Source organism: Castanea sativa, chromosome 1 (assembly GCF_040712315.1).
Source record: "Castanea sativa cultivar Marrone di Chiusa Pesio chromosome 1, ASM4071231v1".
Taxonomy (NCBI): Eukaryota; Viridiplantae; Streptophyta; class Magnoliopsida; order Fagales; family Fagaceae; genus Castanea; species Castanea sativa.
The window spans coordinates 18,334,421-18,395,368 of NC_134013.1; the positions used below are offsets into that span (position 1 = coordinate 18,334,421).

The following is a 60,948-nucleotide window of genomic DNA, read 5'->3' on the forward strand; positions in this document are numbered from 1 at the left end:
AAACATGAAAATATATGCTCACTAAGATATAAATAGCTTAATTAAATTTATGACTAATCAACAACAGCATGGTGTGGAAATTGTTTATTATAAAAAATAAAAAAAATAAAAAAAAAAGGAGTATCTAACGATCAAACATATATATCTAACAATTCTAACCATAAAGCAACTACAACATGAGAATTTGGTTCAAAGTTTTTTTTTTTTGCTACGGTTCAAAGTATTAAAACAATAATATAGAAAAAGTAAAATAACCACAATTTTCATCAATCAAATATTGTCAAAATAAAAAATGGATAACAAACCAAATCTAGGTCTACCACTTTACCAAATGGGAACTAATACACACCAATTTTTCCAACACTTATATATATATAACAATTAGAGTTAACTTGCACAATTGCTGTTTTTTATTTTTAGTTATTTTGTTTCAAGGAGAACAATTGTTGAAATTATGCTTCAGATATTACTCACACTTCATATATTAAGATTTGAGAGACTTCCGACAATACCCAAAATAATAATAATAATAATAATAATAATAATAATAATAATAATAATAATAATAATAATAATAGTTCTTCATATATTAACCCTTGCACTATCATAGCTCCTCATAATGATGAGCCCTAAAAAAAAATAAAGAGAAAAAGAAAGCTTACCTTGAAGAACACTACCAAAATCATTACATTGGAAAGCAAAGGTCAACAACAGTGGAAACTACGGCCAGTCAGGGTTTCTTGGTCGTTAAGATAGAGACTGGACCCTGGAGTAGAGAAAATCACGCATTGAAAACCAAAGATTTATACGTGTAGGTATTCAACGTTTTGAGTTTTTTTTTTTTTTTTTTTTTTTTTTTGAGAATCAAGACCATGATATTATTGAATCAAAACTTTGACACAGATTACAAAAAGAAATATGTCCTTAAGATTAATACCATTGCGTCTAACATTGGAAAAAGAGATAAAATTAATATCTTTAATTTACTTCTACTTGAGAGTCTTTAATCACACGAACACAACCCGCAAGGCAGCAACCTTCAGAGTTAAGGAAATTGATAACAATTACAGAATCTCCTTCAACTTTAGTCACATTGATGTCAATCTTCAGGGCAAAGAGAATGGCTCCCATCAAGGTTTTGAGTTTAGGGTTATAAACAAAATCGGGGGTTTCACCGTTTTAGTATGGATTATTTTTGTTATTTAAATAAAACTTTAAATAATGCTGGTGTGTAAAATTTGGATTATTTTTGTTATTTAAATAAAACATGTGTAAAATTGTGAAGCTTAGCAAAAAATCGGAGGTACATATCATATCTAATAGAGTTTTACTTAAACTAAACTATTGTAACACTTGATAAGATAATTACAATAAAAAGAATAAAAAAAAATAGTGGTGATGTGGAAAATTGTGGGAGCTCCAAAGGCTTCAGTGTTATATATATATAATCTGTTTGCTGTCAGTAGTATAGGTTCTAAGAAAAATAAAACGTTTTACTGAATGCATTGGGTTACTGAGTGAATGCTCGGATTTGTGTTAAAAACACGAGCTGTTCAGACCCCAAATTAAAAGATTACGGCTCGATTGATTTTACTCTAACTTAAACTAAGTGCAAAATAGAGTAAATGCGAGCGACCAAACAGTAAAACTACTCTAAGCCATATTCATCAAATCACAATAGTAAAATGAAAGCTAAAAAAGTAGGGAAGAGAAATGCAAACACAAGATAACACGCCTATATGTTATCGAAGAGGAAACTGAAAAACTCAGTAAAAAACCTTTCCGTCGCCCTCCAAGCGATAAATTGATCCACTAGACAATAAGTTGGGATATACGAATAACAAGAGACCCTCCAAACCTAATCTGCCCAGTGCACCTAAGCCCTTCAAGCTCCTACTCCAACAAGGCTTCTTGGAACCGTATCTTGTCTAGCTTTCCGGACCCCGCAAGGCGCCCAATTGCATCCGTCAAAGCTTGGTTTCCTCAAATGCTTCCTAGCAGCATCAAAACCTCATTTGACACTCAGAATGGATGTGATAAGTGTTTGGGATATCAACCTCTCAAGGATATAGATATGGAGAGGTAAAAGTATAAGGAAAACCACAAAAGATTGTGTAAATGATTGTGGGTATACAATCTCTAACTCTCAAGTGTGCTTGCTAGTGTTTTCTCTCTGAAAAATACTCCTTACAATATGTGGGTAATGTGAGTACATATAGCGTGAGTGAAGAGATGGTGGAGCAGATAAGCCAAAATAGCAAAACCGAATGTTTCGCAAGTATCTCGCAGAAAGGCTTTATCCGCGAGCTACTCGCGAAAACCAGTTGTTACCAAATTGTCACAATTCTTCACATTCCAGTCATGTACTTTTCATGTGGCTTACTTCACAGGAAGTTTACTCGTGAGATACCCGTGAAAACCACTTCTTCTTCGATGCAAGTTTAAGTCTTCACACTCCCTCTCACACACAACCCATACAAAGAAATCCCACATAAAATATAAGGTAAACATGATTGAATAGCATTACAATCAAATTTAGCACGAAATTAAAACCAACACAAAATAATTATAAATAACAACTTTACACTTAAAAATGACAGGATATGATAGTGAATCAACGAGGTGAAGCATTATACTGGTCACAGAACAGTTCCATGGGATATATAGTTTACAAAAGAATAGATGGACCCATGTCAGATCTTGATGTGATGGCAAATATTCTCTCGCCCAAACGAAGAGTCACAGGCCGTTTGAGTCCAAAAATCAACCTCTCCAAAGTTGAGAGTCAGTCCAGTTATCGATCACCTTTCTCAAAACCCCAAAATCAGGAACCTTGTACAAGATGGCCTATTAATTTCCAAAGGTTTGGAATAGCTATGCTTTCCAACACGTCATATATATTGTCTTTTTTATTTATTTATTTATTATTTATTTCTCACTATAAGTTTTCGCTCCATCGTAAAACTATCCTTTCTTAGTGGTGGATCAGGTCCCCCACAAAAGTCAAATAGTGATTGTTAAGTATGTTTTTGCTGCAATTTTTGTACATTCATTGTAATAAAAGCTTTTTAAAAGAATGATTTGGGTTTGTTTTTTGGTTTTTTTTTTTATATATAAGTTTTATTGATAAGTACAAATTTTTTCTGTTAATAAAATTTATAGATAGATTTAAGTTTGGAAATGATTATATATAAGATATTATTTCAAATTGATAATGCAGGTGTTTGTTGAGAATGTGCGTGTTTTTTTCTCTAAAATAAAGGGTAATTATCTCATATTATTTAAGAAAGTGTATTATGTATAGTATAACTTAGTATACGTTTCCTTAAAAATTACTATAACTTTTTAATAAAGTTTGTAATGTACCTTTGTTTTAAAAAATGTTTGTTAAGAAAAAAAAAATTCGAATTTCAATTATTTTATTATTAAAATTCATATAAAACAGTTTGTGCTAGTAATAACTAATAAGTCTTCTTCAAATTCCTTTATTACTATTTTGGCTCATCACTAAGTGAGATTTCTTTGTGACAAAATGGGCCGGTCCAAATTGCCAAGATTTTCTAGGCAATGACACTACTTTTTTTTTTTTTTTTTGATGGGAAATCTGCAATTTCATTTACTGAGAAAAAAAGTACAACAGGGAGCTAAAACAGGGGAAAGGAGACTTAAATACATTCCTGCCTGAGCAGATTTTGAATACATCGAGGATTCATCCCTTTCCAAATCAAAGATTCCCCACTAGCTCTAGCCAGCTGAGCAAGCTCATGAGCTGCCCTATTGGACTCCCTTTTCGAGTGCTAAATTTTCCAAGAGCGAAAGTCAGAAAGAGCAGAAAGAACTCCCTGAAGAATATGACCGATATTGCCGCAATGACACTACTTTGACATAAGTGCTTCCACAAAATGTATATATATTATGTCCCATCGTTTGAAGGAAGAAAAGAAAAGTAATCAATCAACAAGGAAAATTAGCCCTTGGTGCTACTTTTTTATTTTTTTCCCTGATTTTATTTTTTTAATTCTAGAGATTTTGATTAGAATAGGGAAAAAATATCTTTACAAGAAAGGAAAATTGCATGAGAAGATTGGACAATGATAGGCTATTACATAAAACATTACTAAGTCTAAGCCCATTCCACTCCAAACATTCAAAATTATTTGAAAATATAGGAGCCATGTGTCTCGACTAAGAAAAAACATTTTAATCAATTAAAAAAATTTTGCTTGCGTGATCTTTAGTCCTTGCTGCTACTTCTAGCATTTTATGTCACGACTTTATTTTCTTCCAAAAATTTCAATTAGAAGAAAAGAGAAAGCCTATGAGTCTGTCTGGATAGAACTTATTGCTGAAAACTGAAAACTGAAAACACTGTAGCAAAATAATTTTTAAATGGGTAAAAAATACTGTTCATGCCAAAGTTACTGTTCATTGGCCTAAAATCACTGTTCATGGATAATGAACAGTAACAAACACGCGTAAAAAAAAAAAAATTTGGACGTGGACGTGCATTTTGGCTATCCAAACGCCCTCTATATATTTTCTGTGAAAGGAGAAGTGGCATGAAAAAAAAGATAGGATAATGATATCAATATGACCACATCATTTTACTCACTCTTTACCACAAGTCTCTTTTGTGACTAATTATGAATAGTAGAGAAAAAAAAATTGATCTTTTTACCCTTAAAAAAATTTGTTATTATCCTAAATTTTTTAAGACCCAATATAATTATATTTTGGACAAAATTTGGTAACAAACTTGGTTGTAGTAGTCTAAGGTTACAACTCTACTTAATATTTTTTTTATTGGTTATGAATTTTAACAAATTCACCATTGAATTACATTTTCTTCTTATATCTTCTATGTCTGCAAACTTTCAATAGGATCAAAGATCAATAGTTATGTCATCAATCAAATGTTTAAATTTCAAATTGTTGTAGTCTAAAATTATACATAAAAAAATAAATTTATGAATCGAATAGTAAATAGCACTCAATTGGCATAAAATTTGACATGTTTTTAAAAACATTAAAAAAAAATGCAATTAACGGTTAGATTTTCAAAAATATAGTCATGTTAATTTGTTTAGTGAGAGTTGTAGTCTAAGACTACAACTAAGTTTATAGCCAAACTTTGTCCTTAAATTTTGGTCCTCTTAACAATATATTAGACCCTTACAAATAAAAAGGAAAAGTCCAAGAAAAAGTTTATCGAACTAAAATTTTGAAAGAAATGTAGACTATCGTACAATGATTTCAATATAGGAAAACTTATATAAGGAATTGTTACAATTTATGTGTTTGTGTGCCTTTTTTTGTTAATATATGAAAATTTCTTTTTTATTAAATTTTGTATCATTTAAGTTTTCATAATGACCACACTGAGTGAGCCCATATAAAAGTAATAGGTAAATAGTCACAATCTACTGCATATGATAGTTGTGGGAAAGAATATAATAAATGTTGTGGTCCTAGAAGGCTAGAATAGCTCAATATGATCTAAAGGTTGCAACATAAAACTCTCGTAAGTTCGCAGTCTACTATATAAGATAATTGTCAAAAAAAAGTGTGATAAAAGTTGCAGTCTTAGAATAATTTGATATGATATCTAAAAATTGCAACATAAAACTCTCATAAGTTCATCCTACTCAAAACATTCATAACAAAAATAATGTTTTCATTGTTGAAATATAGTTTACGTTCTAGTTTTTTCCTTAAAAATTAAAACATTCTATTTTCATTTTTAAAAATTAGATGTCCCTCATTTCATCCTTCCATTTGCTTTCGTTGAGTTTTTCTTTGTTGGCGTATCTAATTTTTTAGGGGTGAAAATAGAACCTAAACTATATTTCAGGGATAAAAAAATATATAGTTTAAGTTTTATTTTCGTCTCTAATTAATATATCATTTATCTTCTATTTTATCAATTCATCAACTACATCCAAAAGAAAAAAAATATATGATAGGAGTGGACAAAGGGGAAATTGTACAACACTTTAAATCTTCAGAAATATTTAAAAATTTAATTAATTTTAGGAACACAAATATATAGAACCTAAATTATATTTAATGGTAAAAAGAATATTTTAGCGAAACGTTCAATATGATTTGAAAGGAAAAGATTTAAAAAAGAAAAGGAATAAAAGGATGATGTTTGTGCTTGCATAACCATTTCTTTATTTAAATTAAACCATTTTTCAAGCTAGAATATAACACTGAAATTGTTGATCCCCCTCATTTTCACATTCAACTTTTACTTTCATGTAAAAATTTTGGTTTCATTATCAGATCAACCTAGTCCTTACAAAACAGGAAGAGACAAAGTGGAGGAATCTAGTATCTAAGAGATGTATTGCCTTCTCCTTCCTTAGAAATTTGGTTTATCACAATTAATCTTAAGTCCTTTACAAAGAAACGAAGAGTCGAGTTGTAGGACACTAGTTACTAAGAGCCGGATTCCTCTCTCTCTATCTATTCTCAACGATTGAACATAAAAATCTACCCCCAATGATAGCCTTGAGGCGCTATATATATATATATTCACATTGTCAATTCTGATGATGGATACTACTACCTTGTACCTGCTATCCTCTTGCATGCAATTTGTCCCACTCAAACAAATACATATGTTACCCACTTTTCCAGTTTTGATAGACTTTAACTGAAACTAAACATTCAAATTATATAATGTCCAAGTAATAGTGTAATACTAATCTTCCTTTCCTTTTTGGGTTTATTTTAGCAGTTTTTTTTCCCCCCGTCAAATAATGAAATAATCCCCAAGTCTCTCATAGTCCATTCTACAATATTTCAAATACCAACGGTGGTAAGCCTTCCAACAAAAGTGTTCGATTAGGGGCTTGAGTTCGAAAATCAGCCTCTCCCAAAAAAATTGGAGTTAAGGTTATTTAACATAACCTCTCTTAGACCTCGCTAAAGTGGGAGTTTTGTATAATGAATACGATCTTTTTTTTATTTTTTATGGGTAGTATTTAATTTTTTAAAACTAAAATTGCTGACTTCAAATTAAAAAGATTTTACACACAACTGTGTGTAATAGCGTGTGCATAAGGGTATTTATTCTTTTTTTTTTAATTAATATTTCAAACACCAAACCCAGAGGCAAAATAATAAGAAAATCTAAGAACCAAAGGACCAATATCTTGCACAACATTGAAGATATGAACACAACTAACATAAATATCCAAAAATAGATCAAATGAAAGGAAAGGCAGTCTAGCTATCTTGTCATGTAGTGGCTGTTGATACATTATATTTATACGGTCTCATACCCATGTGTTTTACGAAAATTTTGTGCTTATTCAGTCGGCCTAAACACAGAGTATCGCCGCTGAATTGTGAGCAGTAAGGGTCGTCTGGTTACAGCTAGCTCTCACAATGGATTGAATTAGTTTTAACTTTTGAGTTGAATTGAATGATGAAGTTGTTGTAGATTTCATTAACAATATCAACACTCGACTAATGGAATTTTTGAGACCAACTGCTGTTGGTTGATGAATCAATTCAGCCAATGTGAGTTTCACAGTTCTTATCAGGAAGCTAACTATTATGAATATGGGAATAGGTAATTACTCCTACTTTTTCTCTCTCACTTTTAGGTGAGCTCTTTCTCTCTCACTTTTAGGTGAGCTCTCTTTTCCACTGACTGAGGACAGTGGACCTGTAACAACCAAAGATGGATGCGGATTTCATTGAGAGACTTCAAAACATCAAACTCACTGAAGAAGAAGGAGAAGTAGTACAAGTGCGACTGTCCCATCGAGAGAAAATCATTGAAGAATGCTCTCTCACACTTCTGGGCAGGTTCCTTACAACTAAGCCATATAACTAGAGAGCAGCAAAGGCTCTACTACGTGCTGCATGGAAGTTGGGGAATGACTTGAAGATTGTTGACGTGGAAGAAGGGCTATTTCAGTTTCGATTTAAAATGGAGAGTCAGTTATTATGGGTACTGCATAATGGGCCTTGGAGCTTCGATAATAATCTGTTGGTCCTTCGCCGATGGGAGAGGGGTCTCACGGCCAACTCGGTTACCTTCACAACCCTTCCTATTTGGGTCCAAGTGTGGGGCTTACCGTTTGACTTGATCAATGAAGAGGCAGGGTGGGATATTGGCAGAGGATTAGGGAACATGGTGGAGGTGGATTAAAAAAAAAAATTTTGGATCAAGCCCGTTTCATCAAAATTCGAATTGAGATTCCTCTAGACAAACCAATTCGACGGGGTGGCTGGGTTGCAAATCCAGAGGGCGATCAAGTACGAATTGGATTCAGATATGAGAGGTTGGTTGGATTATGCTACCAATGTGGGAAGTTTGGCCATGAAGCTAAGGACTACCCAGACCAACGGAATGGACCAATGGCCGATAGGCCTTACGGAGAATGGTTGAAGGCGGGCTATCGTAGGAAGGACGTAGGGGCAGAACAGAGTGTTCACCGCCCACCAACGATGAAGACAACGCCGGAAACCACTCCTACAACCATAGCTCAGACTGGCGGTGATGCCATTAATTCCATTAATGGCATTAATATCTAGCCTAGCAACGATTCAAGGCCAATAGTTGTTACAGAGCAACAGGTAACAGATGAAGCATTAAATAATGAAGTCAATTGCATGCAATCAATGGGGGCTGACCATCCTCAAATGGAAAGTGCAATTGTTGAAATGGATTTTTCCGTTTCAAAAATAAGTGAGGAGATAACGGTGAAGGAAAACCTCATTATTGTGCCAGTCAATTATGAGGAATCTGTCCAGATACATTCCCCTGTTTCTTAACCATGGGAACAGAGGTGTGTGCCAAAAAAAAAATCCAAAGCCACGTAAGGATGATAAGGCAGCCACATGGAAAAAAATACCACGCAATGTGGTAACCCATAGATGTACAAACCCTAGAGACACAAATTTATGCGGATCAAAGAGAAACCAAACCGAGACAAACTTGTTTTCTGAAGAGGAGGCACGACAGAATGGAAAGAAAAGCAAAGGCATGGGAAACTACCAACAAATTCATAATTCTTCAACGGTGGAGGCTGCTGGACAACCCTGCTGGGAACAATGAAAATCCTAAGCTGGAACTGCCGGGGGCTTGGGAACCAACGAGCAGTGGATGTTCTCTCTCATCTTGTGAGGGAAAAAGCTCCCAATATTTTGTTTCTAATGGAAACAAAGCGGTCCATCGTAGAGATGAGGCAGATTCAGGCAGACCTCCCTTATCGATGTATGTTAGCAGTACCTAATATCCAACGTTGTGGTGGTTTGGCTCTATTGTGGATGGAGGAGATAGAGCTACATGTCCAAACTTTCACTCTTAATCACATTGATGCACTAATTATGAACGACACGGACAATCCTTGGAGACTAACAGGTTTTTATGGCTGGCCAGATGAGACGATGAAACATAACTCTTGGCACTTACTTAAGCACCTCCATACTAGACATTCTATCCCATGGCTCTGTTGCGACGACTTCAATGAGATTTTGAACTCAAATGAGAAACAGGGGCGTTTGCCAAAGCCTATGGCCCCTATGCAACAATTCCGCGCAACCCTTCTACAATGCGGATTAGTGGATCTAGGCTTCCAAGGTTATATGTATACGTGGAATAATGGACATGGTGGTGATGAATTTGTGTAGGAAAGGCTGGATAAGGCATGTGCCACCGTTGAATGGAGAGATATTTTTCCCCAAGCCCAAGTCAGACACTTACACGCTTCATACTCAAACCACAACCCGATCCTTATCATAACACAACCACACAGGCTTGTGAATGCAAAGAAGAAAATACCAAGAAGATTTGAGGAAAAATGGGCCACTCATCCGGATTGTGAAATGATCATCCAAACCAGTTGGGAAGCAGATGTGTTACCGGGAAGTCCAATGGCTAGACTGTTTGAAAAAAATTAAAAGGTGCAGATTTGCATTACTTGATAGGAGCCGAACTACCTTTGGGCACTCAAATGCACAGTTGAAAGAAAAAGAAAAAAGGCTTGAGGAACTATGTCAGTTAAATAATGCTGATCATGTCAATACCATCAAAGAACTTAAGAGTGAAATTAGCACCCTAATACACGAAGAGGAGCTAGCATGGCGACAACGATCCCGTTCAATATGGTTGCCAGCGGGGGACAAAAATACAAAGTATTTTCATCAATGGGCTAGCCAACGACGACGAAAAAATCATATATCAGGGGTGCTTGATAATGAAGGGAATTGGTGTACATCAGAGGATCGGATAGCTCAAGTTGTTGAATCTTCTTTTCAGAACCTATTCACCTCGGCACACACAAATAATAGGGACAGTGTCCTACGTACAGTTGAAAGGTGGATCACCCCACAAATGAATGACAACCTCACACAAAGGTACACCACGGAGGAGGTCAAGTCTGCCCTATTTCAAATGCACCCATCAAAATCACCGGGGCCGGATGGTATGTCTCCCTTCTTTTTCCAAAAATTTTGGCACATTATGGGCACTAATGTCACAGATGTTGTTTTATCAGTTTTACATTCCGGTCATATGTTGAGGAAAATGAACTACACACATATTGTTCTAATCCCTAAAAATAAAGACCCGAAATGCATGAGTGATTATAGACCCATAAGTTTGGGAAATGTTGTATCCCGGTTACTTTCTAAGGTTATTGCTAATCATTTAAAGCATGTATTGCCTGATATTATATCTGAATCCCAGAGGGCATTTGTTCCAAACCGGCTTATTACTGACAACACTACAGTAGCTTATGAGATCTTACAGAGAATGAAGATGAGAAGAAAAGGGAAGGTGGGGTAGATGGCAGTTAAATTGGACATTAGCAAGGCCTATGACCGAGTGGGTTGGAATTTTTTGAAGGGTATTATGCTGAAAATGGGCTTTGACCACAGATGGGTTCACTTGGCTATGGAGACAGTTACTACAGCCTCCTATTCGGTCTTAATTAATGGCTAATTAAAAGGATTCATCACTCAATCAAGGGGTATTAGGCAAGGAGACCCATTATCTCCTTACCTTTTCCTCCTATGTGCTGAAGGCCTCTCGGCGTTATTACAAAAGCAATGGAAGACCAATTGATCACAGGAATTCTATCAAGCCAACATGGGGTGTGTATATCCCATCTCTTATTTGCAGATGATAGCTTGCTTTTTTGCAAAGCCACAGTAGGGGAGTGCCAAAACTTGAAGCAGATCCTGAGTCAATATGAAGAAGCATCGAGTCAAGCAATTAACCACTAGAAAACAACTTTGTTTTTCAATAAAAACACAAAGCCACAAGTGAGGGAAATGATTCAACAAATGTTGGGTGCGAGAATAATGACACAAAGTGATAGGTATCTTGGCCTTCCAATGGCTATTGGAAACTCAAAGGTTAATACCTTCAAGGATCTCCAGGAGAAAATTACAAAGCGTGTGATGGGGTGGAAAGAGAGGTTTATCTCCAAGGCAGGCCGTGAGATCTTAATAAAAACAGTGGCACAAGTAATTCCCACATATTCCATGAGCCTTTTCAAATTACCAAGAACCCTATGCAACAACATTAACTCATTGGTGGCAAAATATTGGTGGGGACAACATCAAGATGAAAGGAAGATTCATTGGATTAATTGGAGAAGCTTTGCACTCAAAAAAAGAATGGGGGAATGGGATTCCGCGATCTTCACTCTTTCAACCTAGCAATGCTCTCTAAGCAAGCATGGAGGTTAATAGAGGATACACAATCACTGTTCTACAAGGTATACAAGGCTAGGTACTTCCCAAATGGTTCTTTCATTAAAGCAGAATTAGGGAGCAACCCATCCTTTGTGTGGAGAAGCCTACTGGCAACTAGAGATATTTTGGTGGCAGGGTCCTATTGGCAGGTTGGGGATGGTAGAACAATTGGGGATTTTTCTCACAAATGGCTGTCTCACACCCCAATACCCTTGGATGAAGTCTCCCATGAGTTGTGGGTATGTGATCTCATTGATGAAGACGCAAGACAATGGGATAGAGGGAAACTCTAGGCCATCTTCACAGATAGAACTCAGCAAGAGATCCTCAACATTCCACTCACCAATCTGCACTCAAAGGACACGCTGGTCTGGAAGGAAAACAGAAAACAGAAATTCTCAGTGAAGACAACATACAGAGTTGCACTGCGGTTGAGCAATCCGAACTAGGCAGAACACTCCATGGCCCGTGAACATTCTTTGGTGTGGAACAAGATCTGGTCCCTCAATGTTCCGCCAAAAGTTCGTACATTTCTATGGAGAGCATGCTCAAACTATCTACCAACTAAAGACAATCTACATCGACGTTGAGTTAGTGTGGAGCCACATTTCGAAATATGTCATCACAAGTCTGAAACAGCGAACCACATCTTGTGGGAATGCCCACTAGCACAAAATGTGTGGGCTATTTTTAAAGGAAGGGCTCAGAAGTGCAGCAACACAGCCACAGATTTTTTCACCCTTTTTCATCAGCTGCAACTGAAAATGGACCAGTACGAGTTGGAGAGGTGGGCAGTCACGACGTGGGCAATTTGGAATGCAAGGAATAGACTATACTTTGAGAAGATTCAGACTCATCCGAAGGTGATACTTGAACTTGCTAGCGGATTGACCACAGAATACCAACGCTTACAGCACACAAACTGAACTCACTTTGTAATTTAATCGGGTCTTGGCAGCTTATTTAGCTGGCTTGATCCCAGTGCTAGAATATGTAGAGGATTGTACACATTTTCTCAAATCAATGAAAGTCTTTTATCATTTTTATCAAAAAAAATTATGAATATGCGTTAGCTGAGCTATGTTCTCATCAAGAGTGACTTTTTGTTATTCATGAGAGGTCTCTGAGCACTGTTATTACTCAGCTTTCTTTATTTTTTTTTCTTTTTCTATTTGATAATTGCTTTCTTTGATAGTTGAACTATATAAACTTCTCATTTTCTTTCTATTAGTCAAATCTACCAAAAATAATTACAATTATTAGCTAAATCAATTAACCTCTACCGAGTCATGGAACGCAAAATAGGGCATAAAATGTGGCCCAAGCAAATTAAAGTAGTCTATGCTTAAGCTCAAATAAGACTGTTTAGGTCAGAGGTCGACTTGAAATTTGATTCAAAGCCAGAAAAAATTAATAAACATACAAACAAGGAGTAATTACACATAGCCCACCTGTGGTTTGGGTGAAAATCAATTTTCCTACTCGTGGTTTGAAAAGTGTCACTTAACCCACCTGTGGTATATTTCGTTTGTTTTGCGTAACCTACCTTTGTTAAAATCATGGGTAAATAGGTATTTTTGCTCAAATTTTATGTCTCTCTCCAAAAAAAAAAGACACTAAAACAAGAGAAAATAAGATCAAAAGATGCTATTTGTAAGAATTTAGAAACTTGTCTCAAGAACTCCAATAAATCACAAACTATATTTTTGTAACACACTCAAAAGAAAATAACACAAAAGGAAAATTTTACTTAACCCATCAACTTATTTTCTTCTCTATGCATTAATTTGTTCCTCACGTTCTTTCCACCCCTCTATCTCTGTTTTGTCCATGTCTCTCTCATCTCTCACACTCCAGTTCAGATCGTCGACAGCTTTGGGTCGTGGTGGCTTGGGTGATGACTGTGGAGGAGCATGAGTTGGTTGTGTTGGTTGGGTATGGGTTTTGAGGAGGAGCATGGTGTTGGATTGGGTCTGGGTTTTGAGGAAGAGCATGATATTAGGTTGGATCTGGGTTTTGAGTTATGTTTTCTTCTTCTTTTTCACTTCCATTTCTTTCTTTTAGCTTTTCATTTTCTTTTCAACTTTATTGCGGATGGGTTGGATCTTGTGCATAATTATTTTGTTTTTATTTAAACTCTTTCTCCAGCAAAAACAATCCCAACAACCAAAACTCGAACAAAATTCCGGAAAAAAAAAAAAATCTAAGCAATCACCGAAACTTAAAGCAAACACATAAACCAAGCCTAGCAACCACCACGACACAGATCGCATACCCAAACCACAACCCACCACTGTACCAAACCCAGCAACCAACGCCACCATGAGACACCAATCTGCCACATCTCCACCACCCCATGCACGCTGATCTCAACACCACGATCTGCCAAACGCCAACATCCCACGCCAGTAGACTCACTCTGGTGAAGTTCTGAGAATTGAAAGGGAGTTTGACCGAGAAGAGGAAAGAAAGAGTAAGATAAATTTTCACAAACCCTCGCTTTTCCACCACCCCACGCATGCCAATCTCAACACCACAATCTGCCAAACGCCCACGTCCCACACTGGTAGACCCACTGAAGTGAAGAGTTTTGAGAAATGAGAAGGAGTTTGACTGAGAAGAGGAAAGAAAGAGTGAGATAAATTTTCACAAAACCCTCCCTTTTGATCTTGTTTCTCTTGCATTTTTGTGCTTTTTTTTTTTTTTTTGGAGGAAAGAGACATAAAATTTGAGCAAAAATATCTATTTACCCCTGATTTTAACAGAGGTGGGTTACGGAAAATAAACTGAACATACCTTAAGTGGGTAAAGTGACACTTTTTTAAACCACGAGTAGGCAAAATGATTTTCGCCCAAACCACAAGTGGTATAGTGTAATTACCCCTACAAACAAAGATGAAACAATAAATAAGAAAGAATAAAAGAGAGAGAGAGAGAGAGAGAGAGAGAGAGAGAGAGAAATTGGGTCTTGATCTAAACGGATATGTGTGTGTATGTGTGTGTGTGTGTGTGTGTGTGTGTAATTGAGCTTAAGTAATAAGAGTAAGTGTTTGCTTGGTTTTACTTTTTGCCAGAAAAATGCACGTGGCATTTTGTAAAGAGAAATGCTACTTCCACAACATTTTCAAAACAAACCACAGGTGGTTAGTTGTTATTAGTTCAAATTTGAATTTAGCAATGAGATTACTTTTTTAACTCAACAATAACAACCAGTAACAACCTGCCACGTAGGATTTATTGTAAAAATATTGTAGACATATCATTTCTCTTTTGTAAATGTATATATTTTGACGTTCGGTAAGATTTCAAAATCGCACTTAATGGGTCCAACATCATGATTTTCTGCTTTTTTGTGTTGCACCTTTCGAATTGCAATTGAAAAGCACTTAATAAATAAATAAATATATATATATATATAGGTTTTCAAAACACGCAAAACCAAAAGCTAAACCAAACAAGACTAACACCAAATTTTTTTTTTATAAACACCCTAACACCAATCTTGAAGGATTACATGGCTCAATTTTATTTCAAAGTCCAAAATAATGAAAGTTGGGCAATGAGAACCCTTTTGTAGGGTTTTGATTAAACATTACGTTGTGAAAATCTGTTGAGGGTTGTAGATTAGGTTACTCAGAACTTATTCTTCCATGAATGCTTGATGTATTTGACTTTGAAATGAAGTAGATTGTATTTGGTTCTTGTTGCCAATGAGACGATACTTTGTACTTGCCGAGTTCATAGGGGTGTTTGAGTCTTCATAAGAAGCAATGACCTCTACTTCCGATTGCAATATTGAATTTTCTTTTGCTTGAGCAATTCTTCAGCGATGATTTGCACTAGTGTGTAAAGACAATTCCTAGGTGTTTTGCCCCATTTTTTGTTCATTTAATTATTTTAGCAATTCAATCATACAAAATCAACCCATGCATTAATAAGGAAACATCTTATTCTAAATATGTCAAATCTAATTTGATGATGCGTGAATCGTCAATCCTGTAGGTTCTTCCAGATGGCATCGAATCCTCGTCACTGTCCCTACAAACGTAGAACAAAGGTTCTCCTAGGGTGGTCACGGGTGTGGTGCCCGCCACAACGTTTCCGATGCCAAAGTGAGTATATTGAAGCCTTTTCAAAGAAATAAAAAATTTCTAAATATAAGAAATATATGTCTAAGAGTATTTTTAGGGTCAATATTTTGTACCTCGTTTGCCTCTAATCGGTGTGTATATATAGGTTTATAGTTTCTAGCCATTGGGGCCTTAATTGTGGCTTTAGTGCTCTTTACGTAACGCCCCAAGGCTCATTAACGCGGGTTTTGATGTTTCTCCAACGATCTGGCAGCTAATTGGTAACTGTCCAAAGCCTTAATTCCCCTTATTAATGATTTGCTTGCCTTCGTCTGTGTTGCACCAAGGTAGAGGAGTGTATTTGATGAGGTCGTCCAGAAAAGAAGAGTTCGTCGGTCCCATCATAATTTATTAGGAAAAAGTTAAAAGAAAAAATTATGACTTTACTTAATTATTATTCTCTAGCCTAATCTAAGTCATACATGATAACCAAACAGGAAAAGTATCAAAGAAATCAAATCAAACAATCAAAGCATGGATTTGACCTTTTCTAGGTCAAGCTGCATACACATGGAGAATGCTTTGTATGCTAGTTTTACAAAGAATTCAAAATTCCTTTACATTCATTCCAATTCACATTTCATGTTTAACTTATTCGTTTGATTCATTATTCAAAACAAAGTAAGACACAACATATCAAAATTATATAGATCAAATCCAACATTCCTAATTAATTAGCAATCAAAAAAAAAATCAGCACATGCATTAGTAAGAAAACGCCCTATTCTAAATATGTTAAATATAATTTATTATGTAAAAGCGTCAAAGAGAAAATTATGGCAATTAATTATTATTTTTTAACTTAATCATAGTCAAACATGATAACCAAACTTGAAAAGTATCAAAGATATCAAATCAAAAAATGAAAAACATAGATTTTGCTTTCCCTTAGTCAAGCTGTGCGTGCGTGCGCATGGAGAATGTTGCGTACGCAGGTTTTTGGGTATGCATACATACCTTTGCTTTAAGGCTTTAACCATGCGTGCACATTTGGGGATGGAGACACAATTTCTGAACTCCTATACATTCATTCCAACTCACATATCCTTTAACCAATTCTTTTGACTCCATATCCTTTAACCTATTCTTTTGACTCTTTATGCTATCTTTGGATTGTCACCCTTTTGATATCGATCATTTCTTGAAGGTTCAGGCTGTTGTTGTTTTTCAATTCTTTAGCAAGTCGCTTTGATGTTGGTACGAGCTTCCATACAGCCTTCTTTTGTAGTCTTGAGCTTATCCCATGTGTGTGAGTCATGCATAAGGTTCGGGCTGTTGTTTTTTAATTATTTAGCAAGTCACTTTGATGTTGGTATGAGCTGGGGAACAGCCTTCTTTTGTAGTCTTGAGCTTGTCCCAGATGGATAATGGGCCGACCCCTTTTTTAAATGAGGCTTGGAACCCAATGGTTGGTATGACATGCACTATAGGTTAGGTGAGCAATCATTAGATCTTGAGTGGTTATAGTCCATAAGGTTTGGCCCTTCATCCCTAAATAATACTTTTCATTAAAAAGTTAAACATGACAAAGAAAGGAAAAACCGACCATCTTGCTCCCTACTCCCCAAACAAAAATCAAAGTGAAAACAACATTACAAAGAAAGGAAACACTGACCATCTTGCTCCCAACTCCCCAAACAAAAATCAAGGATCAGGGTTATACAAAAGAGCCTAGTTCACAATATTTTGAGCAATATATATATATATATAGATATATAGAGAGAGAGAGAGAGAGAGAGAGGGTGGGTTGGGGTTAGGGTTTGGAGACGGAGAGAGAGAGGTCCATTTTTTGTTAATTAATAATACATATTTTATTTAAAACACAACTAAAATAATTTAGTAGACAAGGGATGTAATTACTATATCAGCAATTTGATATACGAAATTAATTCTGTTAACTTGAATTTGGACAGGGATCAATTTGCCCCAAAAAAAAAATTTGTGAGGGTCTTGATGAATTCAAGTAATTATAGAACCAACAGAATTTGCCCCAATAGAATAAATGAAAGACGGAAAAAATATAAATATACAGACAAAGGGGAGGATTTCGGGTTAACATAGCTATAAAATTAACACACATTTTCAAAATGTAATGCATGAATGAAAAATAACAGGTACTGGATATTAAAACATATCGCCATTGGCTAACATAATGATAAAGTTACAGTGAACCTCATCTTCTCGCAGTAATTTTGAAACCCCTAAATAGGGTGGCATATTTAAAATTCTGGCATAGATCCAATCCAGCACTCACTCATCTCTTGAAGCAGGATCCATACCAATTGAAGGGCTATCAGCAAAATACTCTTGGTGCTTCACATTCACGCCATGCTGCTCATTAACAACAACTAGGGGATTACTTACAAAAAAAAGGTAACTAATGGATCAGATTCTGATTATGATGATGACTAAGAAGCTGATAATAATAGCAAAATCAGTATGCACTTTAAAATCAAGGGAAAGAATTATAGAACATCAAATCAGCGACGATGACATCTAGAACACTTCCAAACTCCAAGCCCAACAAAGCGACATAACTGGCATTCAATTATTTTTAGTAGCACCTTTAAATAAATGGATCCAAAGCTGTTGAACAATTATATTCCATATGCTCAAAAAAATGCTTCTATTCATATCAGAGTATATAACATCATGATCTTACATCTGTGCATCTAATGTGGGTTATGCTTCCATGGGTGTTTACCCACAACACTGCCCCAATAAAATGTCCATTGTGATATAAAATATGTTAGCTGTCGGTAGTATAGGTTCTAAGCAAAATTAAATGTTTTACTGAATGCATTGGGTTACTGAGAAATGACAGGATATGATAATGAATCAACAAGGTGAAGCATTATACTGGTCACAGAACAGTTCAATGGGATATAGTTTACAAAAGAATAGATGGACCCATGTCAGACCTTGTTGTGATGGCAAATATTCTCTTACCCAAACGAAGAGTCACATGTTTGAGTCCAAAAATCAACCTCTCCAAAGTTGAGCGTCAGTCCACTTACCAATCACCTTTCTCAAAACCCCAAAATCAGGAACCTTGTTCACTGAATACTTCCTTTTTATAGATAAATGCATGAAGTGTCTCATCAAAGTCTATATCAAATGGTTACTTTAAGCAACTAAGTATATGCCGTTTTACGAGAAAAACTCTACTTTGCCTGAAACATATCCAAAAAAATAACTATCCTCAAACACCAAAAATCTACGAGCTTACTAAGAGCTTTTTCCCTTCAATTGTTCTTACCTCCAAACTGCCTCTCATTCATGAGTGAATTTGATGTGAGAAGAACAAAAACAGTTTTATTTAAGAAGTCAATTGTAATTTTTTTTTTCTATTGGTCTGTTTGAATTTATTTAGGTCTTATTAGTTAATAACATTAATAGTATTTTTATTTAACTTTCTAGTGTCGATTGTATTTTTTGTAATTCAATAATTGAGATTTCCAAAGTAAATTAGAATTAGGGTAAATTATAGTAGTATATAATTTGCTAGATTAATAAAATTTCCGCTAAAGTTTTTTCAATGGTTTGATATTGATTCCTATCAACTCTACGTTTTGAGTCCTAAGTTTGTTTCCTCTCACTTGGTGTTGATTCCAAGCTGATTCCAAGTGAACTTAGGTATTGATTTCTTGGATATTTTATTTTTATGTTCTTCAATTTTGATGTGGCATTAATTTTTATTTGTGCCATGTCAAATTTTGGTATCATGACCAAAATCAATCCATCAACCATGCCTCTCTGAAACCAATAGCTCCACAATCTGTAAATGGGCATTAGATGTTTGTGACTGACGATCAACCCAGAAATGGTTGACGAATTGATGTACATCAACAGTGATGGAGGTTTTAGGGGTTGCAACAAACTTGTGGGTTTCTATTGCGATTTGGCAATGATGTGTTGGGATTTGCAAAAATTGATCCCAACTGATAGGGAACACAAGCTGATTTGAGGAACGAGGGCAGAACTTGAAGAAGTTTTGAGTTCCTAGACCTAAGTGCCAAACAGCACTTAGGCCTAGGATTGACAATCCTTGCTCGGTTCTCTCTGTTTTCAAGTGGTGGTTCTCTATCACTTCCATGCACATGATTTAGGCTTGGGATGACAATTTTTTTTTTTTTTTTGATCGGTAGGCTTGGGATGACAATTAAGATCTCAGATTGTAGAGATTCCAGGAGTACACATGATTAGCTTGAGTTGGTTAGTTGTTAGTAGGATAAGATAGAGTAGGAAGTTACAATTCCTAGCATGCTAATCACATTTATCACATGTTAATAATATTGACATGCTGGAATTATTAGTTGCACATAGGGAATAATAGAACCAATAAGATGAGGTAATGTGAGCCAATAGGATTAGCTCTATGGTTCTATAAATGATCAAATTACAATCACACTTCCAATTCATTGAAAGAAATTACCAATTTGTTGCTTAGACTTATTGCCTTGCATTGGAGGAAGAGAATCCCTTAGAGGTCTCAATAGGAGAAAGTGGCTCTCTCAAAGAAGTTGCAACCCATTCAATGTCTCAACTCATACATACATTCAATCCAAGTCAACCATCAATCTTCCGCTTTCCATTCCAAAATGCTATTGCATTACCATCTTTCCATAAGTCATTTTCCTTCAAGAACCCATCCCAAATAAACATCCACACTTTCTGCCCTAGCCTTGGCTGACCCTCCCATGTTCTAAATCCCTCATCCATGTCCTCCAAACTACAACTACTCACATCCACAGATTCCACACCTCTGCATTCAACCATAAACCAAACCCAAGATCCAAGAAACTCTAATCCCTCATTGTTCCCATTCAACATTCTACTAGGATTTCCTAAAGAACACTCAAACCATTACTGTGTTCCTAACACCATCAGTGTGAGGAAGACCCAAAATTGATGATGGTCGCTAGCAGTTGACAACTCAGCAGTTGGGTGCTGTTTGGCTCGACAGCCACTTTAACTTTAGATTTATCAGCTACCTAAGCCTTAAAGGATCTTAGTTCACTCCATAATTGCCTCCTAATATCCCATTATATGAACATTTCACAAAGTAAGCATAAAAAGAATCTCTATTAATTTCCACTACACAATGCATCACCTGTTCAGGCTTCTGCAGCAAAGAAACATTTAGATATCTTTATCCCAGCATATTCAAATTCTTCCCAAATAAAGATTCTCATAATTATTTAGAAGACCCCATCCAGATACCATACATTCCTTTATTTCCTTGACCCCCAAAGCATTCTCCATTAATGCATCTTAACCTGAGTCTCCACAAGGCACACCAATGCTATCTCATAGCCTTTAACTCCTTTTACTTCAAGGAGTCATTTAAACACTTTGTTCCAAATGATAAAAATCATGCTTACTTATAAAAAATAAAAATAAAAATAAAAATTGATAAAATTCATGCTAAAATAATGGGAGGTGATTTAAAACCAATCCCTCCACTCGAGGTCACACTCAAGCTAGTGACCAATTGATTAACTGTCTTGCTTCACCTTTGATTTTTTTTTTTCACTCCTTTGGCCAATGCATTTGTTATAAGCTATTGCAATGTATCAGTACCTATAAAACTATTCATTTGGGCCATATCTATGGTTTTTTTTTTCCACATCATCAAATACCTTACTTTTACTTTTGATAAGTAACTGAAAATTTATATTCAAAAAAAAAAAGAAGAAGAGAAACATCTGAACCTATGTAGGCTGGAAGTGTACAGGGATTGCTAAAAATATTATTAAAAGTACAAAAATGACAAATCCAAAAAAAAATTGATAAAGTAACAAATCCAAAACTTTCATCATATTAGAAAACTAAAATGACTACTTTTAAGGCAGCCATTTAATCATTCATACCATGTAATAACAAAAATTTTAACTCCAACAGGGATCACTCTGTCCCTTTGAACATGCAATTGTTGCATCCTCTCCAAATGGTACACATTATGCGTAAAGGAACACAATGGCGACAACAACAACAAAGTCTTAGTCCCAAATTTTTTGGGGTTAGCTATGGATCCTCAACAGATTAGTTAGGGTCATCCCCATGAATTCTTTTCCTCCATTCTATTCTATCTGAAGCCATGTTCTCCATTACTTCTTTAATTGACATGTCCTTTTTCATTCCTTATAATAATGTTATTTTCGGCCTTCCTCTTCCTCTCTCTATTTTTTTTCATTCCCTCAACTTAGATCAACTCACTCTTTCTTACTAGTTCATTAATCGCTCTCCTCTGAAAATGACCAAACCATCTCAAGAGACCCCCTCATCTTTTCATCAATAGGTACTACCCCTATCTTTAAGCATATTTCCTCATTTTGAATCCTATCTTTCTGTATATTTCCACTTATGCATCTTAACATTCTAATTTCAGCTACACTCATTTTATGGATATGTTACGTCTTAACTGCCCAACATTCAGTACCATAGAGCATAGTTGGCTGTATAGCAATCTTATCAAATAAACCATTTAACTAAATAGGTATTTTACAGTCACACATTACTTGTGATGTGCTTCTTCACTTTATCCACCCTGCTCATTTAAGCTACACTCATTTTATGGATATGTTACGTCTTAACAGCCCAACATTCGATACCATAGAGCATGCCCAACATTTAATACCATCGAGCATAGTTGGCCGTATAGCAATCTTATAAAATTTACCATTTAACTTAATAGGTATTTTATAGTCACACATTACTTGTCATGTGTTTCTTCACTTCATCCACCCTGCTCCTATCCTCTTGATATTGGAGGAATTTAGGAGATCAAAAGGAGTGAAGGATTTCAACTCCTAATCATGAAAGGATCAAATAAACATAATAGTCCAGTGAACATCCCCATCATGGCAGAAGATGTAATCCACTAGAAGCGCTTATGCCGTGTGATCCATTAAGCACCCCTTCAAAGGCTCTTGGCATATTCAGATACAAATTTTTTAAAACACATATGATGATATGAACATGCCTTATAATTTAGTGGCCATTTGGCTGGTCTAATCTTAATGGGCTTCCACAAGATGCCCAACAAAAAGGGGCTCCCAAGAGAAAAGGCCGAAAGTAAGAATTTGTTCCCTCCTTAAAAGTACTCCTACTCTCCTAGATTTCAGCTATACCCCAAGCGCACATGAGTTAGGCCTAAACATGGGCACTGGTGATGGCCTCTTGTATAGATTGGAGCTGGGTGGCTAATCTTTTACCCAAAATTCCTATTCAAGATTTCACACGATCCTATGACTTGGAAAGCAATCCTACAACAGTCCCACCAGAAAGAGAATTTTTATCCCATCCAAATTGTTTATTCTTTCAGTTCGTAAGATCATACAATCCTACGCATAACTTCAAGTTTTTTTCCTTCTGCCACTTTACATCTATCTATTTGAAATCCTATTCTCCATGGTACTCTGTTCATGTGTCTTATTTTCTTTTATAGTGTTATATCAACAAAAAAAAAAATACCAAATATGGATATTGCATTTTTTTTCACCTATGGTTGGTGTAAGACATACTAAATAATCTTTTTTTATATATATATAAGTAAATTTTAACACTCTAATGTCTACCAAATGTATGCTGCTCAATTAACATATTTAAGCCCATATTTATCCCAGTAGTTGTATATATAAAATATTCATATAGCTGCATATTTGTGTATCTTTTCACAAATCTCCAAAGTTTGTGTTAAATTCAATTTGAAATTTAAAAAGTTAGCATCCAAAGTTACAACTAAGCTACATCAATCTGAAACACATGTTATAAAAACACTTTAACACTTACCTCATGCAGTGCCCTTGAGAGGTCCTCCATCGTCAATACAAGGCGCTTATCCTGTTCCCGGAAAAGCCTTAGACTAGCCAGAAATAATTATGATATAAAGACAAATGTACAGAAAGAGTGCATGTGGATCACCTTTTGCTGCTTATCCCTTTTGTCCCTAACTACAGTAGCCTGTCTTGCCTTGCATTGCCTATATTACACATCATATGAAGTTAACAATTAATAACTAACTAGAAAAGCAACTACTAAGGGGTGCAATTTTGAGTTGATAGTATAGAGGATGACCCATAAATCCTCCATGAAAAATCTTAAAATCGATTGACAACAGGGTTGGATCCAAACTAACCCAAAAAAATACACAGATTCAAAACCCAGGTACAATGCCTCTATGCCCAGAGCCCTAGACAAACCCATAAAAGGTCTAAGTTTGCAATTTGAAGTAGCTTGATTGAGGTATAAGTAGCCAAACGCACAGAAAATAATTGCTGAAAGCATCTAATGTAGCCCCACATCCCTACATGTCCAAAATAACTGGTTATATATATATCTACTCCCACCGCTATGCCTCTCCTTCAAAACCTAAACATGCATTGCAGTTTATATTCCTAGATCATAGAAAAGGATTGTATTTTATGTTTGCATGTGTATATTGGTGTATTTGCATGTATACATGTGTGATGAAATAGCATAAGTGTTAAGTAGCATACTGAAGAGCATCACTTGCAACCTCAGCTATAAACTTTTGTGTAGCAACGGCTACCAGCCTAGTTCTGCAAAAATGAAGCCAACGAAATTTAATTAGACAGGATTTAACAGGGAAAGAAAAATTCCAAGGGCATATAACATCAAAGATTTTATTTTTATTTTTTGGACCCACAAACTCCCCATCTATCCACTATTCTAGAAAGAGGAAGTGTCATTTGAAACAGAGATCATGAGAAATAGAATATCTGATATCTTTTCTTTTCTTTTCTTTTTTCTTTTTTAAGAAGATTAAATCTTTTTTATCAGTAATTTACTCTTGCACAGTGTGGGTCTCAAGTCTCAACCCGCAACCTCACCCTCCACCTCACTCTTAGAAAGGGAGAATATGCCATTTGAGCTAGAGCCCATTCATGAAAGAAGACTTGAACAAACCCATCCAAGTTCTCAACCTAAGCTATGGCCCAAGGGCTTAAACGTCCAATTTCTTAAAATATTCAGCTCAAAGGGAAATGTTTTAAATTCTGAATACATTGACAGTAAACAATGGAAACAGTCAACCACATCACAAACATAAGCTGTTAACTATCAATTGATTGATGATTGTGAATAATAATAGACAAAATCATCAAGATATCCTAATTATTCTACAGAAATTTGAACCACTAACTTCAATCAAACACTTGTAGCTATATGATAGTGAGAAATATGAGCAAAACAACTCAAAAGACTAGCACAAAAGGAAAAGAGCACGGGCATAAAGAGATTGTCCCTTCTGCATAACATAATTTGCACACCTTCATAAATTTCCCTTTGCTAAATTACATCCACTACAACTGTAAAAGAGAATCTGGCTTTCCTTGTGCTACCTAGACTACTTAGATTTTACGAGTATTCTCGCGCTTGATACAAGAGGGCCAAGTCAAAGTGACTTGCTGACTGCACCATCACGCAGACTCTCGGTGATCACATTAACCTTTGGCAGGACATATCTACCACAAAAATAATAACTATGTGAACAAGAAGTTGACTGACACCTACATGATCTTCCTTTTTCTAATTAAATCTACCTCCCAACGACGACGACGTAAACTGGTTTTTTTAAGACAACAATGTGAAAGTCAACTAATACTCTACTATGCTTTCACTTGACTACAATCTTTTCTAAAGAAATAATAATAATCTGTCAGCAAAACATATGCATTTCCAAACAATGAACATGTGTGTGTGAAAATTTTTATATATAGTTTCTAAAGTGATAATCTCCATAGGATAGCCTTTTCCACAAATAAGTTCCATAAAATTAAGAAAATAAATAAGCCCATCAAATTTAGAATTAAGCACTGCAATACCCATTTTATAAATTCAAAGAAAATTACCGACCACATATTATCAAATCCTAAAAAACAGAAAGAACAACATAAAATTATTTTAAAAAAAATCTTAAAATTTCTTTTTATTTTCAGTTCACCGACAATAAAAGAAGATGAATAGAAAGTACCTACAGTCGAAGATCGGGAGATTGAAAGCCGCTCTTAGCTAAGAAATGCTCCACCAACTCGTCTGGTATCTGAAAGTTAAATTCAATACAAAACAGTTCAATTAATATTAATCCGAAGCTGAAAATGGTTTAGATTGGGATTTTTTTTCCAGGAGAAAGAGAAAGGGCAATATTATTTTTCAAAATAAAAAAGGAGAGTTACAGTGGGAGTGTAATCCATTAAGGATGCGAGGAAATCTGAGAGCGCAGCGTCATCGTCGTGCCCAAGATCGCTTGATTGTTGCTTGTTATGGTTCATCCTCTCCTTCGATGGACCTGTGTTTGTGATTTGCGAATCGTTGTGTGGAATTATATAATATTTGTGATTTTGTCCTTACTTTGGATTATACAAAGACTAAACGAGTATCATCTCTACTACAATTTAAGCGAACTGCACTGTTTGAACCGATTTTTTTTTTGGTTTCAAAATACCCTGCACCCTCTCGTGTGTTAAGTAGAGACCAAACTAAATAATAGTTTAGTAAAAATTATATATAATATATATAATAAAAAACATAGATTTCTGTTTTTGCTACTACCACTATTAAAAAAAAAACAAAAACAAAAACAAAACAAAAAAAAAAGCCTCATAATTCTTTGGTGTGGTTATCATAATTTTTTACCGATCTTCTCCAACTCAGCCACACTAAAAACGGATTGACGTTTTGATCTGATAATAATGAGCTATTATCAGAAACAAACATCATAGGTTAAAACTCTAAAAAAAAAAAATTTTATGTCCCATCAAAAAATATAAATGAATCTTTGAGGCAACTTTGCCAAAACTTGTTCTCATGGCACGTGTGTAAGTTATGGAGTTATGGTAGTATATAGATTCACTATTTTTATTCTACTACTTACAATATGAGTAATTTGTGTCAAATATTATGGTCCTAGCATTTTTGTTGTATAAATTACTAAATTACATTTGCTTAAGCCTTTGAGGGACTCACTTAGGATGGTTTTATCTATTGGGTCATACTAACGAGTGCCTTTAGAGTAATGATTAATAATTTATTTTAAGAAAGTTTTGATATTACTTTTATGAGAAATGAAAAAAGTTGTAAAGACATTAATTTTTTTTTCTTTTCCTATAAAAATTTTCTTTAAATGAATTGTTAATTAATACCCTAAGGGGATCCATTAGCATTTCCCTTATTTGTTTTATTTTTCACAAAATTGGTATTTCATTCTCAAGGACAATTTGGTAAAAAGCATCATTTCAAACTATTAAATCATGAAGTGTCATATGAAACTTGATTTTTACAAACTCAAATTTTATGAAGAAAAAACCTAAGTCAAGATGTATTTAAGTTTCTAGTCCTTTTTTTTAAGGAACTTGGGTTTAAAATATTTGAGTTCCAAATGAATTTAGATACCTAAACAGTTTCGAATAATGCTCTCTAACGAAATTCTTCTTGAAAATCAAATAACTATAAGAGAAGTATGATACACCACCACACCTTCTAGACAAGTTGGTACCTCCAATTCACAAAGTGTGCTTGGGGGTAGCGGTTTAAGTAGATGGTTATAGCTAAGTCGATAAAAGGCACTTGACCATGAGGCAACTAAGAAAATAAATAATCTTCAAATTGATATAAGCATCTGGCAATATTGTGTAAGTTGTAAGTAAATCCCAAACTAGTGGCATATGTCATAGGGATTGGGAACCAGCGTAATAACTGGGGCTGTTGTACTATCCAATTTCTCTCACATCATTTTCACTTTTTCAAAATTACTAACTTTTTTTTTTAACTCTCAACTTTTTTTTACTTTTTTAACTTCCTTGATCCAATGATTGATATCAAAAATTAACTTTTTTACTTTTAATTTGAACCGTTACGAAGGTATTGTATGGTGCAATAGCCCTAGCAATTACACCAGATCTTAATCCTATGTCATAGATGTGTCTCTGGTTTAAGAAGTCATTTAGCAATAGAATGGCCGTATGATGTTTCATCCTTAATTTTCTATGAAACTTGTCATAAAGTCCTAGATGCTACCTTGTGATTTTAAATCCCTATAATTACAGGATATTCATGCCATAGTTATATTTTTGAATTATGATACTACCATGTTGTTTTAAAGATAAGTTCTACACTTGTGAGGCTGTCCCTTATGTGAGAGGATGTTGCATACAATTGTTGTACAAAATAATAAATCCCCATCTCATGTTTTAAATATGTCGTGTTGAGTTTTATTCCCTCTGTCATGCCTTCTCTCTGATGACACACTTGTATTTACATAGCAACCCTACTTGAAAATTGCATATATTAATAACCCCAATCAAATTAGTTCTTCAAGCTTTGCCTTTTTATGTCTTCATGCTTTTAAGGGGACAAAATCTATATATAGACTAGATTTGGTGGGGGGGAGACTAGAGAGCAACAGAATGGTAGAAAATTGCACATAATTAGATGAAAAATCTTATATCTTCCAAAAATTAGAGAACCTTAGTTTAAGAAAAATATTGTGGCTAAACAAAGTCTTGCTATTCTCTAAAAAAAGAAGTCATACTTGTTAAGCAGTGTCTTTTGTTTTTATTTTTTAATAATTCAATAATTACAACAATAAAATAGGGGAATTTGACCATTATTTTCCCAATGAAAAAAAACAAGCTGTGATGCCGAACTACATAATTCTTGGCTTTGTTAAGCAACTTCTAAGATTGCTTAATTTCACCTAATTTTCTAATTTCTTGAGTACTTAAAGAAAAATACCGTCTAAACATAACTTCTAGATTTTTACCACTCTCCCACACAAGAGGTAGATTATTAAAATATGGGTTAACATTCAACATTTTTTTAATCGTTACAATTTTGTGGACACTATGGAAACCAATATATTCTTAAATTTATGTAAAATGTGATTACCTACAAACATGAGAATTTACAGAAATCCTTTTAGAATTCAAATCCAAATAATATAAGATTATGTTTATTGTTATAATTATTATTTATATTAGCTTGTAACCCCATGCATATGTATGAATATATTTAAATAATATATATTAATATGCACATTATAATTCTTGCATATATAACTTAAATATTATTGATTGTCCATTTTTAAAATTTTTTTATGCTTATTAATTCTAGACATTTTAATTTTTGTATCCAACAACTCACTTGGATAGATATTTATGATGTGAACTCACATTTGTCTCTAAAATTAAGAAATAAAACTTTCTTTAAAAATAAATAAATTAAAACACATACCGCAATATTAGAATTCAATTGTAAAATATAATTAAACTTTCTCTAAGTTTTAGCTATTAATATACTGAGATATATATAGATAAAAGGAGATTTAACTTGGGGTCCTAAGCCCAGCTACATGGCAAAACCTAGTCGGGCCAAAACACCATAGACAGAGTTTTCCGCTACAATAGTTTCTCTAGGCTTACGTTGAGCCACATGTGCTACCTTACCTGTCAGCAGTACCACCCGCCATGTGTCTCCCCAAACCAAACTGTTCTTCATCTTCGTGAACCTACTTGCCTCAGTCTCCTTTCACTACTTGTGCCTCAAGGCAATCTTTGATTCCCACTTCTGCTCCAGTGAAGAAAAAAAAAAAAAAAAAACAAACAGAGAGAGAGAATTTCATAGCTAATATCAACTTTAGAAAAAAACAAAGGGCAATATCAAATGAGGTCAGTTATTTCTCGGTTGATCTTTTCAAAACAATCGATTCCCAGACTCAAGTACGTCTCTCTTTTCTGTAACAATTTTACATTTTGACCCAAATGCTACTTGGGTTTTTAATACTAATTATGGGGTTTCTATGGCAACATTTTTCTGTATTGTATGAGTTTATGTATGTGCTGTAATTTTTTTTTTTTTTTGTCTGTTATATGACATGGGTTCGACTGCATTGATGAATTTGGATATAAAAGTAACTGGGTCTGTGAAATTTCTGGGTTTCATTTGCTTCTAATTTTTAGTAATTAAAGTTTGTAGGATATTGCTGTGAAACTAAATTTTTGAAAAATGTGTGAAACTGGGTTGTCTAGAAATTGGTACATGTAGTACGTGTTTAACTCTTTTTTTTTTTTTTTTGTATGCGTTATTGAATTTCATTTGATTGTGTAAATTATGGGTTTTTTTAATATATAATTTTTTTTTTTTGTTAATGATTCTTATGAATGAGTATACACACAACGCGGGAATGACTGAATCTATAATTTGGTGATTTTTAAAATTTTTTATAATTGATAGTTGGGGGAGGGGGATTTGAACCTTAGATATCTCTATTGGAAAAACCAAGAGGTGTTGGTTGACTATAAGGCTCTTGGCAAAATTGATTTTGCAACTTAACAATGCCAATGTGATCTAGGACAAGATATTTGGAGGGAATAGGAGGGGGAGCAAGGGGGGATTTTATTTATTTTTAGCTTTTATGACTTTACTTGTCAAAATACGGCCATTGCTGGACACCGTATTTGTTTGGGTCTGTTTAATGTTAATGACATTTAAAGTTTATGATATAAATAGGCTTACATGTGAAAAAAAATAAGTGATTGTTATGGTTCATTCAAAATATTTGTTGACAGATCCTTTTGTTTTTTTGTGGAATTAAGGGTTTTGTCTAGGTAGAACAATATCCAACCTTTTCTTATTTTATGTGCTGCATCATAGTGCTACTGATCCTTCTAATATTCAGACTATATTTGCCAATATGGGAAACTGAAATTGTGCCCATTTTGAATGTTGATGTCATTGTTAGCTCCGTAGTTGTTTTATTTATTTATTTATTTTATTCCACTTGGTGTTTGTATTATCAGCTGCTTCACCTTTTTATACCTCTGTTAATGAAGCTTAGCTTATGCCACTGGGCATGTCAATTATTTTAGGCCTTGCATTTTATGTAGCTTTCAGGTACTACTTTTGAAATGTTAGTGTTGTTATAACAAATGTTTTGTAAAGCAATGTTGCTTCAACAAATAAATTGTTCATGTTGTAATGTGTTGCACTTTTTTTAATCTCTTTTGACATCGTTGGCTGGGCTATTGGGTCAAGTGACTTTAGTTGCTTTTGTTCAATAACATAATAGTGGATTTGTATCTTATGTTCAATTGAGATAGCTGGTTGACTATACAATTCACTCTTGCTTACTATGATGTTAATTTTTTTATATTCTCATTCCAATTAATATAGTACAATGGCTGTATCCGGAAATGGGAGATATGTGACAACAGATTCTACCAAGGTTGATGAACCAATCAAGGTTGACAAAACATCCAAAGTTGAGGAAGCAGAGATGGTAGATGTTCCCCCACCTCCAACAGAGAAGGTATTACACTGTGAGGATGCAGATTACTATGAATTTTGTAATCCATTAATCATGCTGTATGGATTCTTGTGCTCTCTTGACTTTGCCTTGAATGAAATTTGATTCAGTTACTTGTGTTGGGTGGAAATGGATTTGTTGGATCACATGTTTGTAGAGAAGCTTTAGATCGTGGATTGACTGTTGCTAGCCTCAGCAGGTACAGAACTCTTAATATTTTCATAAATATTTTTTGTCTATGTTGCCAATGGTTCTTATCTAGGTGGATGCAACTTATTGTGCCTGCTGATGCTAATGACATTTTGGATATGACTGGCCTGTTGGTAGATTAACTTGAATGGCATTTTAATGCATAAAATGCAGTATAATCTATTTTCATCGTATATGAACTTGGATTAGTAGAAGTCCAAGGGTGCTCTGATGGCGAGAAAGTTATGCATAATTGTATTTGGAAAATCAAAGTATTGATATTTGTATACGTTGCTGCAAGTACCAGAAATGATATACTTTTTTGCATCTTGCATTTTGTCCTCTTGGTTCTTCTACCTATCACTGCTTGCTTGTGCTACCAAATGCTGCATTTCCCTGGCATATGTGCAACTGAATTGATTTACTTGGACCTTTGTTAATGATTTTCAATTTCTTAGAATCAAATGTGTTTGTGTCCATCAATCTTCTTAAGCTGACTTATTATCATGAAGCAACTGACTTCTATTTCTTTTTGGATAAGTATAAAGCAAATCATTTGAGATAGGCCTTTATAATGTCTTGTAAACCTGCACATATGACTAAAAAAATGGAAATTTAATTTCAACAATTTCATTGAAAATTTTAATAATGCTGTAGAAGCCTTTGTGAGAACCTTCTGGTTCTTTAAAGATTCACCATCTTTTCCTTTATTTTTACTTCTTCCTTTTAGGTCTGGTAGATCATCTATACGTGATTCTTGGGCTAACCGTGTTACCTGGCATCAAGGTAAGCTTTCTTGAATGGCATATTTCTTGATGACTTTATTTTTGGGATTTTGTTTAATGCCTCCAAAAACTTCTTTACATTTCCAGGAAACCTTCTTTTACCTGATACATTGAAGGAAGCTCTTAGTGGGGCGACTGCTGTTGTAAGTTGTTTTGTATCTTTCAATGGAAACTAATTATGGTGACAATGTATTTTTAATTTGGATGGGGGAAATACTTTGACTTGTGTCTCATAATTTCTTTGTCATTTCCTTCTCTTTTCTTTCTGTTTTCCTCCCATTGTGGCTAGAGGTGGAGGAGGGTGAGGGGAAGAGGGGGGGGGGGGGATGAGCTTTTAGTTTTCTTCTTCCCAGTGCTTTGCCACTATTGATTGACAACAGCACTGGTGATTATTAAATCTGTTGACTTGTTGCAATACCAACATAGGTATCCTGTGGCAACTTCCAAATATGCTTTAATATTTGGATGTTAAACATAACCCAAATAAAAATGATCTGTTGTTCTGCTGAAAGTGTCCATGCTGTTTAGAGTAGTATACACAATAATGTAGCTAGATTCTTCTAAAGGAGGTCTCATTAAGTTCTGGCAAGATGTGGATTGGTCTTTTTAAGTTCATTTTATAGAATGGGTCAAAAACCGCATTAATAGGTTTAGTATATTTCTGGGAACTTCATTTGTGGAGCTTGGACTCTGTTCTTGAAAATTGAGAAAAATATGAGGAGCAATGTAGCAAAAGCAGAAACAGGGAATCAGGGTCCAAAAGGAGTCAGCAGAGGGATAAAGGGAATTGACGAAATTGTTGTCCTCCATCAATTATGGAAAGAAAGGGGAGTGTGGGATTTCTGCATCAAGAAATGGTACAGGTCTCATTTTGCCATAATGTAGCTCAAGTTAATATCTCCTCTGAGATTGGAGGGCAGATATTGTGGGCATTCAGGAGACAAAGAGGGAAATAATAACTCAGGAAATTGTGAGGAGCATTTGGGGAAGCCGATTTGTACATTAGCCTTTTTCAAGTTCACTGGGGGCTTCATGTGTCATTTTGGTATTATAAGACAAAGGTGTTGTAGAAAAACTGGAAGAGTTGGGGGGTGATTTTCAGTTTTTTGTAAATTTAGATGCCTCTGATGGTATTGTGCGGTCTTTCTCAGGAGTGTATGGCTCAATGTAGCTGGGGAAAGACGAAAACTATGTAAAGAACTTGCAGGTGTATACAGCTGGTGTGGAATTCCATGGTGCATTGCAGGTGACGTTAACACCCTATGAAGCACGGGTGCATTTCGGGATTCGGGTGCTGGTGCGGGACTCGGCAATTTTTGAAGAAGTAGGGTGCGGGTGCGGCGGGGTGCGGCGATTAAAAAATTATTAAAAATATTTTTATTTATATTTTTAATATATTGCTAAACATACTTTTTTCACATTATATAAATATATACCAAATTTAAGAGCAATAGTAAATAATAACTAGAATACAGAGAATGGGAGAGAGCCTAGCTGAAGAGAAATTTTTTTTTTGAATTTCGGCCGGTATCGGCAGATTTCGGCCAGTATTGGCCAATTTCGCCGGTACCGGTTTGCGCCCGATATGTACCGATTCGGGCCGAATCGTCGCGAATCGGCCCGATTTCGCGCGCGTTGGCCCGAATCGGCGCGAATCGCGCCAAAAAAAGTATTTTTTTAATGCCCGACGCGGCACGGATACGCAGGCAGCGGCGTCGCCTACGTGTCCCCAAACGCTGCATCCGTGCTTCCCAGTTAACACCCCTCGCTTCTCTAGTGAACTGGTGGGAGTAGAAAGGGTTTTACATAGCTATGTAAAACTTTCAAGGAAAAATATTCTAAGCTTCTCATGATTGCAAATGTAGAGATGCTTGAGTTGCAAATTGCAGGGATTGATCAAATTGAGTTATTCAGTGGAACCCTTTATTCGTCAAATAATTTCAGGATTGGGAAATGGAATCTATGAAGCATGTTTTGGATAATCTCTATTCTACTGAAATTAGATTAGAGGGAGGGGATAAAATATTTTTGTATCCCTCAAAGACCTATGGTTTCCAGGTTTAAATTTATTAGAAGATGTTGCAATCAGAGGGTAACCATTTCTTTCCATGGAAAATAATATTTAAAGCAAGAGTTATGCCACGGTTTGCTTTCTTCACTTGGACCAAAAGCCCTAGGGAGGGTTTTGACAATGTACAATTTGAGTTATGGATTAGTGCTGTGCATGCAAAGCTAATGATGAATCTATAGATCATTTATTTCTACATTGTCCAATGGTTCATGAGTTATGGACAATGGTTTTATATCTATTCGCACTGGTAAACATGCTAGCGGAGAAATTTGGAAAGACAATTCATTGTGCTTAATGTGGAACGTTTGGAGTGAGAAGATTAGACATGCTTTTTACAGAAAGGGGCATTTTGTTGTTCGGTGGAAATTTTTGTTCCACATGTACCTCTATGAGGGGACATCAAATAATTCTGCTTTCATTGTCTCGACTTGTCTATTCCCTAGCTGATATGAACTTTAGCTTGTACTGTTTATTTTTTTCTTTATTTTCTCTAGTTGGCAATTCCTTTGTACATTTCACATGTACTAGGGTTGCACCCCCCCTTTTGCACTTTTTCAATGAATTTACTTATGGAAAAAATCCTAGATATTTTGTGTTGGTGACTTATGAGTGATTTTAATGGGACTGCGGATATCAATGCAAATAGATGTTTACAAGTGGGACAGTGAGAAGAAATCTAGGTTTATACTATAAGTGGATCTAACCCAATATCCTCAACTGACCTGAAAAGCCTGAATCTGAGTGTCTAGATTTGAGTTCAAAACCAAAATTTTGTAAATATTCTAGTCTTCATGATGGTGGTGCAGGTTTCTTCTGTGAAGAGCAATTTGAAGTTTTGTTTTGTTTTTTGTTTTTGTTTTTGTTGTTTTTTTTTCTACTATGAAATTGTTTCTACATTTATATATATTGTGTGTGAAGAAGGGGATTGTAAATCTCCTTCTTAAGCTTTTTACCATTAGCTTTCTAGATTCCACTTTACTGCTGGATTTTGTCAGTTCATTTCTGTCTTACAGGGATGTTTGTCTACTTTACTAATTAAAGTTTATGTCCTAGATCTCCTGTGTCGGTGGTTTTGGCTCCAACTCTCACATGTATAAAATTAATGGGACTGCAAACATCAATGCAATAAGAGCTGCTGCAGAACAAGGTATTGATCTGTTTGTTACTATTTGGACTGCTCGAATGGATTTTCTTTGTAGTAGTTGCCTATAGTATGTGTCAAATCATAGAACCCAATATCTCCTCTTAATCAATTTAGTGACTATCTTTTTCTAATGCATCCATGTCACAAGGTTAAAACAGTTTTAAGATTGGGTTTATTTAACAAATTATGTCAATTTTGTATCGAAGCACAAAACTATAATTTTTGCTACTTTGTGAATTAAGGGTTTTTGGTAGTTTAGTTGAGTTTAGAATTTTTTTAGGAGATACTAACTGCTAAAGAAATTGTAAAAGTTAGTTTTTATTGATTATTACCCACTTATGTTTTTAGTTTACTGGTCAATCTAGGAGTTCCAAAACTATTAGTGCAAGAAGAAGTGATAGAGGTGAAATATGGCTGTGAAGAGATTTGGGATGGAGAGGACTGCCTTTTGGAGGCAAGTGATAGAGGTGAAATATGGCTATGAAGGGGGTGGCTGGTGTACTAGGCCTGTTAATGGTCCATATGGTGTGGGTTTGTGGAAAAATATTCATCAAGGATGGCCTTCTTTTTCTTGCCACATTCTATATGATGTTGGGGATGGGTCAAGAGTGAAATTCTGGCAAGACCATTGGTGTGATGAGACTTCCCTTGCAGTCAGTTATCCGGAATTGTATAGATTTTGCAGAGACAAGGAGACTAGTGTGGCTGAGCTTATGAAGCTTGATAATGGAGTCCTCTTTTGGGATGTAAGTTTCTTTAGGGGTGTGCATGCTCGGGAATCAGAGGCATTGTCTGGTTTTATGGATACCATTTATGGTGCTTCGGTGAAAGGATTTGGTGAGGATAAGATGTGCTGGAAACTTGATAGAAAGAAGGGTTTTCTGGTTAAGGATTATTATAGTCTCTTAGTGGGCTCTAATGATTGTTGCTTTCCTTGGAAGTGTATTTGGAAACAGAAAATTCCTTCTCGAGTTGCTTTCTTTGTTTGGACTGTTGCTTTGGGGAAGTGCTTAACGATTGACAATTTACGAAAAAGAAAGATTTGGATATTGGATTGGTGTTACATGTGCAAGTGCAATGGTGAATCGGTTGATCATCTTTTTCTCCATTGTCCGGTTGCAATGGATATGTGGGCAATGGTGTTTGGATTGTTTGGAGTTAGCTGGGTGATGCCACAATCTGTAGTGGGGCTATTAGCATGTTGGCAAGGCAGATTTGGTTGTCATCGAAATGGGCATATATGGATGATTGTTCCACATTGCTTATTGTGGTGTCTTTGGAGAGAGAGAAATAGCAGGTGCTTTGAAGATAAGGAGAGATCAATTTCAGACTTGAAGCTATTTTTCTTTAGAACCCTTAGAGATTGGTTGACTGCTTTGCGGAACCAATCATTTTTATCTTTTCTTGATTTCTTAGATTCTTCTAATTTTTGTTCTTGATTGTTTAACCCTTGTACACTCCCTGTGTACTAGGGTGTTTCATTTTTTGATATCAATAAACATCTTACTTATCAAAAAAAAAAAGAAAAAAAGAAGTGTGTGTGTGTGTATATATATATATATATATATTGTGCTAAATGTACTCAAAGAATAGATGGAGTTGAATGATAAAATCTGGAATGTTTTGAGCAAAAAGGCATGTTGGGCTTCATGTACTTTTATCTCCCTTTCTCCTTTCTTTTCTTATTCTCTTTCTTTTGGTTCATTGGTACTGTCATACAGGCCTTAAACACCACAAAATTATCTATTTTACTTCTTCCTTACAACCCCAAATCAAGCCCTTTCTTATTTTACCTATCAAAACCCTACGAACTTTATCTACCAAATAACTATCTGATAACTCGTCAAACCACCCTTTAATCACTAACACAGCCTGTAACCCTTCCTTCCACAACTCCAAACACTAGATCCACAAATTCTCCTAACCTTAAGTAAACCCTTCCTTCCTTAAGCTTGCATCAGGTAGCCTTATGGAAGATTATTAGAGGAAGGTGGGATTCTTTCTCAAGACATCTTAAATTCGCCATTGGGTATGGAACTCGGGTTAGACTTATGGTGTGGAGATCACTACCTCAAGGATCATTCCCCGAGTTTATTTAATTTGGCAGTGGATATGAATGTTTCAATTGCCTCGTATTTAGGAAATTCAAATGATAGAGGAAAGTAGTACTGTATTTCTCAATTTAGCAGGCATTTTCAAGACTGGGAACTGGGATTTGTGGATAACCTTTTTGATTTTTTGTATTCTAATTCCTTACCAATTGAGGCACTGATTGTGTATCTAGCATGGCAACAAAAAGGCTTGCAAGTAACTCGATTCTGAGACTAATAATAACATTATATATGCCATGCGATTGATTTATTTTATCTATTTTTCTGGTGAAATTTAATGAATCTGAAATAATTTACTTTTTTAATATTTTCAATCAAAAATTTAATTAAAAGCCGTTAATTGGCCAAGCTTGAGCTCATACACCTAAATAAGCTAAGCCAAGCCAAGCCCAAGCTCTACTAAATGGTTGGCAAACCCAGCCTGAGCTCTGAGTAATTAAAGCTCAACATGAGCCTGTATCACTTAGATATTTCTTTTAACCAAGTTTGAACATTCAAAGCTTGGCTTCGTTCGATTCATTTGGATTCTTACTTTTTTTTTTGCTGGGTGATTGGCTCTTGATCCTGCAGGTTTGAAAAGATTTGTGTATGTCTCTGCTACTGATTTTGGCTTGGCAAATTACTTACTGCAAGGATATTATGAGGGAAAGGTATTGCAATGATCATATCTGAAAATTAATTCTGGATGGTTTTTTTAATTGTTAAATGGGAGAGGGGGATTTGAACCTTGGACATCTTCGTTGAAAACACTAGGAGATGTTGGTTGAGCTACAAGTCTCTTGGTAAAATTAATCCTAGATTGCAAGCATTGGAACAATGCCTTATAAACTATTTCTCTCTTTGAAGGCTGTTTTAAATGCTGTTTTAAATGCCATACTGAAGTCGTACTTGGGTCATCAATTGCACCCTATGATGTGTATGGTTAGGTTTAATATTGTGTATGATTTAATATTTTTGTTTTAAAAAATTTCGGGTTTTGATGATTTAAACGCGTGTGGTCATTATTTTCCATTTTATTCTAAAGTGCATTGGATATTGCCAATTTAAGTAGTAGTAGGAAAAGAAACCAGATCATTTACTTCAATGCTCTAAGCTGAGAAGTACCAGAAATAATAATGTCAGTAATTAAGGACATCAATTTTTACATTGAAACAAATTCTTTAGTCAATTTTTGTTAACTGTTCTAGCAGACCATTACAATTAGAAATTAACATACAAATTAGGACACACACTAATTATTATTACAACACATGAGCAAGAGCTTATTGTTTATTTCTGCCCTATTATATGCCTTTCTATTTACATAAGGCTCAGAAGCATCAGCGTAACCTACCAATAAAATGGTGTACTAATGATCAAAGCTACTTTTTTTTGTCATTCTCTCTCTCTCTCTGAAAAAGTATTAGTCCTTTCTTTTCTGTAAAATTTTCAAGTGTAGCTAATTACAACCTTAAACACATATGGGAATACTTGGTAATGACATGAGCTAGATATATATTTTTGATAATCAAGAGAAACTTTTAATGAAACAAGCTGCAAAAACAGCAACGCAGAAAGCAGCAAATCGTAAACTAGCATCATAGAATTCAACAAGCTGAGCTAAGAGAAGTTTCTTTAATTTTCAATTTCATCTCATGGAAAATCCTTTGTTGCATCTATTTATTTATTTATTTAAATTTTTTTTTTTTAATTTTATGCAGAGAGCTGCTGAGACGGAGCTGCTGACAAAATTCCCTTATAGTGGTGAGCTTTCTCATTCTTTCACGGTGACGGGTGTTATATTTTACACCTAATACCTAATATATATATATATATATAGATATATGTGTGTGTGTGTGTGTGTGTGTGTGTGTGTTTTAATTGGAATTCCTTTGAGACCTACTTGAACTTTTGAACTGACATTGGTCACTTATATTTGCCAGTTATAGTGCAATATTTCAGTTCTACATCCTGAAGTATTTTCTTGAAATATGAAATTATCATCTTGCTGTAGCTCACCAGTGGAGTCTAAGTACTAGTTTAAGATCTCAGTACAATGGGAACTTCTATTTACATGACAAAGCGTGTTATCTGCCTTTTTTCAGGAGTGATTCTGAGGCCTGGGTTTATTTATGGGACTCGCAGTGTTGGGAGCATGAAGATACCTTTAGGTGTAATCGGTTCTCCTTTGGAGATGGTAAACTGTGCATCATATATAATATATTCTTTGTTTTTTCTTATGTTCCCCATCTATGCTGGAACCATGATGAAAACATGCCTGATTCATATGAGTACCTGGTTCGGCTAGATTTAGCCAAAGAGGGCACCTTTCTTCTGCAATCACATTGTTTTCCACCTAAAATTCCATAATTACTGTTAATGACTCAATCAGTACATGGCTTTCCACCTAACAACTTATATCTTACTTGATAAATTATGATTTGTCTCAAAAGCTTAAGTGGTTAGAAAATGTTGAGTTTAATCATTAAACTAACACTCCTTACATGTGAGCTTAGACTCCCACTTAATAAATGGGGCCCAATATGTGAGATTTTTTATTTTTTAAATGGGGGGTAGAGTGGAGACATGCTTCAAATTTAGGGCCACCTGGTTTGATACTAAGATAAATCCAAAAGTTTAAACTGTTAGAAAATTGTGAATTTAATCATTTAACCATTATTTTAACAATATTCTTGTTAGTTATTTGTTTCCATGCTTTTCTTCACATATGAGGGTAAGGTAGTTTTAAGGTGGTGTTATTTGCCTGGAAACTAGAAAGTATATCCTACCATTGGCATCATGTGATCTTCCCATTGGCATCGCCTGGAATATGCATCTCTCTCTCTCTTGAAGTCAGGTTTGCAGAGTGCTTCCAGACTACTTGTTGGAGGTCTCTAGATTTATTTTGGAGGCTTTTAGAGCTTCTAAAGGAGGGGGAAGAATAGTTTCTAACAGCTTGAGATGGTTTGCGTCACTTGGAGTGTAGTTAATATTCCAAACTACTGGGAGTTTAAGAAACTCAACTAGAATAGCAACTATATGGAATCAGCTACATGGCTCTTTTGCACCATAATGCGTCTTAGAGTAGTATTCTTCATTAATGTGTTGCAAAGGATTAACGTGTCCAAACAATCAGTCAATTTTTTCAAGGTTCAATATTGTAGGTAAAAGATCCCTGGACCCTAAGTATCTAATGTGACCCTGAAAATATAAGCAATTCTGTTTCTTCCAGCATAAATTATTTACATCACTGTTTGCCGCTTAAGACCTTTTTTGTGTCGAACAATGATCACATTCTCTGCTATAATACTATAAAGTTTTTAATTCAGTATAAATGTCGATTATTGAACCTAACTGCCAGTCAAGCATTTTTTAGAATTTTTTTTAAAGATATTTTGTATCTTTTAAATTTCTACATTGGCTGCTTGGGAAACAACCTAAAATTCATTCAAGTCTGGGTACCAAGTCATATCGACATTGGGGACTTGGAAGCCTTAAGCCCAAGTTTGAATGCCAAGCCCCATTTCCAGTAACCCAACATCAAAAAAGGTTCTGTGCTTATTGACAACATATTCCTCTATTTTAACGATCCAGTAAGGACCTAATAGTGTGATAAAGCTTTTTTGAGAATGTGATTCATTTGGAAACAGTCATAGCCATCGTGTTTAAATTTTTTAGTTCAAGATACTGAGTTTTAACTAAATTATTCTCAAACGTTGCAGGTTCTCCAACATGCAAAACCGATGAGCCAGCTGCCACTCGTTGGGCCTCTGTTCATTTCTCCTGTAAATGTTACTGCAGTGGCGCAGGTTGCTGTTAGAGCAGCCACGGATCCAGTTTTTCCTCCCGGCATCATAGACGTTCCCGGAATACAACGTTATAGCCAACAAAAGTCATCATAAAAATGTCTGTCATTTTTTTTTTCTTTTTGTTTATCCATATAGAGTTGACTCTAAGCTGTTAAAAAATTGTTGCTGAATGAAAAAAACATGGTTTGTGCTGTTAGTGAGGAATAAAGGTTTGATGATCATTTCATGTTTTGATTTTGATGTAATAACATGTGCTAATTATGCGCATGTGTTTGTCGACCATTGTTTCTGATAGAATAATCATTTTGGTGATTGAAAATTGATGACTAACTTGCTTTTTCATGTGGGAAATGTACATCTCAAGGCTTTATCTTCTGTTTTCAAATGTGCATGTGAGATACTGGGCACTTCTCTGTGCAGGAGCTGTACGGATTCGCAAACCATAGAAGATAGAACCAACTGCCATGAACACCTTTGGTGGTGACACAAGCCCTACCTGTACTAAGCCATTATAGCCTAAAAAAAAAAAAAAATTAGAGGCAAAAAAATGTGTACCATAGATCCCCTATTCTTCTAAAACAAAAAACAAAAGACAAAAACAAAAACCCACTATCATCCATATTAACACCTTTGGTGGTGACACAAGCCCCTATTAGCACCAAGCAAAAAAAAAAAAAAAAAAAGAGCTTTAGAGGCTAAAAAATGTGTAAAAGTGCAAGCGCCAGTGCCACAGAAGATCCATGAGATGGGACTTTCGACACCTGGGAAACTCTGAAACAAGAACCCACCTGTGGTTTAGGATTAGGAGCATTGTTAAATGGATCTCAACGTCACAGATCCACCGAGTGGTGGAAAGTGGGAACTAGGAACAAGTACCTTTCTCTCTCTCTCTCTCTCTCTCTCTCTCTCTCTTATAGTTCTTGTGGCAAAACTCAAAAGATTCCACTGATAGATCGTTACGTGCGTTTCTTTATTATGTTAAACTAGATTAGTTTGGACGCTAACCTTTAAATTAAAAACTAAAGTTTAGCCAAATCTAAGTGCCCTATCCACTATGAGCTTTTTGTGTTTATTATAATATCAACCAAAATATTTAACGTCATTCCAACAATTATTATGATGAATGGATACAATATTCTGTGTCTTATTTTTAGGTTTTTGGGAGTCTATGAGTACAAACCGAAATCTGTTTCACTTTTCATATGAAATGAGAAAGAGAGAAACGTAACTCAAGCCACCGGGTGCAGTGGATAGAGATAAAAGTTCATTAGAGAATGAATTTAATAAACACTTGCAAATCATGTGAAACTTCTTCTAGCTAAGCTAGTGTTATGAATTATTAATAATTTAATTGAGTGGCTTTGACATATACTAATACTCGATTGTTTAATTTACAGCATAGCACAGATACCCAAAAAGGAAGAGTGAAAGGAATAAATGGCTTCACATTAGATTTTTTTTGGTTAACAAAAAAAAGGGGTGTTTATGGTTGTATTAAACCCCCAGACAGGGCACCGCGTCATACATATTCGTAAACGCGTGTGAGAGTCACCTCATTTCTGAGTACACCCCTCACTAAGGATGTCCACCAACAAGGAAGCAAAGTCCTGACCAACTCAGCCAACCCCCCGTTGGCAGCTTCACATTAGATATTGCTTGCACATGATATGTCATGCCTTTGGAAGTAACTTTTTTTATTTAAAGTTTATTTACTGAAGATGTGTTACAAGTTACAACATAGTTGTACGAAAAATTTTATAATTAAAAATAAAAAAAGTTAGATTTTAAAAAGTTGTACATAAATAAATAGGCTAAAAAGTTGAAGGAAAAAATGTCCAAATTTTAAATTAGGCGTTTTCTTATCTAATCACCTAATTAGACCATGCTATGGAAGTTTCCACATTGGAAAACTACTAAATTTGGAGAATCAAAATTTCACAAAAAATTCAACTCCAAGTGGCGTTGAGTGAAGGAAAACAGAATATCTAATGACGTGATAAAGCAAAAATGGAGCATCAAAATAGATACAAAACATAGTGCAGAGAGAGAGGGATCGGATCCGGAGGCACTATCAGACTTTAATATGTATGTGAAAGTATGAAACTACTAACCAAAATAGAATATGGAATCCATACAACTAAATAAGAAAAAGAGAATAATATAAGTACCCTTAGGCAGGGTCAGTTTATTCATCAACATGGGAAAAGTTGACAAACAAATGTGAAACATGTTGGATGTGATGAGTTTATTAAGTTGATGAAGTTGAAGTTTATGCAAAATAAGATGCCACATACGCAGAAAAAAGCTTTACAAAAGTCAATTAACATGATTACAAAAGAATAATTGTTAATGAGGAACAAGGAAAAAGAAAAGGTAAAGTTGATTTGGTGTTAGCATGAAGGAATTGATAAAAGAAAAGTTGATCATATAAACACTATCGGAGCCAAGAGGCCAAGTGACAAACAAAGATTCTGCATGGAGAGAGAGAGAGAGAGAACAACATGAATGAGAGATATTTTTAGTAAGGTCCAATTCCTAGGAACTTCACTTGAGGATCTTCTTGTCAGGCTCATAAAATCAAATTTTATAGGTGTAAATTCTAGAACCCTCTCTCTAAGTAGAATCTCTGTTTTATTGATTGAGAAAAATGGAATACAATGAATGAAATATAACTCATATCTACTCCTATATATACAATCTAAGTAAGTAGAAGAAAGTAACTAACTCCGGAAAATAAGGAAAAGAAACAGTTACAATCAATCCTAATCACCTGTCCATGTGTAAAGAGTAAAACTATCCAAACTGTATCTGTATCTGTATCTGACTCTTCTATCCACGTGGCATAACTTCTTTAGAATTGTGGATGAAATACTCATGGTGAGGGACTGCTTCAATTAACTCGAGCAACTCTGCACTAGCCCAATCACCTTGTATCTTAGCTATTTGATTAGTATTCATCACTGCTGCTCTATTTGCTCTATCTCTATGCTTGGTTTGGTCCTGAGTGGTTTTCTTCTTACTTTCAACACTCCCCCTCAAGAGCAAAGCTCTTGCTTCTTGTGTCTGTGACAAGTACTCAGGATAGTCAATATTTTGAGTAAAGATATTGATAACTCCTAACCTTTTAAGTAATCTTAGGAAGCTATCCAAACCAAGTGCTTTAGTAAAGATGTCTGCCAATTGGTTCCTAGAAAACACATGAAAGGTCTTGATAGTCCCATCTAGAACTCTATTCCTCACAATGTGGCAATCTGCCTCAATGTGTTTAGATCTTTCGTAAAAAACTAGATTGGAAGAGATATGCAAGGTAGCTTGGTTATCACAGTACATGAGGATAGACTTGTCATGTGGAATATGAAGATCATTGAGCAAGTACAACAACTAGGTTACCTCACATGTTGTTGTGGCCATGGACCTGTATTCTGCTTCTGCAGAAGACCTTGATACCACATTTTGTTTCTTTGATCTCCAAGAAACCAAGGCATTCCCTAAGAAAACACAATAACCAGTGAGGGACTTCCTTGTATTAGGGTAGCTAGCCCAATCCGCATCACAAAAAGCTTTGAGCTTCAAATCTGAGTCCACAGGGAAAAACACTCCTTGTCTTGGTGTTCCCTTGATATATTGTAAGATCCTAGTAGCTGCCCTCATGTGTGGGACTCTCGGTTGTGATAAAAATTGACTAAGTCTATGGATTGAATATGTGATGTCAGGTCTGCTAAGAGTAAGATACATCAATTTGCCTATCAATCTTCTAAACTGACTTGAATCCTTAAGTAATTCTCCATCATCCTTTGACAATTTGAGTTGCTGTTCCATAGGAGTTTTTGTAGGGTTGCAGCCTAACATTCCTGCCTCCTTGAGTACCTTAAGGGCATATTTTCGTTGATTCAAGCTAATACCCTTTGCACTCCTAGCAATTTCCAAGCCAAGGAAAATTTAAGACTGCCAAGATCTTTAATCCCAAACTTCTGATCCAAAACAGATTTGACTGTAGCAACACAACCTAGATTGTTACCTATAATAACCATGTCATCTACATATACTAATAGGGCAGTAAACAATTCACCATCTGAATGAACAAATAAGGAGTGATCAGCTTGGGATTGTGTGAAACCAAGCTCTAAAACAGTAGTTGACAACTTAGCATTCCATTGCCTTGAGGCCTATTTCAAGCCATAAAGTGATTTAACAAGCTTACAAACCATAGGCTTAGAAGAATTAGAAGTTCAAGACTCCCCCTTACTGTGAAAGCCAGGTGGTAAGTTCATGTATACCTCTTCATCAAGGTCTCCATGAAGAAAAGCATTGTTGATGTCAAGTTGGTGTAGAGGCCAACCTTTGGCAGAGGCAAGGGCAATCAAAACTCGGATAGAAAGAGTCTTGGCAACAAGGGAGAATGTCTCCAAGAAGTCAAGACCTTCCCTTTGAATGTAGCCCTTAGCTATAAGTCTTGCCTTATACCTCTCAACATTGCCATCAGAATTGAACTTCACTTTATACACCCATTTGCAACCAATAGACCTTTCACCATCAGGTAGAGAGGTAAGAACCCAAGTACCAGTTCTTTCCAATGCCTGAATTTCTTTATCCATGGCTGCTCTCCAAAGGGGATCTTGGATTGCCTGAAAGAAGGAAGTTGGTTCTTGAGGGCAAGCACTAACAGTCATTAGAGAAGACTATTATGGAGGGTGCAAATGAGAATATGACAAATAGTCTGATAAGGCATATGGTGAGCCTGGAGTGGGAGTGGATGCAGCTGAGTTGCAAGCATAGTCTTGCAGGTAGGTAGGTGGTTTGTGAATCCTGGTAGATTTCCTGGTGAATTGTTCCTGATGAGGGCTTTGTGAACCAGAAACAAGTAAAGAAGGGGAAGTAGAGCTGACATCAGTGAGAGAAATAGAGGGTGAATCATCAACCTCATTAGAGTGTAAATCAGTCAGGTCAATATGCAATTCATGAGAGTGTAAATCAGAAGGAAAAACAATTCAAGTATGTGATGGTGTGTTGGGCTTTGGAATACCAATAGGAGTAACAAATGTGTTTGCATTACTGTCAGCAAGAGTAGAAGCAGCAACCTCAAAAACAAGATTAAAAGGATCAGTAAAATCAGATGCATCTTTAACATAAGGAAAGATATTTTCATGAAAAACAACATCTCTAGAATTGAAAACAACCTTAGTTGACAAATCAAGAACTTTATACCCTTTAACCCCAAAAGGATATCCAAGAAAGACACACTTCTTTGCTCTTGGATCAAATTTAGTTCTATTGTGAGAAAGGGTAGAGGCATAACAAAGGCATCCAAAGACCCTTGGAGCATCTCCAGCAGATGCTCTATCTCTATTTTTAGTCCAAAAAATGCTACTGTTCACCCTCCAACAGCTTCTCTAAACATAAAACTTTTCCAAATTTTTTTTTGAAGTTGCTACAGTGCTTCTCTAGATACAGAGAAGCACTGTAGCAACTCCAAATGAATTTTTATGCTTAAAAAATTGATACATCTCAATAAATAAATAAATAAAATTCTTTCTCTCTCCTCCCACAGCTACAAACTCAACGGCTACAAATACAACAATCTTTCTCTCAAAAATCTCTAAACTCAAGCATAATCAGATTATCAGAATACAAACTCAAAAACACAATTTTAAAATTAATAAAATCATGACAAAAAAAAAAAAGACAAAAGACAGAAGCCATCTGACCCATTTGGACTGTGTTGGGGACGAGTGTTCTGGAATTAAGTAAAAAAAAAAAAAAGCGAGAGAGCTGGAGAAAAAAAAGAGAGGAGCTACTGGAATGTTCTTGATGAATGATGAATGAGGGAGAGAAAGAAATTAAAAGAGGGAGGGCCAGATAGAGATAGGATTATAGGAAAACGTGTGTGGAGGAGAAAAACAAGGAAAAAAAAGTAGGGGTGAAATGAAATGAGGGAAAGTAGAAATAATATAAAAAATAAAAAATCCTAATTGAGAAAGGTTGCCACAATATTTTCATAATATTTTTATAATAAATTTTAAGTAACAGATTGTAATTAGTTAATATTGATGAGTAAAAAAATAATTTCAATAGTGGGTTCAAATTAGAACTAATAACAACTTTTCATATAAATTTTGTTGTGAAAGTATTGCGAAAAATGTTGTGAATATAACACTTCATTGAAAAATATAATTATTGAGAATGAATATAGGAAGAATAAATGATGATAAAAAAAGAATAAAGAATGAATGAAGAAATAATATTTAAATGAGATAGAGAATGGAATAAAGAATCTGTTGGAAAGTGTATTTGAAAAAGTGGGTTAGTAGAAGCTAAATGTCACTCTTCATTCTCTAAACAATACAAAAATTTGGAGAATCTGCTGGAGATGCTCTTAGGTGAGAATAAGAAGGAGGATGTCCAAAAAGTACTTCATAAGGAGATTTATGGTGAAGAAGTGAACTAGGTACCTTTGTTTATCAAATAAACAGCAATAAGCACACAATAACCCCAAAGATGCAAGGGCAAATTGGATTGAAATTTGAGTGCTCTTGCAACATTTAGGATATGTTGATGTTTTCTTTCCACAATGCCATTTTGTTTTGGAGTTTCTATACAACTCAATTGATGTAAAATGCCCTTTTGTGCAAAGAAAGGTTTTAGTATGAATTCAGTACCATTATCTGTCCTAAGGCATTTTACCTTCTTTCCAAATTGAGTTTTAACCATTGTACAAAACTGTTCTAGGTAAAATTGTGTTTGAGACTTGTGTTTCAACAAATATACCCAAGTGCACCTTGAACAATCATCTACAATAGTCAAGAAAAACTTGCAACCATCAATGGTAGAAACAAAAAATGGTCCCCATAAATCACAATGAATTAAAGCAAAACATTCATTTGAGATATGTGAACTAGGATTAAAAGGTAGCCTTTTCTGTTTTGCAAGAGGGAAGATATCACAATGAAACTTTTCATTAGAATTAAGAAAAGATACATTGTTCTTATTCAACAAGGCTAACTTTGCATCAGACAAATGCCCTAACCTAGCATGCCATATGTAAGGTTGAGTCTTATTGACAGAAATGAAACTGAAGCTAACAAACAGTTTGAGGTTAAAGCAGACTCTCCCTTTTGCAGCAAGTACAAACCATTGGACCAATCGTGCTCCAGAGAGCAAGGTCCTGGATAAAGCATAGGTTTCCAAAAAATATGAGACAACAAAGGATAGATCTTGTCAATTGACTGACAGAAATGAGACTAAAAGTAAATGAACACATAGGACATTATGTAGTAAAAGACTTTCTACAATCCTAACAATCCTTATGTGTGTGACTAAGGCTACTTCTCCATTGGGAAGATTAACATGTGTATTAATAGTAGCAGTAATGGAAGTGAAACAAGATACAGAATATGCTATATGGTTTGTAGCTCCTGTATCTAGGACCCAATCTGATTTACTAAATATATTTCTATTGACAACTTTGGCAGAAAAGATAGAATGTGATAAGTTTGGAACATAAGGTATGTTGGAAGTGATACCGAACATGACATTGGAGCAAGAAGCAAGATTGTTTTGTGGCTATGAAGAATCCACTTCAAGACCTCCACCAGGATTTCCTTCACCACCAACCAGACCTGAAGCCCTCACAGTAGCTGCATGATGTACCTCTCCAACTCCAAATCCAGTTGTAAGGTATGCCAATAGCTGCTCACATTGTGCCTTAGAGATAGGACACAAATTGTTTCCACTTGAAGAAGCTTCTGCTCCGCTGCTCAAAGTTGAAGAAAACTGATTTGCAGCAACATTCCCTTTTCCCTTAGGCTTATATCCTGGTGGATATCCATGTATTTTATAACATTTCTCAATGGTATATCCTGGGATGTTGCAGTGTGTGCAAAAGGGCCTCTCCTTCTTTCCATTTCCTTTGTTCCAAGCATTGTTTCCTGAATTGTTCTTTAAACTGGCATACATTGCTACCACATTAGTCTGACTTGCTCTGGAACCTCCATTACCAAGGCCTTTATGTGATTCTTCTTGTAGAACTAAAGAATACACCTTACTCATCAAAGGAAAAGGATCATATGTGAGAATTTGACTGTGTAAAGTTTGAAAATTCTCATTAAGTCCCATTAGGAACCTCATGACATAAGTCTTGTTGTGTGATGCACTCAGCAGCTTCATAGCACCACCAGAACGCTCTGGAAGGGGTTCATAGTTGAGTAATTGATCCTAAAGCCTCTTGAACTTTATGTAATACTCTGTCACAGACATCTGATTCTGTGCAATGTGAGAAATTTCATTTTGCAAGTTATAAATTTTGGGACCATTGCCTTGTGAGAAGAGGTTCTGCAACTCGATCCACATCTCCCTAGCTGTTTCACAGTACATGATACTACTGGATACATCCACATGCATTAATTGATCATCCAAAACATCATCATTGTGTTACAGCTCTCCCAATCCTCATATAATGGCGAATCCGAATCTAGTTTAGTGATCTTTCCATTAACAAAACCAATTTTCTTCTTCGTTGTGAGAGCAAGAATCATTGCTCTAGACCATGACTGATAGTTCTTCATTCCAAGGAGTGGTTGTGTAACCAAGATACTCCATGGATTTTCACTTGAACTAAGGAAATAAGGATTGGAAGGAGTAGCAATAGCAGAATCATTGTTCGAATTCGAAGCAGATTGTGTATGTTGAATAGGAACTGGTTCAGATGGATTGGTTGATTCAGTGGACGCCATTGTTGTGCTTCTCTGAGCTCTGATACCATGTAAATTCTAGAACCCTCTCTCTAAATAGAATCTCTATTTTATTGATTGAGAAAAATGGAATACAATGAATGAAATATAACTCATATCTACTCCTATATACAATCTAAGAAAGTAGAAGAAAGTAACTAACTCCGGAAAATAAGGAAAAAAACAGTTACAATCAATCCTAATTAGGATTGATTGTAACTGTTTTTTTCCTTATAACCACTTGTCCATGTGTAAACAGTAAAACTGTCCAAACTGTATCTGTATCTGACTCTTCTATCCACGTGGCATAACTTCTTCAAAATTGTGGATGAAATACTCATGGTGAGGGACTGCTTCAATTAACTTAAGCAACTTTGCACTAGCCCAATCACCTTGTATCTTAGCTATTTGATCAGTATTCATCACTGCTGCTCTGTTTGCTCTATCTCTATGCTTGGTTTGGTCCTTAGTGGTTTTCTTCTTACTTTCAACAATAGGTTTTCTATTCATTCTTTCTCTCTTTCCTTGTTTATTATAATATTTTAGGTCTTTTTTGTTGTGGTTGCAGCAAGCAAACAATCTAGCGTTGCTTTGACACTACCCCAAAGCACATATTGCCTCTATCCTTTTGAATGATTGTATTTTTATCCTTGAGGTAATTACAAAATAGAAAAATAGATAGCAAGACAATGCAAAGCCTGGCTTTGGATACATGCAAAGCATATGCCCCAAGTCACCCCCCAAATTAAAAGAAGCTTTTATATTCTAACTAGTTCTATTAAAGTAGAGGATTCCAAATGTATGAAATTTCCATAACATAATGAATCAAAAGTTTGTGCTAATACAATGGATAGCTGGACCCGGAAACTATAATTTGTAATAGAATTCAAAAGTATATATATAGCTATTTATTGTAGATAAGACTCTTTTCCTCTCTCAATTCTCTTGGTCCCATCCAAAGTGAGTGTGAAGTCACCTGCCATTAATATGAGTGCCCTTTCATTCCATGGTATATATAATAAAAAAGATTTTGGTTCCTCCATTACTAAGAAAGTAATGCAAAGTCCATTTTTCTATCTATCACTAGATTCCTATCAAGTTAGTACCAAGTGAAGATCAAGATCTACTTTATTGTACGTCACTTTAATTGATGAATTGCTTAAGATTGTCTAAATTTGATCGAAATCATCCTATCAAAATGAATAAAATCTTTCAAAATAAAAAATCATATAAAATTATTATAATTATGTATATTATAAACTGAGTGGAATCAAAGGATAATTTATCTACTTTACTTTAAAAAATTTGTAGAACCCTAAACTATGCTTGCCCTACCACAAGATCTACCTCGATTTTTCATTTTGTTTATGGGTGTGGTAAGAATATAAATGTTAAATATTATTATGATGTTTTAATAATTGAGAAGAGCTTAATCCCAATAAGAAAATTGCAAAGATATGATGTCCGTGCAAACGTTTTAGATAAAATACTCTTAAAATCTTTACTAAAACCATTAAGAGTTTTGTAATTAAATTAGTTAGCACCTCTTGGTATTTTTAAATGAGACATTCAAGGGTTCAAATCTTTTATCTCTTGTTGTAACTTGAAACTATTAAGTTAAAAAAAAAGGGGGGTGTTTGGCTTACCTTCAATATTTTTTTAACTGGAAGTCTCTTTTTATTTTAAGTACACAATAGCAAGTGGTAGTGAGTTTTAATATTCACATTTTATTTAGTTAGTAGGTGATGTGGTAGTTTCTCATTAAAACAAAAATGGATTCAGTTAAAAAAGTACTAGAGGTAAACTAAACCAAAAAAAAAAAATCTTAAAAAAATGATTCTCATCATTAGTAGGTTTACTAGTTTATAGATAATGAATAGTTATCCAATGCACATTTCGCACAACCAAAAGATCTTATTGGAGTGGGGGCAATATAATTGCACTCATTGTAATGCATATAATAATAAGAGATTAGTCAGGACTTCCTGAACTAAAAATCTTATAGGACAAATTATGAAATAATTGATGGAAGATGTTACATTTATTACAAATTTTACTACAAAATGCATACTATAAATTTTGATTAGTGACACTTTAACAACATAATAATTTTCTATACCTCGATGGGATAATTTCTTAGACATCAAAACATTGTAAGCAACTTTGGGGTTAAGTCCCAGTATTTCAATATACTTCTATCTTCACAATCAACAAAATAATATTAATTTGTACGAGTCATCGTCAATTTATAAAATTTAGGATAAGTTTTACTAACATACCTTGAAGTTTGGACTAATGCCAATCAAGTCCAAGACTTTTCAAAACTAGCCAATTTGGTCCTTTAGTTTTAAAAAGTGTTTTGGACTTAGTTGATATTAACTCAAAATCTCAGAGTTTGTGACTGGAATTTACCCAAAAATTTATAAAATAGAATTTATAATGCGGCTAACATAACTCAAAATTGATTAAGTTCATGTCTAAAAAGAATGTTCAATGTTGACAAATGAGAGCATCAAGGCACAATTGTACTACACAAAACTGATTAATCCTCGCGATGGTACAATAAGAATTGGTGGAAGATGATGAAATAGGGGACCCTACTAAAGTATACTTGTTAAAATGGAAAATGTGGGGACCCACACGTTTGTCCAAATGGAATATAAGTAGAGGGACCCACACGCTTATAGAAATGGAAATGGGGATAAAATGATGATATGATTTGAGAGGCATTGAGGAGGTTACCCACACAGTGAGTGCCAAAATGCCGCGAGCAATGGGGCCTGCTGGGCGGAGAGGCCATTCGGGTGGCAAGCAAAGAATTAACTAGCGCTGGTGCTGTTACTGGTGCTTGTGCTTGTGGGGTTCTTGCTGATGCACTATATGTCTTATTGTTCCATCAATTTCCTTGCGACTTTCCTTGCCTCCTGCGCCAACCAAAAATTCCTTCCTTCCTATTATTGCTTAATTCACTGGGTGAACACACGTTTTGTTACACACTTTGACACAACTTACATTAGTTACATATTTATTAATGTGTGATTAGATTATATCACTTACCCATAAAAGACAACTAATGTACTTGTGAAAATTAATCTGTTCACCACTATATATGCATACTAGTTGTAAGAAAGTGTTTGCAAGAGTGTGTGTCTCTAGACTTTTTGTAATTGATTACATCGGTAGGTTGGATCTTTTTTCTTTTTTTTTTCTATAATCAATCTCATTGATTCTATCCTATCCTATGACACAAAACCAACCTAAACGTATGCCCTTTTTTTCACAGTGAGTACTTCTTGCCAAGCTCAGTTAAGGCTTTTTAATTATCTTTTTACTAAAAAAAATGAAAAAATTGTCGAAAAAATTAGTTATTTTTTCATTTCCCATAAATTTTTTTAAAATAGTTTATTAATGTATGTCCTAAAGTATACGTTAGGACATACATTGGATCTAATTATGAGATTGGAGCTAGATTACCATCAGTGAGTGCAATATTGATGATATCATCTGCGCGTCCTAGACAGTGAATAACAATTGCGGCTGCATATCTTTTGATGTGAATATTTTTGGACAATGACACCATCAACATTTTGCAGTAAGTGTAACTATGATTACGACAATGACTCAGTAACCTGCGAGCCCTTATGTACGTGCCCACTCAAATATTTTAGAGCAACCACAAATGATCGAGGGTACGTAACAAAAAATATATGAGGCCACGTATCTTCTCTGTTTATTTTATTTTTTAAGGAAAGAATTTGGGCTATGAGTCTATGACACCTTTGATATGTCACATGTTTCTCCTGGGGAAACTGTAATTTGGATGGTGAATTTAGGTAGCAATGTAGGTCGTTCTGTATCACCACTACCATTAATAAACACCAGCTGATCCTAGATCACAAGAAAATCAACCAAAAAAGTCATCGTTGCATTTGGATGGCTTGCAATTGCTCTCCAATCAATTTAGTGAACCATTTTCCTATGACCGTACTGATGTGGATCAAATAATACGAGTAAAAGCAAGACGTTGATAGAGATGGTAATAGGAAGAGTGTAAACCTAGCTCATTCGGGATCAACATGGTTACTTACCAAACCATCTCAATCTAACATTATAAATTATTATACTAAAGTATACTTTCAATCCTTTAAATTTGGGTTGTTTTTTCGTTCGGCTTTTTATGTTTTAAAATTTTCATTTTGACTTGTAATTGTTGATTTCATTTTCACATTGCTTATGTTGTCTATTTTCATTCGTAATCTAGTGACACCTAACAATTGGTGTTAACTAAAAATAGTAGAACTAATACGAAAATAAAAACGTAAATGTCCCAAAAAAAAAAAAAACCAACACCAAATTTTTAGAGCCAAACATGTACATTAGTCAAATTATTAATTTATATTTTATAGTAAGATTTTTTTTACTTACTTGATATCATATATCTTGATGAAATTGAGTTCACAGGTCATGTGAATTAAAAGCGTGATTATAATTCAAAATAAAAATCCTTTGTTCTACTTTGAATTTTATCAATTAATTGTAATTTGCCACATATCCTTTCTTCCTTATAAAGTAACCAAAATTTAAAATGGAAACAAATCACACATGAGATATTGTACTTATTAAAATTCAGAGTGAAATATTAAAAGTAGGGCAATAAATTCGTATTCATAATTTCATAATTTTTGTGAGAGCAAATCAAAGAAGGTAGCCAACTTCGGTGCAACTGCAACTAAAGCTTGAGATGCTCCAATTTACTCATCTTTTACATATACAAATCATTTGCCAACTTTTGGAATTAATTTTCTCTATTCATAAAAGATTATGAATAATGAAGTTCCTTTTTAGTAGAGATTGTCACAAATTTTATTAGATTTATTTCATTATTAGGTTTCCTTTGTGTGGAAGAAAAAGAATCTTCCTTGATTTGAAAAGAAAGTTCCTTATTGAAGAATATTCCTTGTCCATCAATGAATAGAATCATCTTATAAATAGACATTATTGTAAAGGCTTTGGTGGTTTTGCCCAAAAGTCCTTCCATATATATATGAACAGAAGAGAAGATGTTTAGAATAACATAGAGTAGATTTTTTTTAAAATAGTAGTTTTATTGTTTGTCTATTTTTGTGTAAGAGAATACTTATTGGGTGTATTGGAGTTTTGGAATTGTGAATTTGTGTTTGAAGTTTATTAGTTAATTAGCCACAGACTCATGCAATACGTGGAAATATAAATATTATGTAATGAAATGTAATATATAAAAAGTTTTCTACAAAAAAAAATTCTAATCTTTTTATATCTACAAATATATCATTTTATTTTTTATTTTATGTTTGATTAATATTTTTTAAGATGAACCATATTCTTCTAAATTCTATTGTAGTGTATTATATTTGCTTAATATACAACTAAATTTTATAAGTGTCAAATTTGTTATTCAAATTCCTCATCTCTTAAGAAATAAGGAAATTATCATAATAATCAAAACTCATAACAAAATTACAATATTATCTTAACCAAAATCAATATGAAACTAAAGGAATAAATAATAGGTTTTATAATAATTTATTACTCAAACAATTGGTAGGCATATTCAAATTCATGTTTCCAAAAAAATTAAGTGTTAACCCAAACTAAAATTCAACCAAAGTTATAAAAGGGAAAGAGAAAATTTTCTGATGGGATATTAAAAATAAAAAAAAACACACACACACACACACACAATAAAACAAATATTAAAAAAAAACCATCGACCTTAATTAGAGTTATAAGAAAAAACAAAAATTCACTGAGAGAGAGAGAGAGAGAGAGAGAGAGAGAGAGAGAGAGAGAGAGAGAGAGAGAGAGAGAGAGTACTCATAGTTTTGAGTGGGAAAAATATGAATTGAATTGGAAAACGATATCAAATTTATACAAAATTAAATGGGTAGAAGAAGAATCAAAATATAATAAAGAAGAAGGAAGTATAATGGTAAAGTAGTGGGGAGATAAAGAGGCAAAAAGGAAAGGGAAAGATTGGAAGAAGTATAACAGTTGATGTGTCAATTATTATTATTATTATTATTATTATTATTATTATTATACAAGATAGAATTTCTACTCTAGCTTAATCTAAGTGTATATGTGTGTAGAACTCCCTCTTGGAGACTTGAACTCCGGCCCTTGCCCCTACACCCCATAAGCATTTATACTTGTGAAGTGACCACTGCATTCCGCACTAAAGGTGCACGGTGGTATTGGTGTGTCAATTAATAGGGAGAAGAATAGTTTTTTTTTTTTTTGAATAGGGGGGGGGGGAGAAAAGTTTAAATAGAAAAAAGAAAATATAAAAAATATATGAATGACGTGGTTTCTGATGTGGCTCAACATAAGCATAGCAACAATAAGTGCTACGCTTCAGTTTTTAGTAATATAAGGATTTGTATTTGTGAGGTTGGTAGTGTTATTTGTATAAGCTTGATTTAAGTGGTTTGGTTGAAATTAAGTATAATCTACATCTTTGATAATGAACTTTGGTTAGTGTTGTTTGTTAACGTAAATTTGGAATTAGCTTAATCATGTCAAATATTGTTTACTGAAAGCTCAAATAGTGTAAAATACTATTGATTGTTTAGACCCCCAAATTGTTAAATTGTTTTTACTCAAATAGTGTAAAATACTATTGGCTAAATTGTTTTTACTCTACTTATCTAAATGTGAAATAAGAGTAAATAAAACGCAATAAACCAGAACTACTCTAGTGCATAAACGTAAGCAATAATAAATAAATGTAAGGTACAAAGAGTATGGAAAGAGAGATGAAAACATAAGATAACACCAAGACATGTTATCGAATAGGAAACCGAAGAATTCGGTGAAAAACTTCTTCGCGACCCTCCAAATTGAAATGATCCACTAGTAAAAAAATTAGAGTATAAGGATACCAAAAAGACTCTCCAAGCCTAATCTACCTAAAGTACTTGAGCTCCAAGCTCTAACTACCAAAGGACTTCTTGGAGTTTTTTCTTCACTAGTTTCCCAGATCCCGCAATACTGCCCGATTACATCTGCCAAGCCTCACTAGCTTATTTTGGCAAATACCCAATACTTCCTAAGCTTCGAAACACTCTCTACACTCTGAATGTGTGTGGATTGTATTTGGGTACAAATCTCCTCTCAAGATATAACAATGGAAAAGTGGAGGAGAAGAGACTACAATGATTTCTCTCTTGAGGATGAGTAGCTCTCTGTAACAAGGTGGGTGTTGTAGAAACCTCTTTAGGGTTTTGTTCTGAATAGTCTCCTTAAAATTTTATGGGTAATAAGGGTATATATAATATGGGTGAAGAGTATAAGAGTCACTCTTAAAATCATCAAGGCAAAGAGTTTTGCGAGTCACTCATGGGTTAGCCAAGTCATGAAGTGACTCGCAAAATACAGTCTGCCACTAGACTCTTCAGCTTCCAGCATGTGCTTCTCATGTGACCTTTCACGGGTTGTCTACTTGCGAGTCAGTCATGAGCAAGTCACGAACTTCACTGTCTTGAGCAATCTTCATCAACTTAATACTAAACCTATTACAATTAAATCCCACAAATACAAAAAAATAAATTAATGTAATTACAACACTTTTTGTCATGGTATAAAACTAACATAAATGTTATGTGAAAAAGTATAACTTAACATTTACCTTGTGTGTTTGTTTTATATTATTGTTTGTATGAGTGTACTTTTGTTAGCCCTAATCACAACAGTTTTCTAGTTTCCTTTATACAACCAAAAGATACACCCCAAGTTCATCCAACAAAAAAAAGTAGAACCTCAAAGAAAACAAAAAGCTAAAGCCAAAACTTCTTGAGATGATACCATGCTAAATTATTTTTATTATTCATCATAAGATCATTACCGCCGAAATGGAATCCTCTATACTAGTGGGGGCCATATAGTGATTGAACTGAAAATGATCGAAAATATCTTATCCACGGTGCGCACCCATGCAGCACACAGAGCATGGTCTAATACCTTGCAGTTGCATATGAATATGGTCCTCTTAAAAGTAATAACAAAATGAAATGAAAAAGAAAAAGAAAAAAGGCATGATGTAGTGGATTGCTGCAGATAAAGATAGTTGTTGTGGTGATTTCAAGCCAGAAAACATGAAATCAAATCACAATGCAAATGATGAAACCAAAGGAGAGTCACCCCACTTTGTTGCCACTTTACACAGTTTTTATTCTCTTTTATCCCTGCTTAATGATTATGATCACTTTTCACTATACAAAAATCTCATTGCATTGAAACAAATTAAGTGCGTTTTAACTGTGTCTATATTTTAGATACGGACACTAGCAACAAAGAAAATGCCTCTCCTAATATATTGATATAATTTCGATTGTCAATGTGGAGATATGACATCGCAAACAAAAACATCACATTCTAGAATACATTAGTGGAGGTTTAGAATAATACCCATTTCTACAAATCTGAAAAAAGCAAGATTATGATCTTTTGTAGCTAATGTGTTTTTCTTAAACACCAATCATACCCAAAAAACAGATTGTTTTGCAAATGATATTACTCCCTCTCTTATCTCTCTAAAAGTACCCTCATTTAGTGCAAAGACAAGTCTACCCATGCCTCATTAATCGGCAAGTTTATTCATGAACAAAATCATTTATTTTTATTTAACGTTTAGCCATCGTAGTCATTTCTGATATGAGTGAGTTATATCTTTACTAAGACACTAAATTGACTTCCTATCTAATCTAACTCAAAAGGGAATTCTTATCTTTGTTTCAAAGATAAAATATAAATGATAATAATGTACAACACGCTTGTTTTTACGTCTATTAGAGATGGTTTGTAACTAATTTTTTTTATCACTCTAATTTTGAAACTAAAATCTACGACGCATCACCTAGTTGCAACAATATTAGAAATGAATCAAGTTGTTTATAACTTGAGCTTGGCTTAAGAAAATGTTTGTTTATGTTCTGATTTAGCAAACAAGTTAAACTTAAACATAATATTATATTTTTGAATAAGCTTTTAAATATAGAACTCAATTTAACTATATATAATATTATATTTGTATACGTCTAAAAATATATTAATATAGACTTGAGATTGTAATGTATAAGTTTGTAAATACGTTTATATTATATCAAATATTTTTTTAGTTTATTGATAATATATGAGCATTTTAATTATGGTTTTACTTATTTACTATACATGAGAAATGAATAAATTAATTAACCAATAAACAAACCCAAGTTTGCTTGACAAATTAAAAAAATAAACTAAGTTTAAACATCTAATCTTAACTCTCTTTTTTTTTTTTTTTTGAAATAACATCTAATCTTAACTCAACTCATTTATAGCCTAGACAAAGACAAAGTTGGACAATTGCTTTCAAATGAATCAACTAATTACAGTCCAACAATTAGCTGTATTCTTAAAATTATAATATTGACAAAAGGTAAAATACTTAAAATGGGAAAAAAAAAAAAAAAAAGGACGTGCTTTGGTCCAAATCAAGGTCAATCAGAGGGTTACTATTAGTTGTTGCTGGGCCCACACCAGCCACTGGTCCAATAATCCTGACCCTGGCCCCACCAACTCACCCCATAGGGACACTATCCGGATGCAGAGGATCAAGTTCAAAGGAATCCTGCCTACAACAACATAACACGCCCAATTCCGTGACCCCAATAAAAAGCAAAAGCAGAAACACCAAAAAAATATAAAATAAAAGTGTTTTATTTATTTATCTTTCTCTTCCCTCTCTTTTTTATTGAGCTATAAATACAACCCCTCGCCATCTCTCTTTTCTCAAACTCACATTCTTTGCTTTCTACACTTTACTAAAACCCCAAAACCAAAGAGAAACAGCTTTTATAAAAAAAGCAAAAAGAAAAAAAAAATGAGAACCATTGCCAGAGTTAGCTCAACAACAACAGCAGAGACTTCAATAGTGTCACCAACACCATCTATGTCAGTGATGCAGACACAAGCACAGCGGTCTCCGTGGCACTCTCCGGTGCCATACCTCTTCGGAGGGCTTGCAGCGATGCTGGGTCTGATAGCGTTTGCGCTTTTGATCTTGGCTTGCTCTTATTGGAAGCTTGCAGGTCAATTGGATGAGAGGGAAGGTGGACAAGAGAGAGACTTGGAGAATGGTGACGAAAAAGAGGCAGGTGATTCTGGCAGCAAGGTAGCGAAGGTGTACGAAGAGAAATTCTTGGTGATTATGGCTGGAGATGAGAAGCCAACTTTCTTGGCCACACCTATGTATTCCAAAGCCGCTTCTTTTGGTGATGGAGTTGACGTTAAGGGTGAGAAAAAAGATGAGGACAACATCAACAAGGCTGAGAATTGTGAGACAATGAAAAAGGAGATGAGTGACCATGAACAAGTTACCACTGAAGAAAGTAGAGAGTCCCCAGAGGACCCAGAAGCCCAAGATCACAACCAGTGAGCGGCTTGGTTTCTTTAATTTTTTGCCCGCCGGAGCAAAGAGAGTTTTTTTCATTTTTCATTTCCTTGTTGAAGGTTTTGAAATTTTTCTTTTTTTTCTTTTTCTTTTTTGGTTGTATTATTCGGAGATAGTAAATTTTGCTGAGATGAAATAGGAGATGAGATGACGGAGTTTGATCTTTCCAGTTAATTACAGTCAAATTTCTGAAAGAAATGATAGCTTCTTTTTCTATACTTTCCGAATGTTTTGTGCTATATATAATTAACATAGTTTTACAGTTGGCCAGCCCGCTTTTTTGTCTGTGACACTATTGGAAAAGAGGATCCCAATTGATTTGTCTTTGGCTTTGGCTTTGGCTTTGTGTTTTGAAGCTAATTAGGTAATTCACGTTCATTGCATACGCCATTTTGTTCAAAACCAGTGAACCCAGTGAATAACAAAACATAAAGCAAAGCAAAACAAAGCCCTTAGGAAAGGTTTATTCATTTATTATATTTAATTAGCA

General features: G+C 34.7%; 6 protein-coding genes across 6 annotated transcripts; 4 read left to right on the forward strand and 2 right to left on the reverse strand.

Annotated features, from left to right (window-relative positions):
- The first annotated feature begins 9,072 nt into the window (after nt 1-9,072).
- Nucleotides 9,073-9,651, forward strand: LOC142621772 (uncharacterized). Its single transcript, XM_075795132.1, has one exon. It carries the CDS (start codon nt 9,073-9,075, stop codon nt 9,649-9,651), a length of 579 nt encoding a protein of 192 aa, XP_075651247.1.
- Nucleotides 9,652-11,325: 1,674 nt separating this feature from the next.
- Nucleotides 11,326-12,014, forward strand: LOC142621787 (putative mitochondrial protein AtMg00310). Its single transcript, XM_075795153.1, has 2 exons — nt 11,326-11,490; nt 11,643-12,014. The coding sequence occupies exons 1-2, from the start codon at nt 11,326-11,328 to the stop codon at nt 12,012-12,014; spliced, it is 537 nt and encodes a 178-aa protein (XP_075651268.1).
- Nucleotides 12,015-17,818: 5,804 nt separating this feature from the next.
- On the reverse strand, nt 17,819-26,327 carry LOC142622139 (transcription initiation factor TFIID subunit 10-like). Its single transcript, XM_075795576.1, has 6 exons — nt 26,051-26,327; nt 25,853-25,917; nt 24,353-24,415; nt 23,778-23,835; nt 23,646-23,696; nt 17,819-18,182 (listed from the first exon to the last, which is right to left on the reverse strand). Exons 1-6 carry the CDS (start codon nt 26,144-26,146, stop codon nt 18,102-18,104), a joined length of 414 nt encoding a protein of 137 aa, XP_075651691.1. The 5' UTR covers nt 26,147-26,327; the 3' UTR covers nt 17,819-18,101.
- Nucleotides 26,328-29,203: 2,876 nt separating this feature from the next.
- Nucleotides 29,204-41,606, forward strand: LOC142622355 (uncharacterized protein At1g32220, chloroplastic). Its single transcript, XM_075795806.1, has 10 exons — nt 29,204-29,590; nt 31,044-31,179; nt 31,287-31,375; nt 32,096-32,151; nt 32,238-32,293; nt 35,275-35,368; nt 38,047-38,126; nt 39,177-39,219; nt 39,561-39,652; nt 41,178-41,606. Exons 1-10 carry the CDS (start codon nt 29,535-29,537, stop codon nt 41,355-41,357), a joined length of 882 nt encoding a protein of 293 aa, XP_075651921.1. The 5' UTR covers nt 29,204-29,534; the 3' UTR covers nt 41,358-41,606.
- A 7,869-nt stretch (nt 41,607-49,475) lies between these two features.
- Nucleotides 49,476-49,993, reverse strand: LOC142621806 (uncharacterized). The gene is made up of 2 exons (XM_075795172.1): nt 49,696-49,993; nt 49,476-49,618 (listed from the first exon to the last, which is right to left on the reverse strand). Exons 1-2 carry the CDS (start codon nt 49,991-49,993, stop codon nt 49,476-49,478), a joined length of 441 nt encoding a protein of 146 aa, XP_075651287.1.
- A 9,801-nt stretch (nt 49,994-59,794) lies between these two features.
- On the forward strand, nt 59,795-60,676 carry LOC142605907 (protein GLUTAMINE DUMPER 1). Its single transcript, XM_075777332.1, has one exon. It carries the CDS (start codon nt 59,889-59,891, stop codon nt 60,441-60,443), a length of 555 nt encoding a protein of 184 aa, XP_075633447.1. The 5' UTR covers nt 59,795-59,888; the 3' UTR covers nt 60,444-60,676.
- The last annotated feature ends 272 nt before the right edge of the window (nt 60,677-60,948 follow it).

Coding starts and splice junctions, on each gene's coding strand:
- LOC142621772 (XM_075795132.1), top strand. CDS start 9,073: ATGAAAATCCTAAGCTGGAACTGCCGGGGGCTTGGGAACCAACGAGCA.
- LOC142621787 (XM_075795153.1), top strand. CDS start 11,326: ATGACACAAAGTGATAGGTATCTTGGCCTTCCAATGGCTATTGGAAAC. Junction 11,491..11,642: donor TAATAAAAACAGTGGCACAA/GTAATTCCCACA, acceptor ACTCAAAAAAAG/AATGGGGGAATGGGATTCCG.
- LOC142622139 (XM_075795576.1), bottom strand. CDS start 26,146: ATGAACCATAACAAGCAACAATCAAGCGATCTTGGGCACGACGATGAC. Junction 23,697..23,777: donor AAAGGGATAAGCAGCAAAAG/GTGATCCACATG, acceptor TTCCGGGAACAG/GATAAGCGCCTTGTATTGAC. Junction 18,183..23,645: donor TCTCAAGGGCACTGCATGAG/GTAAGTGTTAAA, acceptor GTTAATGAGCAG/CATGGCGTGAATGTGAAGCA.
- LOC142622355 (XM_075795806.1), top strand. CDS start 29,535: ATGAGGTCAGTTATTTCTCGGTTGATCTTTTCAAAACAATCGATTCCC. Junction 31,180..31,286: donor CCCCACCTCCAACAGAGAAG/GTATTACACTGT, acceptor AATTTGATTCAG/TTACTTGTGTTGGGTGGAAA. Junction 32,152..32,237: donor CCGTGTTACCTGGCATCAAG/GTAAGCTTTCTT, acceptor TTACATTTCCAG/GAAACCTTCTTTTACCTGAT.
- LOC142621806 (XM_075795172.1), bottom strand. CDS start 49,993: ATGGCGTCCACTGAATCAACCAATCCATCTGAACCAGTTCCTATTCAA. Junction 49,619..49,695: donor ATATGAGGATTGGGAGAGCT/GTAACACAATGA, acceptor ACTGTGAAACAG/CTAGGGAGATGTGGATCGAG.
- LOC142605907 (XM_075777332.1), top strand. CDS start 59,889: ATGAGAACCATTGCCAGAGTTAGCTCAACAACAACAGCAGAGACTTCA.